We start from the raw sequence: 72089 nt of genomic DNA on the forward strand, positions 1-72089 counted from the left end.
AATTCCAGGAGAGTCCTCCTTCTCCTCTGAAACCTCAAGAGTTCAGACTTTACTGTCCACAGTCCTATCAACATCCTATCTTCTGAGCTTCCATCAGCACAAAAAACTTCTGAGCTTGATGTTAACTGTAATATCAACAAGCAAATATGAAAGAAGCAACTAAAATTTGACAATACTAGGATACAACATTAGTTTGAGAGCTGTCAACCTATATAATCACTGAATTGGAAGATAATGAATAGAAATAAAATATATTAAATAGGAATAGTAACTATTTATGAAACTATTGTTCAAGGTATATATATATATATATATATATATATATATATATATATATATTCCCAATGCATGAAATTGGACATTTTTATTTATTTGTCTTTTGAACCCAGGGCCTTTTACCTACTATACAAGCTCACAGCCCCAGAAATATTTCTTATAGTGGATTGCAGTCAACAATTCCAAACACTGACCTAGGAAATTTTCTATTTTACACTTTGTCTTTAAATCTCTAATCCACTTTTCTCCCTTCGTGTTGTATTTCAATTTCAATTACAAATCAGAAGCAGAAGAAAACTCCTTCATCTTCTCACCACCAACTGTACCCGACTGCCATCATCTAAAGTGGATCCTTTCCAGTTGAGACTTTAGATGACTCTGATGGGCAGCCTGATGAGCCTTGAGCACAGAGGACACAGCCAGGCCAGGTCAGGCCTGGCCCAGACTTCTGACATGTGGGTATTAATGTGTGTTTTTTTAAGCCTATATTATTATGATAGCTTGGAGTTACTTAGTAATACTTCTTCTCTTCTAAATGCAACTCCAAGGTGCATTCTACATTGTTTCTTAGAAGGTGATCAACGGGATTAAGTCCATTGCATTCATGAGTTCCACAACACACCTTTTATTGACCTTTTAATTTTCCTGTTCACTGCCTTTGCCTCTGGGTTTAATCTCTCAGTAGACTAGTTTCTCTGACATTTGTTTTAGGTTCTATTTTAGAAGAATCAGTGTGACAGATACAGGGAGCTATGACCTGTTGCCTGTCTCATTCCTCATCACCCCACCTGGTTGTCTTTGGCTCTCTGAAACCCTCTTTCCATCCCTGCCACTTCAATCCATCTTACTTTTCTTTTGTCACCATTGACTTATTCATGTCAAATCAATAATCAGTTCTTAGTTATAATCTTTCTTGATTTCTCAAAATCCTGTGCCACTGTTGAGTATGTTCTTCTGGTTGGGAATAAGTCTCCCTGGCTTTTGAGATACCATGCTCAGTTGCTGGCCACCTTATCTTAGTCTAGAGGAAGCCCATTCCTCTTTTTCTCATGATTTCTGGAGTTGAAGTACCTGAAGACTCTGTCTTCATTCATTCTTTCTTCACTCATTTCCTAGATCTTTTCTTTCAGTTCATAAATTTTAAATCATAGTCTCAACTTGGATGTATAACAGGCATCTCAAACTTCACAGGTCCAATAAAATCCTTTTAAGTCTTAACCCAAACTACTTCCTCTCCCTCTGTTCCCCCATTTATTCATTCCACTCACTCTGTTGTTAGTACAAAGCCCTTGTTAAGTATCCATGAGTTTTCTCTTTCTCTCATATTCTATCACTAATCTATGATCAAGTCATATGAGGCCTAATATCAAGTTAGATCACAGATCCAATAAATGTGCCATTTATTGTCCTCTACAATCTGTTTTCTTTCATTAATTGTAAATGATTTTTTTAAAAAATGTATACATTTGATCATGCCACCTCATACTCAAAACCCTTCAATAGATTCTTATGAATCTTGTGTGACACAATATATTTAGGGTTTTAATAAGTTCTTTCTTTTCTTTATAGTTCTTTTTTCTCTCTTTCTTTTTAGTTCTGTTTTCTTTCTTCTCTTTCTTTCTTTCTTTATTTACGTTTTTGGTACCAGGGATTGAACCCAAGGGTGCTTTACCACTGAGAAATACTCCTTAATACAGATTGTTATTAAAATTAACTGAAGTCAAGGGAGAATGATGGTGTACAGAAAACAACTATGCAGGCAGCAAAAGGGACATAAAGTACAGTATATTTTGTTGTGCCCACCATGAAAGGACCAGATGAAATACACAAGGGTTGACCTAAGTCTTTCTTTTAAAACACAGACTAGACAGATTCTACAAATGCTGCAGAGGGCTAAGGCATACGGAATGCAGATGCTGCTTTTAAATCAAAATAAAGTTAGTTTTTCAAAAGGATTATTTAAGAACCTGCATTTGAGAAAACTCCAGAGGGATCAATTCTTCCAACATGGGTCCAATTATTCCAAAAGCTTTCTATCTTTCATTATATTTCCAAATGTGCAAAAAACAATCAAGATCCTAGTGGTACTTATACCACTCATCAAGGAACCACTTACCTAGAACAAGAATCTTAGCCTTGATCTGCATATTAGAGTATCCTAATATGAAAGTAGATCCCTTAAACCAGAGAGTCTGATGTATTTGGTCTGAGGTGGCACTTGGTGTTAGTGTTTATTAAAATCTGTCCAGGAGACACCCACATGCCACCAGAGTTAAGAACTATTTTTCGTGGTGAAAAAGCTCCTAAATTGGAACTTCACTTCTTTTTCTTTTCTTTTTAAAATTTTGTTTGTTTTAATTAATTATACATGACAATAGAATGCACTTTGATACATCGTATAAAACGGAGTATAATTTCTTATTATTCGTATTGTACATGATGTAGAATCACACCAGTCATATAGTTATATATTTACATAGGGTAATAATGTCTGTTTCATTCTACTACCTTTCCTACCCTCATACCCATTCCCCTCCTTTCATTCCCCTCTACCTAATCTAAAGTAACTCTATTCTTCCCTAGCACCCCACCCCTGCATTGTTAATTAGCTTTCACATATCAGAAGAAACATTCGGCTTTTGGTTTTTTAGGATTGGTTTATTTTGCTTGAGGCAGCCACATCAATGCTTACAGCAGCTCAGTTCACAAGAGCTAAACTTGTTTGCTTGTTTTTGAGATGATCTCACTAGGCTGCCCTCTTCAATGTCCTGAGTAGCTGAGACTACAGGCATGTGTCACTGCCCAGGTGTAGCTTCACTTGTGGTAGTTACAGATCCTAGTCAATTCTGGCTCATTTGCAGCTGAAACTTCCAACATCACCCATTCATTTGCAGAGCTTGGTCTCTTTTCTTCATGACTATAAATTTTGTCTTGGCAGGCAAAATAAAATATTTTTAAAAATATTTATTTGTATTTATTGCATGCTGAATTTACTCCCTTGCCATAAACTTGTTTATTGAAATTTTTCACAATTTTTGTTTTCTTTTCTTTTCCTGTGCAACCTGCTCTTCTGGCTTAAGAGGTATTCTCAGGGAGGATCACCTCATTGTGGAAGGGGGAGCTCATGCATAGGTTAATCTATCCATGAGCTCTGTAAGTAAAAAGGCACATTTGGGGTGCTTTGTTCACTTGAATATATTCAATGACCAGAGAACTTATATCTAAACTCTTAAGTTCATAATTGTTCTGCATGCTTAAGCAGGTAAAACAAAAATTCAGTATCTTTTTGGGCCACTGACCCTGTGTCCAGCCCCACTGTTTGGCCTGGGTGCATCTATTGACACCACCGTTGTTACATTGGAATGACATACATTTCTTCTTTACAATGACATTTCTCAGGTACTTCTTTTTGGATAGGCATACTCTTGATAGCCTGGGTTGTTTTACAGATATTCTTAAAGCATATGTGCAGATTTGAACCTCCTGATTTGTGTGATTCTTTGAGGTTTTCTGGGTCAAGAGATTAGGGAACCATTTTCATGGATCACCTCAGGTTACTTACAGGAAAAGGAAGAAAGCCAGAAAGGGTCCTTTGTTCCATAAATTTAGACAAAAATGCACTAGAGAAGATAACTTTGCCTCCATCTTCCCAGGTGTAAATCCAACCTATGGAAGAAAAACTTTAATTTCTATGAAAAGGAGGAGGTGAAGGAAGGAATTGAATTGTTTTCAACAAATAAAAGATAATTCTATTCAAAGTGTATAAAATTTAAATTTATTTCAATAAGTATTTGAATAAAATATATTTTTATAATATATTATGTACAAATACTTGTTAATAATTAGTAAACATTGCTATCATAAAACATTAATTAAAAGACAAACAACCCAATTGTACTTATAATGACGAATAAGTACATTAAAAAATTGCTCAAATCATTAGTCATCAGGCAAAAACAAATGTAAAATAAGATGAGCTATAACTTCTCCAGGGAAATGCAAATTTAAATCACAATGAGATACATATAATGGTTACAACTATAATATTTGCTAAAATGTGTTTGTAAATTGTAGATCAACTGAAACATTCAAATACTGCTGATGAAGACTTGATCTGGTAGTAGTAATGAAGCTAAACAGCATGTGACCTATGCTGTAGAAATATACCTATTAGTAGAAATTTACACAAAAGAAAGGAAAGCTTACTCCCACAAAGAGATTCTACATGAAGGTTCACAGCAGCTTTATAACTGCTAAAATCTGAAAACACAATACAAAAGAGAAGAATTAAATATCTTTTAGTAAACTCATAAGCTACAATATTATTTGATATTAAGAGGGGCAAGCTACTGATACACTCATCTATATTAGATTAATCTAAAACATGTTAAATGAGAGAAACCAGTCACTAAGGCATCCATAGTATGTTTCACTCAGCTTCTAAGATGGAATCAAATGGTTTCTGCCTCCTGGTATTGGCATCATTTCCTAGGCCGCACATTGCTCCTAGTGGCTTACTTTGAGCCACTAGAATTCAAGCAGAGGTGCTAGGGAGTCACTTCTGATATTGGGATATAAATGATCTATAGTTTCCATTTTGAGGATCAGATTTTTTTGGCTTATTCTAAAAGAACCTAGGTAGCCATGTTGTTCCCTGCCCTAGAAAGACCCTTGATGTCTCTGTCTGATAATCATCAAGGATCTGAGGCTTGCCACTGGCCATCTAAGTGGACTTAAAACAGCATTTATATATTCCAGCTGAGCCTTGAGATGAGGGAAATTCCTGCTAAACATTTCGATAACATCTTTTTTGATTGCCCCCAAGCCAGAGACAGGTAGTTCAGCCATGAATGGATTACAAAGAAACCGTGAGATAGAAAGTTTTTGTTTTAAGTTATTATATTGTTTAGTAATTACTTTTATAAGTGCTGTCCATCATGTAAGAAGTGACACAGCAACAGCTAACTAATAGTGTGTGATTTCATTTATGTGAAATTCTAGAAAAGTCAAAACTACTCGTGAGTGACAGGAAGCATAAAAATGGTTGCCTAAAGGAAAGAATTGGAATAGACTAGGGTGAAGGAAATGTCTTTTATCTTGATTTGAATGACGGTGACACAGGTGTATGTATTTGTCAAAACTCATTGAACTATACATTTGTGGTCTGTGAATTTTACTGCATATAATTGTAATGAATGTTTTAAAATCTAAGAATATCAGTCTTTGACCAACAGGCTGAGGTAACTTTGGATCCATTTAGGTATATAGATTATCATAATTGGATCAATAGAAAAGGAAAAAATATTTTCCAAAGCTCTCTGTACAAGATGGAAGGGCCAGAGATTTTAAAACAATCATTAACTTAGTCCAAGACAATAATGCCAAAAAAGTTAACAGACAATTTAAAACTTCATTAGAGGCTCTAAGCAGATGAGGCTGGAGAATCCAGAACTGGCAGACTGGAATTTTTATTCTTTGGAGAGCAGGTCTCTTTATTTTACTAATAGGATGTGATTGACCAAATAGTCTCTTTCCTTTTCTTCAACAATGGCCACATACAAAGATTTACTGTGAGTTAAATAACACTATTTCATTTGTTCAAAATTAAGAGCATCAAGGGAGAGTCAAGGACCTGGCCAGAGGTCCTTGGATAATCTTGGGAGACATAATGGTATTCTCATGGCCAATTACAGTAATATAATGCTTCCGTAATTTGTGGACAGATGGGTTTGGAAAACTCTCAGTGGGGCCTAGCAGAGCAAGGCTCAGACCACCTTATTCTTGGGGAATAATTCATTATTTATAATAACTTATATGGTATATAAGGGAATGTACATAAAATGTGTTCTTTGTTTTACATTATGTCCTAAGAACTTATACATGTTTATAACATTCCAAAATCTTTCATGTGAGAGAAAGAACAATTCTCATTGTACTAAATGAGAAAGGAGAAGTTGAGGTTAGCTGACATTGGTGTCAGTCATCTTGGGAATATTATAGACAGACAGGGTACCATAAAGGAGAAAAGATGTCATGACCATAACCGTGGTGCTCAACTGTTTGGAATTTCTTTTTGTCTACCTAGGATATCAGAACAGGGCAAAGAGAAGAGTCCAATCTTTGCTTAGACCTTTGAAACATCAGCAGTTGAAGTCAGATAATTCATCATTACAGAACTGAGAAGTTTTTCCTGATAATATTTGATCACTACTGTTTTAGTCAGTGTTCTGTCACTAAGCAATATACCCAACAAGAACAACTTAGAGGACAAAAAGTTTATTTTGGCTCATGGTTTCAGAGGTTTGGTTCATGGTTGCTTACTTTATAGTTCTGGGCCCAACGTAAGGCACAACATCATGGTGGAAGGGTGTGGTGGAGGAAAGAAGCTACTTTCATGATAGCCAGGGAGCAGAGACCTCAGCTCGCTGGAACAAAATACAAACCCCAAAGACACACCACCATGACCTACTTCCTCCAGCCACGCCTGCCTACAATTACCACCTAGTTAATCCATTCAAGTGGATTAATTCACTGATTAGATTACAGCTCTCATAATCTGATCATTTCACCTCTGAACATTCTTGCATTATCTCATGTGTGAGTTTTTGGGAGAGACTTCATATCTAAACCATAACAACCACTTAATGCTATCTTGTGAAGGATATAAGGATGCTCGTTTGGCTCATGTCTCTCTGATGATGGAATCATTTATTTTAAAAACAAAATTATTTATCACCTTTTACAAGTGAAGCATTATAGTTAAATCCAGGATTTTCCCTGATCAACATCTAAACAGAACTTGAAAACTAGGAGAAACAGCCAGTTTTATTGAATGTCAAGAACACTGAAATCTTGCTAGAAAGAGGGAACAAAATAGCCATTTTGGTACATACCTACATACCCAATAGGCAGATTGCTAGCTCTTAAGTTTTCTTGATGTTCAGGAAGAATCTCTGAATTAGGTGTTTTTAGAAGAACAGCAATCTGGTATAGCCCTATATAGACATCTACAAGTTAAGACTAGTGCCTGCCTATTAGGGTAGTATGTCACTTTTTATAACATGGAAAGGTGGATGTTAATGTGATTCTTGAAAGCAATGCAAGAAAAGTACTAATTAATGTGGCGTGGGGCCTGTTCAGTGAACACTACAATGCTGACTGGTGGAAAGCTTCTCATCTAGTAATATAAGGGTTTAGCAAACAGCAGGATGAAAAGAAAAGACAAATTGAGATGAATATATCTTAAGGTAAATAAAATTAATTGATACATAATTGTTAGTGGAGAAGGTAAGAAATGAATGAATGTTGAGTTTAATAATGTATTACCCAATGGGTATAGATCGAGGTGACAGATAGGTGGGTCAAATGGTGGTTCCATTCCCAGTTTTCCAAGGAATCTCCATACTGCTTTCCATATTGGCTGCACCAATTTGCAGTCCCACCAGCAATATATAGGTGTGCTTTTTCCCCCACATCCTTTCCAACACTCATTATTATCTGTCTTCATAATGGCTGCCATTCTGACTGAAGTGAGATGATGTCTTGGAGTAGTTTTGATTTGCATTTTTCATACCCAAAGGACTTAAAAACAGCATACTACAGGGACACAGCCACATCAATGTTTATAGTATCACAATTCACAATAGCTAAATTGTGGAACCCATCAGTAGATGAATGGATTAAAAAATGTGATAACACACAATGGAATATTTTTTTCAGCAATAAAAGAGAATAAAATCATGGCATTTGCAGGTAAATGGATGGTGTTGGAGAAAATAATGCCAAGTGAAGTTAGCCAATCCCCAAAGAACAGATGCCAAATGTTTTCTCTGATATAAGGTGACTGACCTATAATGGGGTAGGGAGGGTGAACATGGGAGGAAAAGACAAACTCTAGATAGGGCAGAGGGTTGAAAGGGGAAGGGAGGGGGAGGGGTTTAGCAAGGATGGTGGAATGTGATAGACATCATTATCCACATGTATGAAGACATGAATTGGTGTGAAAATACTTTATATACAGAGATATGAAAAATTGTGTTCTATATGTGTCATAAAATTGTAATGCATTCCATTGCCATGTATATAAATAATACTATCAATTAAATATTTTAAAAAATGTGTTACCCATAAGGAGCTTGTAGGAAAAGCTACTTCTCTACTCCTGAGTTAGAAGATGTGGCACTTCCCCAGGCTGGTGTTGCGGGGATGATCCTCCTAAACTTCTGGGAAAAGAGACGGCTGATGGGACAGTGATTCAGGGAATGACTCCAGGATAAATGACACATGAGATCCGGCCGCCAGCCCACTCAACACCTGTAACCTTCATGCTTGAGCAATGTCTTTTTTACAGACAGATGTACACAATGGGCTCCTGGGGACATGAGAAAATCTGGGGAAAACTAGAAGTCTCTTTCTTACCTAGTAGGACCCAAGTGAAGACTTATGAGATGACTCCAAATGAGAGGGACTAAAGATGCACTCATTATCGGGGCTTTGTTTCATTGCTTTTGTTCAGTTACTGTCAGTTATCACTCACAGCATCAGGGCTTTGTTTGCTGGGTGGAAATTACCATTCCTTCCAGCTCAGTGACAAGTCACTGGGAAAAGGCTCCTCCCTCCCTAAAAGGACTGCTTGTAGAAAAGGATATTTGTAAGGGAGGCTGAAGACTGTAGTGGAGGAAGAAGAAAACCATTGTAACAGTTCTTGACTCATTAATTAACTGACTGGAAGGGAACCTTTCTGAACCTGGCACGCCCTATCTGGATTGGATTTACTGCCACGATGTTACTGGAGATTGGATAATTATGAATTTGAGAAAAGTACATAAACATATTAAACTAACTCTCTTCTCGCTCTCTTTTTGGTATCAAGTATCGAATCCAGGGTTTGCCAAGTTGCTTAGGGTCTTGCTAAAATTGCTGAGGCTGGCTTTGAACTTGAAATCTTCCTGCTTTGGCCTCCCGAGCTGCTAGGATTACAGGCTTGTGCTGTGGCATCTGGCCATGTCAAACTTTATATGATTGTTGCCAAGGTTTTAGTGAAAGGCCACTCCTTTGTGGACTGGAAAGGATAGTCCTGCTGTCAGTGCCCTGGGGAGAAGTTAGTCCTGGGAGTACTTGAGGAAACCCACCACCAAGTAGGGAGAAGGGGAAACTTCTCTTCCCCCTGGACACCAGGGATCATTTTGGTCTAGAATCGAGGTTCTCTTTGGGATATGGAACATTCCTGTCTGGGTGGAATTTGATCTGGGAAGAGTGGGCTTGCCCTGGGAAGATAGGAGAGGTAGACAAGTATTCTGGGATGGCTCCTGCACTGGGCAGCACTATAATACTTATAGGTTACTAATAACTTTGGGCTTCCCATTATCCCCAAGCCTTCAGCAATCTTTTCAAATGACCAGAAAGTCAAGGTTGTTTTCAGTGGTGCTCTGAGGAGCTAGCAGTGGGCTTCTAGTCACACCACAACTTTTTATCTTAAATCGTATTTCAAAAGTGCTTATGAGCTAACAATCCGTGGCAGACTTTGTGTCATAAGAACTATTCAAACTGAACTTTTACTTGATTTTAATTTAAGTTTCTTTTCATATATTTCACTTTTCTTGCTAGCAAACTTGTTTCTGACATCATATGGTTGTCTGGGAAGTATTTTATAAAGCATTTCAGGTGGCCTACATTTGTCACATGGCTAACCATGAAAATACGGTGAGGTGAGTCAGACCAGAAGATTAAGTGAGTTAGTTAGTTAAGTGAGGTGAGTTAGTCAGAAGATTAAGTCCATGCTCAGAAATTCCTATTATCTTAGGCTTTTTTTTTTCCTGCTAAAAATGTTACAATTCCCTTGGATTCCTTGGTTTGTGCTATATTTTTTTTCCCCTAAAATCTCTTCTAGTTTTTGATCCTTTGTTTATTGCTGCTCTTATCTTTCAAACTAAAACCAAAACAAGGGAAGATAATTTCACACTTTGGTCCATTATTCATTTAGCATAACTGGCTGTACTGCTTAGGGGACAGGATAATAAAATAAAGATATGTCTCATGCTGATTGAAATTAATTTTATTATAGAAAGCTTCCAATTTTAACTTCATTGAAACTGAAATTCACATTTTAAATACATTTTCAACAAACTTATCTTAAATTATAACCTACACAGGAAAAATATTAGCAGTTTCATTTATCTTTAGCACATTTTTAGGTTGTCATTATAACTGTGTAAAGATTTTTCTCTAAATAATAAACATGCATTGCTTTATAATAGAACTTAGATTAATATACTCTTTACAGACAAGTAATTGCCTTAACAAAAGAGAAAATTCCAAAATAGTTTCCAATACTACATTTGGTTATTTAACAGTCATGTGGGACCTGGATATTTGGAAAATGAATTACAAGTATCTCTAATAGCTTTCTTACAGTATTTCTAGAATAGATTATTACAACTTTTACTTTGTAGAAGCTAAATGTGGAAGCTCAAAGCAGTTGACATGTAATCAGCATGCTTAACAACATCCTCTTTCAGACAGCATAGCCCAAACCACCAAAGGACAGCAATTTTATAGTTTTTGTCACATGGAAGATAGTCTAAATCAGGTTAGATTAGTTAACTTGAAGATACTGTTGAAGTCATAAGAAAACTTAAATAGAGAAAATTCTATCAAAAACCATGTGCTATATGAATATTAAGTGAAATTCAAATTAAGTTATAAACAGGTTCATTAATAATGTACAAACTCACCTAAAATGATCAACTCTGTGACAGTACTTAGCAACTCCTTTTACATACTGAGGACTTGTATTCCATTTCTATCAGAATGAAATCCAGTTTCTCAGCAAGGTTGGTTAGGAGTCTCATTTTGGACAGAATGAGATTTTTTTTTTTTTTGACTCCTGCATCCTTGATCTAAAAAATGATCATAAGTCTCTTCAGGGCTCCTCACATCCTGCTCCTCTTCCATTTCTCTGGAACATTCTCTTACCCCTCCCACTTTCTCTGTCTTACCTCAGGTATCTTTGCTTCCTTAAGGTCTTCTTCAGGTGAGTTAGAGCCTCTGTTCCAATTTTTCCTAACATCTTAGCCCTTTACTTTAAGTCTCCAACCCCTTTGCCCAACCCTTTCCTTTAACAGTTGCAGAGAGATTGTTGGGCCATTGGTGTTGGCATTACCTTTCCTCACCTGTGTTTCAGTGAAACCAATTCCACTTGTGTTTCCAAAGACTGGCTGGGGCTGAAAGAGACTTTGAGAAGCTATCTCTGAGGTCATGGGCAAAGGTAAAGATCTGGAGGATGGGAAGTGAAGATGCTGGAGTGGAAAGAAGTCTAGGGCCCTATCTCTGAGCCTGGAAGTTCCTTTCAAACCAATTTCCTCTGATGGTTGTGTCAGGTGCTGCAGAGATGAAACTGGGCAGCTGAACTGGTGTCTGAGTCCTGATAGATGAGATTCAGGAATTTCAGGGAAGTCCCAGTCCTCCTGGAACACATGGTTTAGACAAGGGGTCTAAGTGGGATGAATGAAGACCATCATACCCTTCTTTAACAATTCTAGACTGTCCTAGGGTTCTCACCACCAAACTTTTGATTGGTCTTTGAAGAGCAGCAACACATCTCTGAGATGGTTTTACTCCTGTATCCAGTTTGTAGGGGATTAGAAGACATAAAATTCAGTTTAGAGAGAACTTAAGGAATTATCACCTATACTGTTATGAACTATGCATTGTATGCTCTGATAATAGCCTTCTTCCCTCCTAGATTGCTCTGGGCAGTTCTGGATTTCCTTTCCTACAAACCTCCAGGTATAGCCTTTGGAACTTGATAAATACTGAACAGTATTAAATTTGAGGGCCTCATTTTCTAGTGGGTTTTGTGCACCAGATTTTCCTTCAACCACAAACTGAAAATATTCATCTTAGTACAATTATGGAAATAAGCACCAGACTACTAATATACACATCTAAGGACATTTTTTTTTTCTTAGAAGGTTCATATAAGTCCACGAAACTTGTCAGTAAATAAGCTCTTAGAATAATCACTATCATTTTGGGTGTGTAAAAAATGATCGGATCTGGATTTCTTTTCATTGGTTTTAATATCTGGCACACCAAAACGCCAATTTATTCATGCCACTTGGGATAATTTCCCTTCAGTCCTTTGTAGTGTCCCCTTAGACACATTCCGGAGACAACACATATTTTTGTTGTTGTTGTTTGTTTGTTTGTTTAAACACGACATTGCCCAGAATTTGCTCAGAAGTTGAAGGGAGAAACTGCTGATCCAATCACAAGGTGTTCTTGGCACCCAGGAGGGCCCGAGTTGGGGCAGGCAGATTTGGGCTCTGCAGTGGGAATGCTCAGCACAGCGTAGTGTCAGCGATGGTGACGCCCCGGGACGATCTGGGCGGCTTCCCCGCTGGGCAGACTAGGGGTGTGGGAGAGCGGGTAGAGGGTGGGCCTGGGACCGCTTTCCCGAGAGCGAGCGCCCGCCCGGACAGCCACAGGGAGAGAGATGGCAGGCTCGGGCAGCTCCCCAGCGGCTCCCGCGGTGATAAAACTTGAGAAATAACTAGGAGGGGCTGCTCTGCGTCTCCTGGGTCCAATCCGGTTTCAGGAGAGAACACGCTCCCGGGCAGACAAGCCTGAGAGAGGCCAAAGCGACTACAAGACAAGCAACAGCCAGCAAAGCTCCTCCCGCGCCTTTGCTCTCGGCTTCGCCGCCCTGCGCCCGCATTCTCCTGCCCCTGTCCCGCGCAGGCAGGAATGGCCGCCGCCGGTCTCCGGGGGCCACTGTATGAAGCCCTCTGCATGCAGCTGCTGCTGACCCTGTTGGTGAGCCATCGGTCCCCGTCCCTATCTTAATTACGGAGCCGGGTTGGCGAAGGAGGTCAATCCATGATGGTCGCTGCGGGTGGGTGTGATGGGGTGGAAGGGGACGATATGGAACGAAAGGTAACATCCACGGTTTGGCTCAGTTCTGCCGGGCAAGATACAGGCCCCAAGTTCAGTCTTGGGGTGGAGAAAGAAAACGGATCGTTGAGGGGCAGCTGTATACTCAGATTTTTTTTTTAGCCTAATTGTGTGAATCCTGCGTTGCTTTCCAACTTCTCCGCACTTGGGTGAGAGCTGTCGTGGGTAGGCAGGGAACTGGGACTCGCTGTACTCTTCTGACTCCTAGGGTGGGATGGTAAAGGTAACAGGGCGCGCCTTTGGGTGGAGAGGGACAAAGGATGATTGTTGGTCAGTTAGGATCCTGGAAGGAGCAATGACAGACCTGAGATGGGGCTCAACAAACTGCCACTCCTTGCTCTGCTCCAAGTTTTCTGTTGACCTCCAATGGGGACGTTTGTGAATGGAGTTGTCGGACCTGTGCCCCTGAGTACCCTGAGGGGGTTTTTCTCCCAGAAACGGGTTTCCTGGCTGTGCGTCTCCTAAAGGCTACTCAGGAGTTCGCCCAAACTGTCCACCCCCTTGTCACCCAGCCCGCAGCGGTGTCTCTCTGGAGAGCGAGGGTGTGGGAAGGTTGGGCAAGGGTTACTCTTGGGGACAGGGTGGTAGCAGGATGGCGCTGTGGCTAGGACTGGGGTGAAGCTTAAAAATGAAATCAAGGTCGGTTGGGATGAGATAGGAAGCAGCGGGATGGGTGGTCCTTAGTCCGGCTCTGGGAAGCCCTTTGGCCCTGCAGAGACCCACTAAGGGTTTCCTTTGCCTTTTGGTTGAAGACAAGATTCGCTTGGACAGGAAGTTCTCCCAGAACCCAAGGAGACTTGATAAAAATTGGGAAATCTGACAGCAGTTATCTGTGAAACTTCACACCTAACCAGAGTGACACTTGAGACCTAGGAGAAAGAGCTGCAGACTTCCTCTTGTCCAAACATGGACATGAGGTCCAGAGGGTGAAAGGACTGTGTCTACCAAGTGGGTTCACTGTGGCCAAGCCGGTCTTGGGATTCCCTCACCCTCAAGTAGGACGAGTGGGTCCAAACTTTATTCTCTCTTTAAATGGGAGAGCTATGAATACTGGATTAGTAGTTGTGATCTAAGATATATCTGCAGGCGAGAATTTGTACAAACAAAGGCATGACCAGCTCTGCAACTGTTCCCACAAAATGAGTTCAAGAACTGACTCCTTACACATGGGAACTGCTGGCAAAATGTATTCTGTGATATTCTGAAGACATTTCCCGCATTTCTATGAAAAACCTTGAATTTGGTGTTTTGTGTTTTCTCTGAGAAGGGATTAGGGAACTGGGAGAAGAAACTGCAGGTACTATGTTTCCAGATTCCCAGTATTTGCTCCAGGGGAGGGTGCAGAAGACACCTAGCTGTCCTGACCCAGAGTCACAATGGGGGTAGGCAGTACCAGTGCCAAAGTGGGTAGAAATGAAACAGAGAAAGCTTCAGCTCTGATCTATGACATACTCCTTCAGGATTATTTTAAAAAGGAATTTTAGTAGTGTACTTACTAAAATTAAGTAAGTATATTTGGAGACCTGGAGAGTTTACACAGAATGGTAATTTCTTTCATCTGCAACCCTCAATTTACAAATTCTTTGGGTCCTGATGGGTAAATTAAGACCTCGATTGATCCTCTCTTTTCTATATGTTCTTCCAACTTTGAGTATATCATTAATAGCATATCATTTTAGAAAAACTGTTCATATTCTAGAAACTAATGAGTCTCTTTAAAAACAATTGCTTGTTCTAAGGAGAAAGCTTTTCAAAGGAAGTCTTAACACAAATCGGAGATTTCTAACATGTTAACCTTCTCACGGAGCTCTGCCAGAAGGTAGAGGAATTTTCCCAATTTGCACTTTTCCTGTTTCTCTTTCCCTCTGTTCTTTCCTCAACCAGACTAAAACTGCTGACAGAGAGTTTCTATTAAACACACACACAACCTGAGGAGAGAACAAAAATAGGAATCAGCAATCTCACTATTTAAAGTTTTTAAGTGTTTTTCTGAGTGTTTATTCTCTCTTTGCGGGGGGGCTGTAGGGGGGATTGAATTCAGGGGCACTAGGCCAGTCCTCCTACTTTGTATTTTATTCAGAGATAGAGTCTCACTGAGTTGACTTGCCATAGCTAAGGCTGGCTTTGAATTTGCAGTCCTCCTGCCTCAGCCTCCTGAGCCGCTGGGATTATAGGCTTACCCATTGTGTCTGGCCATAGGTTTTTTTTTTTTTTTTTTCAATTTAGTTTTTAATTATAGTTGGACACAATAACTTCATTTTATTTATTTATTTTTATGTGGTGCTGAGGATCAAACCCAGGGTCTAGGCAAGCCCTCTACCACAGAACCACAACCCCAGAGTGTTTTCTCTTTTAATGTAAGAAAAATTATTAGGGATGGTGAAAACTAGTTTTCATTAGATAAGTTGTCTTCTCAATGTTACAAATAGTAGGACTCTTTAAAATATGTGTTTAATAGTGTTCTCCATATCAAATCTACCTTGAGAATGGTATCATTCCCATTTATATGGTATAAATGATATATTTTTGGATATAGTCTATCATTTGGCTAAGAGGACTTTTCTTCCAAAGAAACCAAAGTGGTAACATTTGGCATATGAACCCTTCCTCCATACACTATTGTACTTTTCCCTCTTAGGATATATATGAACTTTACCTACACCTGGTGTTGACAAGTGTGCATTCCATCTTTTCAGGTTTTATAACATTGATCAATGAGAATGGTGTGTGACTCCTTTATGAGACTTTTTTGACATACCCATACTTTTTAAAATACAAGGGAACACAACAATTTATACTGACTTACATGCTTGCAAAAAAAAAAATTAGGCAAGTAAAGTAAGTAAAAGAGGAGTTCATTTTACAGCCACAATCTTAAGAAAGTCAAATTTTAGTATATATTTAAACTGATGCATTATTAGTTACCTTTGTAAAACAAAATTGTTGATGTTCATATTGAGATGCAGATAGATCCAGAAGCACCTCTGAATGACTAAATGAATGTACACCCATGCACATTTTTTGGTTCTGTTGTCATCCCCACAGCAGTTGTCTTCCATATATGGCACCTGCAATTAATCATACTTTCCTTTTAACCAGAATTCCCATCTTAAAATGAGATTGGTTATAAGGAAATTTATTAGAATGAGCTAAGTACTTTGAATATAAAGAAGTAAATTTTGCCATTTATCTTCCAAGTGCTAAGAATTTGAAAGGTCCTATTTCCATTTTGTAGAAGGCAAGTGTCCACAAGAGAAATAAAAAAAATTAAAATTTTGTTATCTTTTTGCTCAGTCAAGAGAATCCCCTTTACATTTCAGATACCACATACATTTATTTTGTTTCCCTTTCAGTACTGAATATAAATTTTAACAAGTCCACAGAATGAACAACCATTACTATAACATTTCCATTGCCTTAAAAAGAAGGCTCATGCCCATTACAATCCCTTTCCATTTCTACTCCCAGTCCTAGGCAATTAGTAATCCGTCTCTATCTAGTCAGTTGCTTTGGTGGGGATAGTTCATGTAAATGAAATTATACAACAGGAACCTTTTGTTCACTTATTTTTACTGGGCATAATTATTTGTCTATGTAGTAGCATGCATTTGTTTCTTTTTATAGCTGAATAATATTCCACTTTACCAATATTTACCATTTTGCTATCCATTCATCAGTAGATATACGTGAGAGGTTTTTTTTAATACTTCTTGGTCATTGTGAATAATGCTGCTGTGAATAGTCATGTCCATGCTTTTATGGAGACATAGGTTTTCATTTCTTTTAGACAAAGTAGGATTACAGAATCATAGCCCGAGTTTATGCCTAACTCTTTGAGGAGCTACTGATCTGTGTCCCAGGTATTTGCACCACTTTACATTTCCACTATCAATGCAGGAAGTTCTCATTTTTTCTACAACCTCATCAACAACTGATTGTTTTTTCTCTTGTTTATTTGAGCCATCATAGCAGGTATCTCATTATGGTTTAAATTTGTATTTTCCTAATGCCTAATGAGGCTGGGCTTCTTTTAATCTATGTAAGGTCCATTTATATATCTTCTTTACATAATATTTATGCAAATTCTTTGCCTATTTTGTGTCATTTTGTTATTGAGATATAAGGTATCTTCATATATTATTTATATAGGTCACTTATTGTTATATAATTTGAAAATATTTTCTCTCATTCGCTGAGTTATATTTTCACTTTGCTTATATCATTTGAAAAGCAAACATTTTAAATTTTGATTGTGTTGTTTATTAATTTCTTGATCACTTTGTGTTTTTGGTGTTATATCCAATAAATTGTTGCTTGACTCAGGAACATGGAGATTTACTCTCAAGTTTCCCTTTAAATAGTTTTAGTTCTTCCATCTGGGTCCGCAATCCATTTTGAATTAATTTTTGTGTGTGGTATAATTTGGGGGTTCCTATTCACTTTCATTGAATGAGGATATCTGATTTTCTCAGCACTATGTGTTAAACAGATTTCTTTCTCTTGAACTTTCTGGAAGCTAACAACAAGTGAAGTTATTTCCAGAATTTCAGGTCTATTCCACTTATTCACATAATTATCTTATTGCCATTTCAAACTCTGGCATCTATTTAACCTTATAGTTAGTTTTGAAAATGGAAAATGTAAGTCTTCCAACTTTGTTCTTTGTCAAGTTTATTTGGACTCCCTTGCATTTCAATAAGGATCAATTTTCAGCTTCTTAAAAAAAAAAGAAAAAGATAGCTGCAATGTTGATAGGGGTTTATTAAATCTGTACATGAGTTTGGGGAATATGTCTTTCAATCCATGAATATAGATGCATCTCCAATTATTTAGGTCTTTTTAAGTTTTTTTCACTAAATTTTTATTGTTTTCATATAGAATTCTGTACTTGTTTGACAAAATTTATCCCAAAATATTTTATTCTGATTATATTGCATGTGGATTGCAAGTGATATTATAATTTTTATTTGTAGTTGATTTGAAGGAGTGCCTCAGCTCTGCAGACCTTATCCACTGAAGTCATTCTACTTTGATTAGTTTTGTTTTCATATTTTTCATTGCTCGTGTACAGGGATGTAATCAATTTTTGTATGTTCATTTGTATCCAGTTCAGCCTTGCTGAATTCATTAACTTTTTTTTTTTTTTTTTGGTGGGGGAATAGTTATTCAATGGATTCCTTAGGAAATTCTATAAACAAGATTATGTTATCTGTGAATAGAGATAATTTTACTTCTTCCTTCTCAATTTGGGTTTAATTTTATTTTCTTGTGTAATTACCCTGGCTTGTTTAATTACCAGTACAATGTTGAATAGAAGTAGTGACAGTGAACATTATTATCTTTTTCTTGATGTAAGAGGAAAGAAGAAAGTTTCTTCATTAAGTTGGAATTAGTTGCAAATTTTTCATAGATGCCCTTTATCACATTGAGCAAGTTCCCTTAGATTTTTGTCAATTGCTTGTTGTACATTTATTGAGATTCTCAGGTAGTTTTGTTCTTTACTCTGTACTGTACTAATGTGTTCTTTGTTTATTCTAGGTCTTCACTTTTGCTGGTGAAGCCTGCAAAAGGGTGATATTTAATGTACCCTCTAAGCTAGAGGCAGACAAACTGATTGGCAGAGGTGAGAAATTGCAAAACAATCTCTTTATGTTTTTAAATTTTTTTTTAAATGTGATACTGTGTTTGAACTCAGGGCTTCACTCATGCTAGGCAAGTGCTCTACCACTGATCTACACCCTGAACCCTGCAAAACAATCTTTTAAAAATATAAATTTAGTTTATTCAGGCTTGAAAGGATACAATATACTATCTTTGCCTTTCTGGAATTGGCCTGAATCTAACTGTAAGTATACAAAATTCAAAATTATTTTAAACATTTTCTTTGCTTTTTATGACTCTTTAGGTTCTAGCATAAGTGTTCTCATCCATGTTTTTGTAGTCATTTGTGTTTTAATAATTTAAAAATTCCACAAAGAATTATACATAAAGCATAGTTCTTTCAGTATTCCAGATTTCTAAGCATTAGAAAAATATATATGAGGAGCTGAGAGAATCAGAGCAGTGTCTTAATCAGTGCTTTTGCTACATTGAGCAACATAAAAATGTGAGTCATTCCATTCAAAACTAACACATGCCGCCATGTGCACATTGAGCACTGAGGAGCTGGGAACCTCAGACTTTCTCAATAGGGGAAATGCTCTGCTCAGAGGGGCTGTCCTAGTAGATGCAGATGCAGAGAATATTGGAAGGAAGCATTCTGACTGTTTTTTTTTTTAAAGGTATAGTGTCTCCCAGAGATATCAAATCTTACTTTTCAACAAAATAATTCATTACTAGTTAAAGACCCTCAGATAACTTTCATAAACAAGTGACAACTTTATTCCTATGGGGAGGAAGAAAATGAATGAATATAGAGAGGTCTGGGGTATTTAGGGGAATACATCAGAACTTATCATTTGGCTAAAAATGTGAGAATAAGAGAAATATTCACTTATTTTGGCTAAACATCTCCACCAGTAACAGATTCAGATTGAAGTGAAAGTACTATACATGTATACAGTATATGGATCCTTTGGGAGGATTAATTTAATTAATACTCAATTATTAATTTATCTGTTTGGATTCTGCAAAAGTATGTAGATAAACAATGGGATATATTTTCATTATCTCTTACTAAAGATCAAAATATCTAGGGAGGGAAGACACCATGTAGAGTTTTTAGTGGGATACCAGAAAGTCAGACCCCATACATACAACCTTGGACTCAAGGGGGGAAAGTACACAGAAGAGAGCCAATGGCCAGAATGCAAAGTTTGATTCTTCTTTCTTGACTGTTTGCCTAGCTCCATTGTTCTTTGTGCTCATGTGTAAAATTTCTGAGTGAAGACAACTTAAAAGACTTACAGTGTATTGTTAAGGGAAACTTTTCTGTGTGTTTATTCAGGTGTATGTGGGGGTGTGTAGCTCAACTTTGTCATGATTTAAATGCCTACTCCTCTTTAATTGGAAGGTCACTGCATAAGCCTATGAGAAGCGTATTAAGGTTTAAGACACCTTATTTGATAGAAATATGCAATTGAGAATTATTTTTTAATTAGAATAACATTTTCTAATAATGTAAGAGGACTAGTTCATATATTTATTAAATATAAAGTGGTTTATATAATTTCACTTCTTGGTGTTCTGGAATATTCTAGAAATGATTTTAGTATACTTTTTCTTTTCACACGTGTTTCTACCTTATAATTTTTTTTTTTTTTAATCTGCAGTTGATTTGAAGGAATGTCTCAGATCTGCAGACTCCATCCAGTCAAATGATCCTGATTTCAGAGTTCTGGATGACGGTTCCGTGTACACAGCCAGGGCCATTGTGTTGTCTAGTGAGAAAAGATCATTCACCATAGGACTTTCTGACAGGAAGACACAGACCCAGAAAGAGATTTATGTGCTCCTGGAACACCAGAAAAAGGTACATCAAATATTTCCAGGCATGATGTTTTTTTCAGTAAAACACACTCATTAAAAATTGCCAAGAGGACCAAAGGATAAATAGTATATTTTCCTCTCCTTCCTTTCCTCTTCCAGTTACCCTCTCTCCTGTTTTCTCTTTCTCTCCACAGCACTACACACTGGCTTTGGTTTTACTCTGTTAAAATCTAAGGGATACCCCCTCTGTGAAGTTTTCTTCCATCTCTAAATTTTGGTTAATGACTTTTATGCCCATCATCAATTTGGCAGTTGTACTATTATAGCATTGAGGATTTTTTTTTATTAGTGCAAACAATAAAAAAAAATCATGATGAATGGGAGATGTGAAGGTACTCACAAAATGCTGAAAGCTTAGATCGTGTTACTCCTATTCTATGTTAACTGCACAAATGATAAAGTTAATTAAAATGACTGCTTAGCACTTGACTCAATGTTTAATATAATTATTTATTTTCATCAAATCTAATGTCTCCCTTGCTATACATCCTGAAATGAAACGAGTATCACTAAAATGTTCAATAGAACTTTTCTGTCATGACAGAAATATTCTCTGATCTGCACTGTCTGGTATGGTAGCCCTGTAAAAATGGCTACTGAGCCATGTGACTAGTGCAGCTGATGGATAGAACTTTTCATGTTATTTAATTATAGTTAATATAAATAAGCCCATGGCTAATGATGGCCAGTGGCTACCATATAGGAAAGTGTAGATAGAGTGTTAAGGCATCGAAGGACACACATATAATTTTTGTGGTTCACATGAGATTGTGAGGCTTTAACAGAAAGAACAGATAAGTGCTGTGTAGAGTGAGAGTGTGTTTTTGTTTTTTCTTTGTTTGTTTTTGTTTGCCACGCTGGGATCCAATCCAGGGCCTTGAGCATACTAGGAAAGTGCCCTATTGCTGAATTTCACACCCTCACTTCCTACTGATGGTTATAGAGAGGATGCATTCTCTATTTAGGCCAGAGTAGAACTAAGAGTATAGTGATTTTCCCTAACCAAAAGTATGGTCAGTGCTGGGAAGGTATGCAAAGGAAATTCTCTAGTCATGAAATCTTTAATATCTGTATACATTCTTGTACTTATCATGAGCAAGGATTTATTAACTGGTTTTAACTTGAGCATGGAAATTCCTATGTGAACCTCTAGAGAGACTTTATGTTTATAAGCTTCCCACCATTTTACAACAAAGCAGACTGTGATGCTTTTGTTTATGTATTCTTTCTTTAAATTCAGGTGTTGAAGAAAAGACACACTAAAGAAACTGTTCTCAGGAGAGCCAAGAGGAGATGGGCACCTATTCCTTGTTCAATGCAAGAGAATTCCCTGGGCCCCTTCCCTCTGTTTCTTCAACAAGTAGGTCTATATTTTATTTATGAGAGTCTTTTTTGCTCAGGTTTAGAATGTCATAGTAAAGACGGTAGAATGAATCAGACATAAATTTTCTATGTTCATAAATGAATATACTACCAGTGTAACTCCACATCGTGTACAACCACAAGAAAAGGATCTGAATTAGAATAAGTTATACTCTGTGTATGTATAACATGTCAAGATACATTTCTACTATCACATATATCTAAAACAAACACATAAATAAATTGATTAAATATGTTTATGAAGTATAATAAAAACAAATAAAGTCAAAAAGTTATTAAAATATTGATGATCCCAAGTCCTGAGATCGGGTATTAAAAACAAGAAAGAGCTCAAGGGAAGAGTTGTTTGAATTGAGACCTGTGCAGGTCAATAGTTGTGGAAGAAGAGGGAAATACAGAGATGAGAGGAATGAGAGCAAGCCTGACTCCTTAAAGGAGTGCTGGAGCTTAAACTTCCCAGGCATGATAAGGGTGGAGCAGAGGGAAGGGGCAGAAACAGCAGGTATGTATCAAAGCGCTAAAAGCCCTGTGCATTTTCCTAGGAAGTTCCACTGCATCTTAAAAACAGGGAGACAATTTAAGCAGTATAGTAACAGGATCAGGTTTAAACATGCTCTATATGGAGCATGGTTATGAAAGCAATTGCTGAAGTAAGTCTATGGCCTCCTGCTTGTTTCTTTGCCCCTTAAATTTCTTTACTGCGATTGCTTTTTAAGACTGCTGTGGTCTGTGTGCCACTTATTTAACTTTTCAATATTCTGTTTTTATTTTTTTCTAAAAAATATTTATTTTTTAGTGTTTTAGGTGGACACAATCTTTATTTTTATGTGGTGCTGCTAGTGCCTCATGCATGCTAGGTGAGCATGCTACCACTTGAGCCACATCCCCACTCCCCCACTCAGTTTTTGTTCTACCCAGCACTTGACCCTTGCTTCTTCCTCATGAATATCTTACCTTAAACAGTGATGAGGCATGTTGAGAAATGACTCCTGATTATTGAAGTTATCCTGATCATAGATAGTTTTAGTCACTGCATTACTAAACCTCTCTGTCCTTAATTCCTTGAAATATATACATTGGACATACCTGACCCTTCCCTCTCGGAAACCTTTTCCTTACTTGGATTCTAGCAAACCATTCAAACAGTTTTCCAATTTCTTCATTGGCTTTTTTTTTTTTTTTTTTTTTTCCCTGAGGCTCATTCTTATCCTCCTTCCTCAGTCAGTCTCTAAACTTTAGAGAGCACCAGGGCTCAGCCATGAACTTGCTTCTTGTTTATTTATGTGTACTCTTTTATCAGTCTCATCTCTTCTCATGGCTTTATGTACATGGCTCACACACAGGAGACTGGAGCCTTCATATTTCCAGCTCAAACTGCCTAACTTAACATTTCCACTTAGAAGTTTAATACACATTTTAAAATTTAAACTTGCATATACATATACATATACATATACAGTTTTGGTTTTTCTTCCAAAAACATTTCCCATTTCATTTAGTAATTCCTGGTCATTCCTGTGTGTTTCATCCTAAGGTTTTAGTTGGAAAGAGCACACGTCTCTCTAAGTAGACAACAGATTGGGATTTATTACAGTAGGTCCAATACTTTAAAGAATTGTTAGGAGGGCTGAAGAAACAAAATTTAGTTTGAGCTTTCGGGAATAAATCCCAAACTAGCCACATCACAGAACCTACCACCAGGGGTCATTTTGCTTTCCTTGTGATAGAGAAGACACTGATTCTGAACCAGAGTGCCACTGCTATGGTCAGAGAAACAGCACAGCCAGAAGGCTGCTCCTCCTCATGTAGCTCCAGAGTAACTCTGCGCCATTCTAACCAACATTACAGATTGATCATAGCCTCTCTCTCCACCTCTACCAAGTTAGTGAATAAATACTAGAACTTCTGTTGGTACAGGGAAAAAAAGAAAGAAAGAAAATTGCAGCTAAATAGCAAAAACAGTGGAAGCAGCAAAAATAAAAAATCTGCCTCAATTAAAAGTGTCCAAATCTTGCACAAGCACATCTGACAGTCCCTATTTCAATCTAGAACTCTGGCTACTGAGATGCTAGAAATTTTAACATTTTTTGGGGGGGTTTTGTCTGACTCTTTCCAGCATCTACACTATCAGAGGACACAGTAGAAGGAATATGAAATAGATGTTGAGTCCCAATGTATTAAGTCCACCTCTTCTTCTCCTAGCTAAGTTTTAAATTTTTGATTATTGCAGGACACTGGCATGGTTACATTTTACTGAAATCCAAAATAATAGTGGTGTAAGCAAGACAGAGGCTTACTATTCCACAAAAGAGTAACCTAGTAATAAGGCTCTAAAGTAAGGCAACACCAGGGACCTAGGATTTTTTTTTTTTTTTTTTGGTACCAGGGATTGAATCCAGTAGCGCTTAACCACTGAGCCACATCCGCAGCCCTTTTTATTTTGACACAGGGTCTTGCTAAGTTGCTTAGGACCTCATTAAATTGGGGAGGCTGACTTTGAACTTGCGATCCTCTGCCTCAGCCTCCTATGTTGCTGGGATTACACCACTGCACCACTATGCCTGACTGGCTTTTTTATTTTTTATCTTGAACACACCTGAAAACTCATTTACATCATCTTAGAAAGTAAGGACATACTTCATCTTCTTTTTCTAGAGCACAGCCTGGATTTTACACAGCTATTTTTTATTTTCACTTTTTTTAAAAATCTATTTTATAATTACCATTTATATTATTTTTTATCTACATCCTGTGGACCTGAAGTTTCCATGTGATCTTACCTAATTTTAAAGGAGACTGAGGAATACCTTTCCTCTGGGTATCTTTGTGTTCAGCTATAAATTCTAATACTAAGGAAGATAAGCAGAAGAGATAGTAGGGAATTCTATCACCCTCTGATATGGTATCATGTTTGACTTATACCTTAACTCCACATATCCAACCCATTGGCAAATCTGTTGACCGGACCTTTCAATTGTATCCAGAATCTAACCATTTTTCACCACTCCTCTTGCTACTGTTAATTTAATAAACAATCTTCTCTCCCTTGAATTTTTGTAGTAACTTTCAAAATGGTCTCCCTGCTTCTTCCCTTACTTCAGACAAAGGAACAAGTATTGCCCTTTTGAAATGCAAAAAAGAAAAACAGTCCTTTAAAAGGCAATCTATGGAATGAGAGAAAAAAATGTAAGCTATCTGTAAGGGATTAATATCCAAAATAACCAGGAACTCACATAATGTAATAGCAAAAAGCCAAATAATCAGATTAAAAAATGGGCAAAGGACCTTAATGGATATTTCTCCAAAGAAAACACAAATGATCAACAGGTACATGAAAAGGTGCTCACCATCACTAATTATCACATAATATAATCACAGTGAGATTTCACCTCACACCTGTGAGGATGGCTATTATTAAAAATATAAAAGAGAGAGAGAGAAAAAAGTGCTGGTAAGGATGTCAAGAAAAGGGAACACTTGTATACCACTGATGAAATTATAAACTGATTAGTCATTATGGAAACCAGTATCGAAGTTTTTTAAAAAATTAAAACTAGAACTACTATATAATCCAGCAACTCCACTTCTGGATATTTCTTTGGGTATTACCCAAAGAAAATGAAATCAGCAGGTCAAAGAGACATCTGTACTCCCCATGTTCATTGTAGCCCTCTTCACAATGTTCAAGCTGTGGAAACTACGTGATCATCCACTGACGAATGAATGTGTGAAGACCATCATGATGCATGCAAGACACGCACACACACACACCTATCGGAGTATTATTCTTCCATAAAAAGGAAATCCTGACGGTTGGCAACAACACAGAAGCTGGAGGACTTTATGCTAAGTGAAATAAATCCAGACAGAGAAAGATACATACTGTATGATCTCACTTGTGGGATCTAAAAGAGTTAAACTCAAAGAAACAAAAGTGTGGTTGCCGGGATATGGGAGGTGGAGAAAAGGGGGAGATGTTGTCCAAAGGGTATAATCTGTCAGTTGTAAGATGAACGAGCTCTGGGAATCTGATGTGGGATGATTGTTGGATTCCTTAATTTGACTGTGGTAATCATCACACGATATATATCTATAAGGGCAACTCATCATGTTGTATATACAATATTTATTTTTAAAAATACTTAAGTTTTTAAGTGTCTAATTTTTTTAAAAAAATCATTTAAAAATTATCAATGTTACTCTTTTTGATAGTCATCAATGACTTTCTATCTTCATTTTCTACAAGGAAAATCTGGCTTCCTTGGAATCACCTGCCTGATGTGGCCCCTCTCATCTCATTACTGGCTAATCTCCTACTCTCCTCCTGGCTCTTCTGCTCCAACAATAGTGGCTTTTTTTGCAGAACTTTGAACACCCCAGGGACCACCCTAGCCTGATTCCATTGTACTTCCTGTTTTCTCTGTCAGGAAGAATCTTCCCTGTTTTCTCTTACAGCTAGCTCATTCTTGTAATTTTGTGAGTTCCTCTCTCTAGTGTACATTTCAATTCCCTCACCAGTATGGGAGATCCTGTTTGCATCAATCTTTCGAACAATGGGTATTATTTTTCTTTTCTATTGAATTCTTTAAAACAAAAATATATATGAATGCATCAGCTGAATTTTTTAAAGATAGCATTTTAATTTTAATTTCTCACATATATATTTTTCCCTTGTAGGTTCAATCTGATGCAGCACAGAATTATACCGTCTTCTACTCAATAAGTGGGCGTGGAGTTGACCAAGAACCTTTAAATTTGTTTTTCATAGAAAGAGACACTGGAAATTTGTATTGCACCCGGCCTGTGGATCGTGAGGAATATGATGTTTTTGATGTAGGAATTTTATTGAGAAATATGACTTTATATTTTCATTAAATTGTTCTTCCTTTAGTACTCCACCTACTCTTTCCTATCTTCTTGCACTCTATCTTAGAGGGTATCTTAAAATCAAAGGAACATAGAGTGTGCCATAATTTGGAATGCTTGGTCAATCCTTCATCTTAACTTTTGTTAGGAAACCCTGAAATGCAGCAAAGAAATTTAATTATATTTGAATGTAAATTCCAGTACCTTTGGAGGAATTTGGTTTTCCTTATGAGATACTTTCTCTGGTCACTGGTACCTTTTCTTCTCTCCAGTACTTGTCTAGAGTTGAAATATATCCTACTTTTCTACTGTTTTACTTTTTTGTTTTCTTTCCACATTTATGACTTTGTAATCGTGTCTGAAAACTAGATGAAGAAATAAAAGTGAAAGGAATAAAACCAAGCTCAAACAAAGGCTAGTAAACAAGCATTCTGATAGAGAAGAGCTTGTAATCAAAGACAAATAAGTGAGACAATTTTCATTGTAATATGGTAAATACTATGTATGATGAATTGGGGGTTCATTAATTTGACTGTGATAATCATCACACAGTATATATCTCTATATATACGAGGTAGGATTCCCTATTGGAAACAGAGATTCTGTTTTTATAGGAGGAAAGAGCTTCTGGGCCAGCAAACGTGGGAGACATCCCCCATATAATATACTTTACTTTTTCTTAGAAAATATTCAACTCAGTGAATACAGTATATTTCTATAAATAGAGTGTATTTCTATACAGACTGAATAGAAATACATTTTATTTGACCATATTTTGCCTTTGGTTAATTAGCAATGGAGAAATTAGTAAGTTTATTTTGTTATAAAAACTCTAACAAATATGTGATCTATGAGGTAAAAAAAAAAAAGGGCTTAAAATGGAAAGATTGGGAATTATTACTTTATGTAAATCACATAGTGGGGATTTTTCCCATTGCAGTGACATTATTTATTCTTCCAATGTGACTTTATGATTATAGAGAAAATAAGGTCTATAATCCAAGTTATTATAGCCCAAATAATGCCTCAGAACAGCATGCAGAATTCCCGATTTTGCTATATTCTGACCTAGGTTTTATTTGAAGTAAAGCCATTTCTACCAAATACTAAAATTTCTTTGCTATAAAATGTTTCTCCATTTGGTGCATTGATCAAAACAGCATCAAATAAAAATCTTTGAAATTGTTATTGAAAAGATTTCCAGTGAAAATAGCTGATAGAACATCCTATCCTTTTGCTCTAATCGTTATTGACTTTTAAAGCTACTTTTCCTGTTTTATAGTTGATTGCCTACGCATCAACTGCAGATGGGTACTCGGCGGATTTACCTCTTCCACTGCCCATCAAAGTGGAGGATGAAAATGACAACCACCCTATTTTCACAGAAACAATTTATAATTTTGAAGTTCCAGAAAGTAGTAGACTTGGTAAGGCTGTTTCTATATTAAATATGTTTGTGTGCATTTTGGAGACATTGACTTTTTTTTTAAATACTCATGGCCAGGTCATTGTGAGGTAACACTAGATTAGTACCTACTTATTAGAAAACTTTTATTCACATTCTAGTTAACATGTATTTTACCAGGTGTTTCAGTAATCTTTTTAGCATTGTCAATGTGACACTAATGGACTATAATGGCAGCCAAAAGTTATTCAAGCTTTGTATCATATTTGACTTATGTATTTTATTTCATTTTCTTATTATGTGGGTTTATTACTATTGTCACCTCCAGGGGGAAATGAACAATAAAACTAAAAAGTAGTGAAGATTTTTAAATGAGGTTTCATATAGAGAGGTGTTAAATGACATCCACTGAGAACACAATTTTTTAAACATCTTTTTTTTTTTGTAGTGTCTCTTCTTCCAAACCTACTACTTCAATACTTCCAATTTAGAATGAATACTGGAATAACATTAGAAAAAGTTACATAATGCATCCCCTATCCTAAACACTCTCACATGTGGAAAATCAAAGTATTTCAGTTTACTTGGCCCCTAAATTTAGCATTCATGATGTCTTCTGAGACTTGTAAAATGAAGAATAGGTATCCTGTAATAAAGTTGAAAGAATGTGCACCCCATCATGAAGGGTGACTTTGCTAACTCATCTACTAAGGTTTCTCAGGGTCACTTAGATTTTTGCAGCATTATTTCATTTATTTTTCTTCTTTATATTTTACTTTGATAATTTGTTGTCATCAATGTAAACCTCTTTATTATCCACATGTACAATTAAAAAAACACAAGGATCATTGGTTTGGAGTTTAGAAAACAGAATTTTTCATGCCGGTTCTCTAACTCATGAATTCATGAGAACTCAGGGAAGTTACTTTGAGTTCTCTCACTTGTAAAAAGAGTTAATTACATTGGATGACCAACACTGTTTTTTAGCTTCACAGTTCTATGACTCTGTTTCATTTTTCCTTTCTCAAAAACAGAGAAAACAGTTCCAGAATTTTTATGTTGAGGATTCTGCTTTTTTTTTCAGTAGCAGTAGAGAACCTAGGGTGAATACTTTGATGCCACCATCAACACCTGGTTCTTGAAGTAATCACATCAGGAGATTTATGCCATTTAAGGCTTTCATACTAAGAAGTTGAAAGAAAATTAATCAGAGCTTAGAAAACAACAACAAACAAACCATAAAAAGGAAATACTGGGCAATTGGACTATTAAAGGTCAACTTGACTATATGATCTTATTCTAAATAGGCCTTAGTTTAGCACTTAATCAAGAGTTTAATTTGCAAAAATCTGAATTATTTAGGAGACATGGTTTATTCTTCCAGCTAGGTTTGTTATTGCAAAGTATAAGAGTATATATTGAAATAATTTTTATTGCCATTTTTTAGTAATGCATTATCAAGCATTTTAAATTGTAAGCAAAATACAAGCTGATTCTCAGCATTAAAATGTTTTATTATTCATATAAAGTCATCTTTATTAATTCTATGTAAAGAGCATTACCTCTGGTAAGAAATACATTTTGAATGAGGAGTTCACCATCACTCTTAAAGTTTGAAAAGTGTAGATACTTCTAAACATGTTTTGCAATTGTGGAAATTAAAAGTTCTTTTTTTTTTTTTTTTTTGGTACTGGGGATTGAACTCAGGGGCACTCAACCACTGAATCACATCCCCAGCCCTGTTTTGTATTTTATTTAGAGACAGGGTCTCACTGAGTTGTTTAGTGCCTCACTCAGTTGCTGATGCTGGTTTTGAATTAGCAATCCTCCTGCCTCAACCTCCTGAGCCACTGGGATTACAGGTGTGCACCACTTCGCTGGGCTTAAAAATTCTCTTAAATGCACAGGTACAACAGTGGGAGTGGTATGTGCCACAGACAGAGATGAACCAGACACGATGCACACACGTCTGAAGTACAGCATTTTGGAGCAGAATCCGAAATCACCTGGTCTCTTTTCTGTGCATCCCAGCACAGGTGTGATCACCACAGTTTCTCACTACTTGGACAGAGAGGTAATTGCCACAGTTTGCAGAATGCCATTTTACTGTGAGTTGAGTGCCTTTTGCTCCTTTGCTGTAATTTGTTATCCTATGGATTAAGAATTTATTAATTTATTACAGTTTTAAGACAATAAGGATTCCTTGCATTTTTTCTGTCCTTTACATTCTATTTCCTTGTCTGTGGTGTCTTGGTCCCTGTTCAATAAAGGCTCCAGTTCTCAGGTAGGACAATAAGTTTTGCTTATTTCATGAATATAGATCATAACTTGATCCCTCTTTAGTTATTATAGATGTACATACTTTTTTATCAGAAAAGGATCAGTTCAGATAAAGGTGTTGAATCATTAAAATTCTGTAACACTATTTTGATGATATTAATAGTATATTGTCATTCATATAGTAATTTCTGCTCAAATTATTTATGCATAGATTTATGTGGTTTTTGTAATTTCCTTGTTTGACTAGATAGGTGCTATGTCTAACCTATAGAGGAGAAATGTCACGGTCAGAAAGATTGACTTGACCAATTCCAAATATTTCACAGAAACTTCCAATCTTTTGTTTTTATTGTTTCTCTGTCCACTCTGTCAGGCTACATTTAAATCAGAATTATATCTCATTAACTGAGGCAAAAGAATCAATTTCATATCTATAAAATAGCTTTATTGGAACACTTCAATGATCCCTATTATGAGAATAAAATAAATAGTAGGGTTGACATGCTAAGGAGGTTATGAAAAAGAAATCAATGTAATTGACACCAAAGACATAAGAGAATCTACAAAAAGGAATTAAAAGTAATCTAAAAGTTGTAGTTACCATCATTTTAACTTTTTCAGGATTGGAGCATTTATGTGGTAAAGCACATAATGATAATAACAAATAAGAAAGACTAAAAGGGATAATATGAATGTTTTTGTATCTTTGGTACATGTACAGTTAACATGACAACCAAGCAGGACAAGATTTTCCCATTTAATTCAAATGGAAATAAATGATGTTTAGAAATATTAACTATTTTAAGATTATAAAATATATTTGTTCCAGTTTAGGGGAAATCCAGGTGTGTTTGCTTCGTGTAAAAAAAAAAATAATCTAATGGAATTTTGTGTGGAACAGTTGGAGTGTATTGTAGAGAACCACACAGGAACTAAAGAAATGAATAAGGGAGAGAAAGAAACTGAATTTAGGTGAATGGAAACTGGGCAAAATGAAGACTGAGGGATGAGAGAGGGCACAGGACCCAGCAAAGAAACCAACAGAAGGTTAAAAATGAGTAAAATAATAAGAGGCTACAATGATGGATGTTTCACAATCTAATGAATTAATTTCACATCACCACACCATGTGCAGAAGTCTACAGTGGCTTCTTAATTGCTCAATCCAACAGCTATGTCTCTGCTTCTAGTTGGCGCTTATGAAAACTGTCTTCCCTTGGATTTCCGGTTCCCCTCGTTTCACTGATCTTTCCTTCTTAACGTGCTTTGCATTGACTTCTTATTTTCTCTATGCTTCAAATGCTATTGTTCCTCATGTCCTCAGCTCTTCTCATCCTGTAATGTCTCCTGGATAATCTGATTCCCACCACAATTTCAACCACTCTCTACATAATGATAATGCCCAAGTTGGTATTTCTGCCCATGATCTCTCCATTAAGTATGGAGACATATACCCAGGTACTTCTATATTTCTTTCATTCAATTTACCTTAGGCACGCAAAATTCAGTATTTATAAAATAAAACACTTATTTTTATCCCTTCACTCTATAGTTCACACCTTCAGAGAACTGTCTCTCTTTCTGCATCTCCAGCATTGGCTAGTCATATTCCTGTCCACCTGTCCAAGTAGACACTTATGCATCATACTTAACCAGTTCTCTCTTTTCTTCTTAAGTTGTATATGGAATCTACTATCAAGTCCTACTCCACTGTAATTCCCAAGTGCTTTCCTGTTACCCTTTCTCTCTGTCCCTATTGCTACTGCCTTGGGGTTGGACCACCAGCCTTAGGTTATTGTAGTTTGTGAGTGAGCTCATTTAGCTTACTCCAAATTATGCTCAAACTTCTTTAAGACTCTTCTTTCTAAAACTCAAATGTTTCTACATTGCATTTTCTCTGCTTCCCATAAAACTTTCCCCTATTATCTGTTAAAACATAAACCTAAGTTGTTAGTATGTCTTTGTTATTTAACCTCTGCTTACGTTTTCAGTTTTACCTTTCTCTACCGGATTCATAGAATATATGGAAATACAGAAATCAAATTAAAGCATGAAAATAGAAAAGGGTACAATTGAGGCTTCCTTTATGAAATTAAACAAAAGTATCTAAGATTAAGCACTGGCTTTGTTTTCAGGTTGTAGACAAGTACACATTGATAATGAAAGTCCAAGACATGGATGGTCAATTTTTTGGATTGTCCAGTACATCAACTTGTATTATAACAGTAAAAGATTCAAATGACAATGCACCTACTTTCAGACAAAATGCTGTAAGTATATAATATAAAAATCTGTCTGTTTTATCTCTTTTTTATTAATCTTAATTAATAAAATATTTGTCATACTTTGAAACACATGTAATTCATGAATAACATTAAAATTTATGTACATTATATAACACTTTCATTTATTAATACTAGTATTTATATGATCTACCTCTTATTAAAGGCCAATGACATTCTAGACTTCTCTTGTAGGGAAGTTCTTTTATTTAAAAGATAACATTGAATGAAAGAGTTCTACTTATGATTCATGGTCTTAAAATAACCTATAAGAATAAATGGTTTTTTTTTTTTGGTTGTGGTTCTAGATATGCTTAACTACTGAGCCATATCTGAGCCCCTTTTAGTTTTTGAGACAGGGTCTCACGAAGTTGCTTAGGGCCTTGCTAAGTTGCTGAGGCTGGCTTTGAACTTGGGATTCTTGTGCCTCAGCTGCCCGAGCTGCTGGAATTACAGGTGTGTGCCACCATGCCTGGTGCCCAGCTAAGAATAATTATTTTTGAAGAGGAAGAAGCATTTTACTTTCTTTGTAAAAATTTTCTTTATAAATCAAATTTTTAATGAATTCTGTTTCTTTCAGTATGAAGCAACAGTAGATGAAAATACATATAATGTGGAAATCTTACGAATACCTATAGAAGATAAAGATTCAATTAATACTGAAAATTGGAGGGCTAATTTTACCATTTTAAAAGGAAATGAAAACGGTTACTTCAAAATTAGCACAGACAAAGCAACTAATGAAGGTGTTCTCTGTGTTGTAAAGGTACAGTAACAACAATTTATTAACAATGCGGAAGCTTCACATATTTTTATCAGCTTATGGTTTAATCAACTAAGTAGTTTCAGATCATGGACTCTACCAGCTCAAAGAGAACTTAAACCTATTTAGTCTGGCTCTCCTATTTGAAGCCTGCCTATTCTGTAATTTTATTGCCAGTTACTAGTCTCAGAGCATATGCTTGAATATTAACTATTAGGATCTCTATATCTCCATTGGCAAATTATTCTATATTTGGAGAGTTCTGATTCTCAGAAATTATTACTCCTATTATGCACAAATTATTCTTCTTACAATCTATGTCTTTCATCCTGATTCTACTTCTAATGCTATTGAGAACTCATACAAGTTTTGGAAAATGCTGCCATATCTCTTTTCTAGGATATATTCCTAATTCTTTTAATCCTTACATAAGTTATAATCACATTTCTCATTATATATATATATATATATATATATATATATATATATATATATATATATGGTTACATCTGCTCCTTTAGGGGCAGTTTTGAAGTTTAAGTACAGAAGCATTTCAGACAGCACGGAATAAACTTATTTTTTGTTCTATATATTGCACATTTGGTAGAACTGCTATATTCTAGGGCTCAGATTTTAAGAAAGGATGGGCTCTGTTTGAAAAGGATACTGGTTTTATATTTCTAGACAAGAACAAAAAAGAGTAGGTCATTCACTGTATGAAGGAAATAATATAGTGCAATAATATAGTGGCATCTTGGTTACATAGACCTATTTGCAGTTGTTTTCTTTTTAAGAGTTTTCAGGGATGATATACTATGGAAAATTCTATCCAGATGTGAACAGTCAAATATATTCAAACTTCTCCCTTTTTCAGTTTGAATAGTAAACACCAGCTACTTTTAAAAAATTGAGCTTTATATTAAGAGTAAAATAAGACGAAATAAGAAAATGTTGTCAATTATTTTTTTCTGCCTTACTGGTCCATCCTGTACTTGGACTCTCCAGAAAACCAAGTCCAAAACAATATAGATAGATATTTAGAAAGAGAATCCCTGGAAGCCAGAATGAAATGGGCAAACAAGACAAGGAAGGATGAAAGCCAATCACGTCTGAATTCTTGGGCGTTCAATCATCCAAGACAATTTTTAGACTGTACCCCAGAATTACCTGTTCAAAGATGGTCACCCTAGGCATTTACCCATTAACCCCCATCCTTAGACCATTCCCCTGCACTCTGGGCTGGGCTGTGCCTGCCATTTGTCAAAGGAACTTTCTGGCTTTGGAGGAAATTCTGAGTCTGAAGAGCTGAATCTTTGGGTTTCCAGATGTGAATTAGTGTAAGTGAGCTCTATCCACCACAGCTGTGGCTGAACTTAAGGGTGGACTGAAGGGTTGTGGTGTATGATTTTCTTTTTTAATAAAAAGTGTTGTTATGCATCTAGTGCAGTTTCCAAGGCTGGAGACTTCTGTAGTACGGGCATTTGATTCAAAATTGATGTAATTGCAAATATTTTCCTTGCATCTCCCTTTCCTCCCTACCACACACATCTTTTTTTTTTCTTCTTCCTGGAAATAAGTCAAAGAAGTATTCTGAGATCTAGAGTGGATAGTTTATTCCACCTGAAGTAAGAGACCCAAACTCAGAACTTTGAAAGTGCTCCCAATCTGCTTCTTGGTCAGAAGGAAACTCTTTAGGTTTCCCTCATTCAAGGCCAGTACTCAAGGCCCATTTGAAGAAACTGTATCATAAATATTATTATTATTTAAAAATCTCGATGGTTTTGTCTTGCTTAGGAAAACAAAATTTAAATAGCATTAAGAATTAAAAATTTTGACCAATTAAAAATAATCTCTAGTAAACTTTCTCAAAAAATGCATTTTGAAAGAACCCTATCACTGAGTATAGGTAAATATATTCAGTATGTCTTTTTTTCCCAAGGAGTACTGATCACAGCTATTAAAGTTTTTGTCCAAATTTATTTGGAAATTATAGCCTAGATCCTGAAATATTTCTGATTCCAAGTGAGTGGTAAACATCAGTTTCACTTCTTGTGAATGTCTTATTGTATTATACTGCAGTAGTCACCAGAATGGACAGTAATTAGATGTCGTACTTTCCTATTCTGTCTCTAGTTCAGTTTACTTTAATTTTATATATGAAGAATATAAAAATTTTCTGCCCAATAGTATTTATTTTTATTATTTTTAACATAATATAGTCCAACTTTTATTTAACAATTTTATCTTAGTTATTACATCTAGTAACTACTCTTAGTATTTCAAGAATGTTGAAAGTAGTTGCTATGAACCAGGCACATTGTATATCATGAGGAATAATAGTAGGTACTTTATGTATGTTATATCTAGTTTTCATATCCCCTTTGGGACTAAGCATTATTTTCCTCAATTTATAATAACATCAACAACAACAATAATAACCTGAGGCTGATGGAAGTAAATCAATTCCCAAACATTGAATATACTGTAATTATCCAGCTTGGAATACAAACCTGGTTAATATTGTTCCAAAGTCAATGATCTCTCTATTACTTCCAGTCATGCCCCATTAAGCCCACATAGCACTCTGTATTCAACATATGATAGTGTCCATTTGCTGCTTCTTATTGCAGAATCCAATTATATTCTCACATTCACAACTGATAGTAAACCAACAGTTGCAATAATGACTAATATTTTTTATTCCCTGAGTGCAAGACCTCATGTCAAGTGTAGTATCTTATTTGTTTTAGATGTCAATAGATAATTAACTTATAATTAACATGTCTTTCCTTTTTAATTTAAGTTTGGAGTAAGAAGCCCATTCAGAAGTCCAAAAGTAAAAGTGTGTAATAAAAAGTAATTTACCCAGGTCCCCCAACACTCAGTTCTTGGAAGAATCAATAAATGTGTTACCCATTTATTGATATTATTTCAAAGGCATTTTATGAAGATGCAATTGTGTTTAAGGAACTTTACCATGTTTCTTTATTAAGCATGTATTAACATATCTCTGAAATTATTATATTTCTCACTCTGATATTTCATGGTATGAACACAGTATTTTGAAGTAGATAGAATAGAAGGGGCTGGACACCTGAGGAATTTTCAAGAAGCATGTTTATTGACAGCAGGATTCAGAGGTGGCTCTGGCCTAAGAATTCTTCCTCTGAACAATGAGTATAGAAATTCTTTGAACTTTATACCCAGTGACGGGGGCTGGGGTAGGAGTGGGGGGAGTACACAGAGGTTTCACAAGTTTGTTTGCTTTTTTTCTGTACACCTGGCATTTATGAAAAAGAGGAAACTACCAACCACAGTGCCCTTCTGCATGCAGAAATTTTTGCTGATAGAAAGCTTTCTGAAGAAGAGGAATTTATATGTTACAAATATAATGGGGGTTTCTGTTTAATTATGGCAAGAGTCTTCTAGGTGGGAGTTTCTGGCCTGCTTCAGTATTTTTAACCTGTTCCCTATCCATGAATTTAGATCATATCATTCTTTATTCAACAACTTATCTCTGAGAAAATTACCTATTAGATATGATGTTTCATCTTTAATAGCTATATGTTATAGATTTTATAGTATAATACTCATATAACATGAATATAAAATGTTTTATCAATTGCTATAAACTGAAATTTAGGCTTATCAATGGGAATTATAATCTTTTTTGTGAATTCAAAATTTTCTACAATGAATAGCCATGTATACATATCACTTTACAATAATGGAAGATAAATTTATAGAAATGGAATTGCTTAATTAAGATAATTTCTATTTTTTATGTGATAAATTAAATTTTTAATGTTCTTTTCTTGTTGAGGTTTTTTTTCCTAATATCTATAGGAAAATTATCTATAGATAATTTATATCTAGGATTTATGTCCAAATCCACAAATGAGATTTGCTTATAGTTTACTTCTTTTGTACAATTGATGTTTTTTTACTATCAATTTTATGCTTGTTTCATTAAAATAATATATCTATTTTTCTTTTTCCCATGCTTTGAAAGAGTTTTAAAAAACTCAAACACCATTGAATTTAAAAAAATGTATTTCATGTTCACAGCAACACCAGGTGATTCTTACTCTCCCTCCTCCTATTTCCAGATGAGGAGACAAAGACAAGTAATATATTATAATTCATAGGTGCCTAGGACAGATGATTTGTCCCCTGAATTCAGGTCATCACATGTGTAATTATCCAGGACAGATAGCTCTGTTTTTATATTCAGAATGCCAACCCAGACCTGATGAATGCAGGGTCCTTATTCATAATCCCTGTGCTGTTCTTCCAGCTGGGTACACTTGTGTTACTTGGCTTGATAAAGCAACACCTTCATTGGCATCAGGGTATCTTCTCTTATTGGAACTTTGATTCACTTCTATTTTTCTGGGTTTAATTTTTAAATAATTACCTTCTGTCCTTATCAGCTCCTTTGCTAAGCTTATTCATTTTTAATCTGAGTCACATGCTATTTTCTAACATTTTAATCAATAATATTTGTATTTGTCAATATTATGTCTTCCTTTCCATATTTATGGAAAATCTTAGAAAACCTGAATTTATCAGAGTTTCTTTAGTAGTCATACTGGATTCGAAAGTATCATATTCTTTTCCTTGGAAAATGTTTATGACTGTGTAGTTGTACCTTTAAACTCAAGTGAGACATCTTCTATTTTCTATCAGTGCATTTGAAATTCATCTTTAAGTTTGGTAGCCTCTCTTCCAATGAGGATTGACCTCCTTGTCGGTGAAATATGCAGTGTTCTTCTCTACTCTAAGGGAATTCTCCTTTTCCAGTTTTCTGGTTTTTACTTTTGAGAATCATGTTCAGGAAAAGTGCACATTTTTCTTTTTCTTTTATACCTGAAGGATTAAGTAATCAGTAAATTAAGAATTGTTCAGTTATATTTCTTTGCTTAATAAATTAATAAATGCAAACATTGTTTTTTGTTAGTTTATCTTATCATCGCCTTATAGCATTTTGACTGTTAACAACAACAACAACAACAACAACAACAACAAACACATGACTATTCTCTCAATTTTCCTGCATAATACCTGGTTGTAAGGACAGGTTAAAAACAATTTAATTTATCAGTTTTGATTTCGTTCAATGTTTAGCTAGTGGTTGTACTGATAAGCAGAAAGAGAATCAGAGAAAGTATGTTTTAACTTTAACTATGTGTGGTGGAAAATAGTGTAAAGCACTTACTGTACATTAAAGCAATAAATGTTGTTCTTAAACCAACTGAACAGACCAGAAAGTTAGGATAGGAAGCTGTACCAAAGTCACTTAGCATAGATGTATTACAGACAAGGTTTGGACATATGTCTATGGTTCAAAGCATGTGCTGTTAAGCATTATGTTAAGTTGCTTCTCTTTGTTGTGACCTTGGAAAGTTATCTTTGTATTATCTGTAAAATGGAAATAATGCTTCTCTCTGCCTAACTAATAGTTATGCAAACACAATGAAAGTGAAAGCACTTGGTGAACTATAGAATTTTATTATTTTACTCTAAAAAGTCATACGATATTCTTGGGACCAATGTTACACTTTTCCATACAGATGACTTTTCTGTAACTATAGAGTATGAGCTGACTCTGCCTTTATCTGAGTCCTGGAAGATCTCTCCACCTCAGTGTTTTCTTTTCCTGTCAGGGCCAACAGTAATGCATATGGATTTGAATGAGGACAGCTTTGTTCTTCATCATTCTCAACATGGATGGCTCTCAGTTCCATCTCCGCTAAAATACATGTCCTAAGGAGTTACTAAAAATTCAGGGAAGATATGGGATATTTTTGAGCAATTCTTATTTTTCCATTGGTGTATTATAATTAGACATAATAGAAAATTCATTCTGCTGTATTTGTACATGAACATGAAGATTTTTTTCAAATAATAAAACAAAAACACTGTTGGTGGAAGAGAATTTACCTTTTTTCATTAGCCTACCAGATTTCATATCTTTTGCAGAGTTTTAAGGAACTAAGGTAATATCCAACTTAAGCCCTGAAAAATTACCTGAAGAAACTGTAAGCTTAGCAAGATTTTCTGGATCACATAACTGCCCCTCTACTAGTGCAACATTGCCAACAGTTGCCCTTCCACTCTGCATGGGCCTGCCAGCATTTATAATTTGTTGAGATGGGGTTCATCGGCATCAAAAAGAAAATATTAGCTTTCTTTCTTTCTTGACTTTATAGTTTCTGGGATATTCATAAAAATAAAAGGCTTCACCTATGTTTTATGTATTGTATGATTCAAACATTTTCTTGATTTCTTAGAGGGTTCATGATTATCAATCTCTCATTCTGTTAATACCTGGTTGTAAGGACAGGTTAAAAATAATTTAATTTATCAGCTTTGATTTTGTTCAATGTTTATCCAGTGGTTGTATTGATAAGCAGAAAGAGAATCAGAGAAAGTGTGTTTTAACTTTACTGTGTGGTGGAAAATAGTGTTTTAAGGGTTTTGCTGGATTTACTACCTAAAAATCAATTACTAAGGTGTTGACTTAAAAATTGACAGAGGCTAGTGAACCAATTAAGCAGCTTAGTTTAGCAGAGGGATTATAGTCAGCTGGTTAAGGAAAAAGACTTGAACCAGAGAACCTGACTTCAGATTCCAGCTCAAACACATACTTTTGGCTTTAGGAAAATCAGTTTATCTCTCTCTTTTCCAGTTTGCAGCTCTGTAAAATGGGGAGGATGATAATACCTACCCCAGGAGAGTATGAGGATTCAGTATATTTATCTTCACTTCTTAGAAAAGGGGTGTGTATTTAACAAGTGCCATTAAGACCCTCGTGTTTCTTTGACTCCTTTCTGTTTCCTCTATCAGAATTTCACTGAAAAAACTATAGACAATGCCAACGTATTATTCTCCGATTGTCAAAAATATAATTTGCATAACTATAGGTAGTAAGGGAACCAACAAAAAGACAAAGTAGACTCCTAGGAAGTAATGAGACCCTGGATGGATTTGATCAAAGAAAAAGCTGCTATGAGATGGCCTAGTTAGAAGCCTTATAGGGAATTAAAGCAGACATTTGGACTATCTCTTCTATCAGACAGAAAATAAAATCATTGTACCTTTTGAGTTTTGTTAAAGTTAATATCTAACTTTAGAAGAATTGTCAAATGCCTGGGCCCCAAGTCAGTAGGAAACAGTTGCTTTTCCTTAGAAAGTTAGGTGACTAATAAGGCCAGTCTGCTAAATATTGTCTTCATTTTATGGTATTTCCATATTTCGGGACAGTTTTTCTTAGTAAGAAAGAAATATAAGAAAGTTTTCCTTAGTAAGAAAGAAATATAGAATTTCTTTCCTACAATTTTATAAAACTACCTACATAAAGTTTTGGATGAATCTTACCAAAGGCTTTTTAGCTCAGAATCACCTCTGTCCTTAGGAAGGGATAGAAGTCAATATTGAAAAAAAAAATGTGAGAATGAATTTATTGTTCTTATTGACAAAAGTTCATTTGCTGTTTGAAATATCAAATGTATTTTACACTGATGTGGATACATCTGTTTTTATTTTTATTTTAAAGCCACTGAATTATGAAGAAAATCATCAAATGATCTTAGAAATTGGAGTAAACAATGAAGTTCCATTTATTAGAGATATTGCAACCAGAGTACCCACCATGAATCGAGCTTTGGTTACTGTTCGAGTGAAGGATCAGGATGAAGGGCCTGAATGTAACCCTCCAGCTCAGTATGTGCGAATTAAAGAAAACTCAGCAGCGGGGTTAAAGGTCAATGGCTATAAGGCATATGACCCTGAAACTAAAAATAGCAATGGCTTAAGGTACAAAGAAATTTATAACCATTTATTAATAATACATTTGTCACAATTGAAATAATTTCTTATTATTAAAACATATCACGATGCCAGAGTTTATTCTTATTTTTTTTTTAACAGATACAAAAAATTGCATGATCCTAAAGAATGGATCAGCATAGATGAAATTTCGGGGTTAATAACAGTTTCCAAAGTCCTGGACAGAGAAGTTATGGCTCCCAGAAATGATGTTTATAATGTTACAGTCCTGGCAATAGACCAAGGTAAAAAAAAAATCAATCTAATGTTTCATAAAAGAATGGGAGAACAAATTAGTATTCCTGTGCAGAATTATTTTTGGGATAAGCATATGCAATTCTTAGAAATTATCTTAAAGACTGTTCTTATCTGTCTTAATCATCTAACAAGGTGAAACTGCTTAGCAACAGAAACCCATCTCTATCTGTGTATTCTCTAGATGTAGGGCAGGACCTCAACTGCTTATGTGGTTCTCCATGTTAAAGGACAAAGATAAAATTTAAATCTAGAACTAGATGAAACAGACTCATGAGATTCCTCCAGGTCTCTTTGTGTCACTTTAAATTGAGCTTTTAAATAGTCCAGGTGATTATTAGGTCAAGATGATCCTTTCCTTGAATTATGTTTCATAAATTACCCTAGAATATCCCAAGTCTGGCTTCATATTAAAATTAAAATGTCAAGGCATAGATATTACCTTAGACTAATTGAATCAGAATATCTGGTTGTGGAGCCTGGGAATCATATATTTTAAAAATTTCCCTGAGTGGTTTAAATACATGATGGGATTAAAACCTAACCAAAGTTAGGATAAATTTCTGTAACTGTCTCGCTGCTTATTAACATTTGCACCAGGAACTCAAGGAAACAGGATTTGCATTTCAGACATTTATATTTATTATTTGGTAGTAATTCTGGTAAAAGATGTGTTAAAACTTTTATCTGATATTATTAACAGCAGTAATCATTTTAAATTATCTGCAGATTTTATTTATTCATGTTCTTATTCACCATGCCTATAATAATCAGAGAGTTTGTTTTAAAGAGCTCATACATCATTGGAACTGGAGACTAGCAGACTAAGTGAAATAAGCCAATCCTCAAAATCCAAAGGCCAAATGTTCTCTCTGATTTGTGGATGCTAACCCCAAACAAAGGAGATTGAAATAGAAATCCATCGGAATAGACACAGGGAAACAAAGGGAAGGGAGAGGGGTGGGTAATAGGAAAGAGTTAGATTAATTGGTCATAACTTTCCTAGTCTTGTGTTTGTATACACTCCCAGGGAAACTCCACATCACGTACAACCACAAAAGTGGGATCCTCAGTAAAATAAGTTATACTCTATGTACGTATGTTCTGCCAAAATACATTCTACTGTCATGTATAATTAAAAAATTTTTAAAAGAATTCATATGTCATATATAGATTATAAATTACTTTTTTCCCCTTAAGAAACCACAAAACAAGAATTTAGAAGCAATGCTAAACCTGGTTTCTTCCTCTTCTCAGATGGCAGATCATGTACTGGAACGCTTGCAGTGAACATTGAAGATGTGAATGACAACCCGCCCCAGTTACTCCAAGATTACCTTGTAGTTTGCAAACCAAAGATGACATACGTTGACATTTCAGCCATCGATCTTGATGAACCTGTCCATGGAGCTCCATTTCATTTCAGCTTGGCAAACACCTCTCCAGAAGTCAATAGAATATGGACCATCAACAAAGTTAATGGTATTTAGTCAAAACTCATGATTCATATGCTCTGAAATGAAAGAATTACTGGAGGATGGATTTACTTGTTTACTTACACAAAACATAATGCAAAAATTGATTTTCAGGAGGTCAAATAATCTTTTACAAATATTGTGTGGTGAGTGTGTTACATATTATAAATAAGATGAAGGGAATCATAACTTTTATGCAAGCAATATTTACATTTACAAGACAGACAAAATATGCTTATCAAAATATTGGGCAGCTTTTTGTTAAGATAAACTTTCATTGTGTGTTTTAATTAATACCAGTCAGGGAAAAGAGAGACCAGAAGATGTGTAGCTTAAATTGTATTGTAAACAGGCTCTGGAAGTGAGAACTCTGTACAGGAACATGGTGGAATATGAAAAGGGGCCTTGGCATTGGAACCTCTAAGAGATACCTCCTATGATCACAGTTTTTTTTTTTTTGGGGGGGTGTAGTGCTCTGTATTTCATTCACATTTCACTCTGTTGTTTTGTTATTACTATGTCATTTTTTTGTGTGTGTGTGTGTGCCAGGGACTGAATCCAGGGGTGCTTTAACTACTGAGTTTCATCCCTGGCCCTTTTTGTATTTTATTTTGAGACAGGGTCTTGCTAAGTTGTTTGTTCAGTGCCTCACTGAGTTGTTGAGGCTGACTTTGAACTTGCGATCCTCCTGCCTCAGTCTCTGAAACCACTGTGATTTGTCCTGCTCTTTTATGCAACTGGACTTTTGGATATTCTGTCCCTTCTTCCTAGAACAACTCCTTTCTTATTTCTTACTTCATATTGATTCGTAATATTTTTGGAGTACCTAGCATTAGGCAGTGTTCAAGATCCCAAGTAGGTGTGTGTGTGTGTGTGTGTGTATGTGTGTGTGTGTATTAATGAATAACAAACACAATCCCAGCTGGGATGCTCAACCTCTGTGAAGTCTTTCTTGAATTCTAAGGAGCAGCACCACAGCCTTATGGTACCTGCATTATTTCACCTTTCATCTTGCATTGTCACATGGGTTCCTCTGTCCTCTAGCACATGAGCTTCTCACAAGATTTGTAATTCTTTGTTATTTCCAGTACCTAGTCCAGTGCTTAACAGTTCCTAACTGCTTAAAAAGTATTTAATCAATATTTGATTAAGAAGTATTCATAAAATAAGAAACATACTAGAGGAATAAATGGATTGTTGTTATTAGAGTCTAGAAGGTTTTTATAGGAATGCTCAGTTTGGGAGGAAATTCTGGCGATGAAGAGTCTTAGGTGCCAGACTGAGGAAACTGACTTTGGACAGTAGGTGACAGCAGATGTGCACTAGAAATGTTCTCGGAAGACAGCGCTGTATCCAGATTTAGGCCCTATAAAGTTGACATTGGTGACAGGAGGGCAATTTGAAGAGGGCATAATTGAATGATAAGGAACATCAGAGGCTGCACTTCTGTGAATAAATAAAACATGACGATGGCTCAACTGGTAATCTTGAAGGAGGAGTGGGACTTGAAAGTCTCACTCTAGACATTTATGGTCCTGAATTTTCCCAAATTAACCCAAGCAGTAATTCACATTCCTTGAAGGACTTTAAGATATGAGGTTCAGCCAAAACCCTTCAAGTTCTCAGAGTTATAACAGTACATTCACCAAGGCTTAGAAATTCCAGGTGACTTCTAGTATGTATGTTTTGCTAGTTGGTTATATTTTTAAGTCTGTTATAAAAATTCAAGGAGGTTGTGATTACCATTGAAAGTCTGTGGAGTTTTTAAAGTAAGGTTTTAAGACCACGGGAGAAAACTATCACATTAATGAAAACAAACTGTTATGATGTTCGTTATCTATTTTTGCATCAGTCTTATAATTAGTCTGAGTGACACAATCAGCTTTTTGGTGTTGCAATTACTTCCAGATGTAAGGCATTAATCATGAAAGATCTATTGAGAGCTTTAAAAACTTTCTTTCCCCCTAAAGATAAGGAACAGACACCAGAAGGTAAATGGATAAGAGAATGCAAATTCTTTATGTGTGTATGAACTGGTACTAAAGAAAACTGCTTGAGCTGTATATTAAGATTGAATCTAGCACTACTAGTTTGCATAGATAGGAATATTAAATATTGCTGGAAGGCTACTGGGTCATTCCAATGCCAAATTATTTCTTTTCGGCCTCCTTCCACAGAGTTATAAGGGGTAACATGTTAAGTTATAGTATTCTTTGAAAGGGTTGAAGGTATTTCTCCATTTGTATTTATTTTCATATGGCTGGCAACTCCTAAGAATATAATGCCTTTAAAAAAAATTGTGTTCAAACAGATGCTAAGGGAAAAATACATGATCATTCAAAAACAACTTTTTTATTTTTTACAAAATTTTCTTACAGATACAGCTGCCCGTCTGTCATACCGGAAAAATGCTGAACTTCAAAAATATATCATTCCTATTACTGTGAAAGACAGAGCGGGCCAATCTGCAACCCGAAACTTGCGAGTTGATCTCTGTGACTGTACTCACCCCAGTCAGTGTGCCTCAACTTCAAGAAGTGCAGACGTGTCACTTGGAAAATGGGCCATCCTTGCAATATTACTGGGCATAGCACTACTGTTTTGTAAGTATTGTCACTTACTTCATGTTCACATGCATAATAGAAGATCTGAGTGCAGGAATGGGTCTTCAGTCAGCTTGTGCAAGCATCCATCAGATGTGAATATTCTCAGAAGTTCCCTTTGTGTTATTATCTGAGTTTGTTTTGAGACCTTACTATGGAAGGAAACATGCTCTTTCTTGAGACAGAAAACTTCTTAATGTGGACAGAATTGTTAAATATTTTTTTAGATTGCACTAAATCTACTAACATACAGTTTCTATTCCTTGATCCTGGTGTTACCACCTTTTAGGGCTAAAGAGAAGCATCTAAAACTCCTGATATGAGAGTTCACAAAAGCCTTTCATTTCATGTCTTCTTGCCTTTCAGCCAAAGACATGGGGGAGATGTTCAGATCACAGAAATCTCATCTTGGGTTTATCTTGCAAATTTTGAATTCTATTAGCCTCCCTCTGCCAGCTATGTAGTTCCTAATGACACCATAATTCCCTCTGCTTTTACTTCTGTCCATGCTCTAGCTTGGATTAGCTCTGTTCTGTGATAGGAGTAGTGCTTAAGAGCAAGATTCTGGATTTATACCCAGCCCTTATTACTTGCAAGCTATAGGTCCTGGGGCAAGTTATGTAACTTTAGGTTTTCTAATCTGCAAAAGGGGACAGTTGTAGTAACCTACTGTATGGGGTGGCACTGAGGATTAGCTGAGTTAATGCATCTGAAATGCTTAGAATAGTGTCTGGTAAATTTCTAATAATCGTTTGTTATTTTTCATCAGCCCAACTATCTTATCTATCTATAGTATAAATGATATATATATATAAAATTTATTAGTTCTTTTTAGTTATACAAAATAAATATGTATATTGAACATCTACTATATACCAGAAAAGGAGCACTTTTGAGTAGGCAAAAGTTGGTACACTTTTTCTATAAAGGACATAAAAGCATATTTTTTAAACTGTGCAGACAGTTTCATTGTATTTAATCAAATCTGCCCTTGAAATTAAAAGTAGCCATAGGAAATACGTAAATGATAGACATAGTTGTATTCTAATAGAATTTGATACAGAAGCTAAAAGTTCAAATTACATGTAATTTTCATGTCATTATTATTATTGTTTTTTATTATTATGGGATTTTTCAATTATTTAAAAATATAAAGTCTTAGCCCATGGTCCATACAAAAACATATGGTGGGGGATTTGAGGCTGTAGCTTTGCCAATCTATTATTGGGTCCTTAAATCATTGTAAAGAATTGTTGGTATTACTATTGGTTTTATTATCATAAATTATGAACCTCCCATAATTATGATATAGAACAAAAATTCTAGATAGATAGATGCAAACTAGGTTTAATGAAGATACTTAGAGATAAATCTACTCTTAGAACGGAGTCTGTTTTGAGCTGGGCGTGGTGGCACATGCCTGTAATCCCAGCAGTTGGGGAGGCTGAGGTAGGAAATTTGCAAGTTCAAAGCCAGCCTCAGCAACAGTGAGACACTAAGCAACTCAGAGGGACCTTGAGTTGCTTATTTGTATTAATAAAATACAAAATAGGGCTGGGGATAAGGTTCAGTGGTTGAATGCCCCTGAGTTCAATCCCCAGTAGCCCTCTACCCCCCAAAAGAAAAGGATCTGTTTTGTCATCTTTTTATATAGTCACCTTGGGGAATCAGTAAGTCTCTTTAGTATCTTTGTCTTAAATGAATGTCAATGATTTTTAAATGTGTTACTTAACTCATATGCTTTAATGTGGTGGGCAGAAGTCCCTTAAATCAGAAAATTATCAAATCACATATACGATTCTTTCAAATTTTAAAATCTAAGCTAAATTGTGGTTTATTAACTTAGAAGGCCAAGATAATTCATGGGAAATTGTGCTTGTTAGTTTCATTTACCCTAAGTTATGAGAAATGAGGAATGATTGTAGTTGTACATGGTTATTTTATTCTACATATGTTAAATTAAGTTTGTTTTCTTTTAAACTTAGCTGTATTGCTGACTTTAGTATGTGGAGTTGTTAGTGCCAGAAAAGGGAAAAGTTTCCCTGAAGATTTAGCACAGCAGAACTTAATTATATCAAACACAGAAGCACCTGGAGATGATAGAGTGGTAAGTAGGTTTTTTTTTGTTTTTTTTTTTTGGATGAATCTTTATCTACTATCATTTGTTTCCTTTAACTCATCCTCATGAAGCTTTTCCAAAATTTAGGAGTTTATTTACATTTCTAATCAGGTCCAATTTTGTAAGTATAAGTATTTGGTTTGTCAGTATTCAAATGTTTCTATAGTAGTATTTATTAAATATATTAAACCAGATTTGTGTTTTAGTCATATTTTTTGACTTTATTTATTTTGAGAACTTTGAGTCAAATGAATTGACTACTTTTTAAAAAAATTCTTTTTTCCATATCTTAAACTGGTGCATTGTAGTATATAATGGTGGGATTCATTATTATATTTTCATGTATGCACACAACAATGTAAGTATATAATTTTCTGGAATTATTATTTTTCTTTCTTTAGTATTATGATTTAAAGCTGATTCTTTGATGTGAATTTATTGTGACAAAATATTTTGGCTGCTCTTTTCAATTACATTTCCAAAGCTTATTCATTTAATCTTATTCTTTGATTATTTTGTAATAAGATTTTAAAAACTTTCTAAAAGTTTTCAAGATAAGTAGAAAAATAATCTGTTTAAAAATTGTAATGGGGATATGGACCATTACTGTCACCCTGTTTCCTTAGAGCTGCTTAGTTCTATGCTTATCATTTTGTGGGATAGATATGAAAAAATACTTACAAGGCATGGCTCTTCTTATGGGAAACAGAATCTACTTTAATGGAAAAGATAAATAAGAATATGACAGTAAACTCGTGTGATAAAACACTGTTGGAATTCAAAGACACCTATAATCTATAAGTATAACTTTTATGGTTTGAATCAACTAGGAAGGCCTGGGAAAAGGGGTGTGGCTTTCATTGTAACTTAGAGGAGATGGAGAGAATAACTAAAGAGGGGAAAATGGTCTAAAGAATAATAAAGGTGATGGCAAAGTCTAGGGACTTTTGGGACAAATAGTAAATAAATTGCTTTGAATGGAAGAAACCATGTTGGAATAGAGGCTTCAGATGAAAGGTTGAAAGGGAGAGGTGGGAGCTGGGATTTTATCACAAGAGACTTTATTTTCTTGGTAGGAAGAGTCAGGCCAGACTTTTTCAGAGAAGAGTGACATCATGCCAGTCACTTCTTTTTTATTTATTTATTTATTTATTTTTTAGAGAGAGAAGTAGAGAGAGGTAGAGAGAGAGAGAGAGAGAATTTTAATATTTATTATTATTTAGTTCTCTGCGGACACAACATCTTTGTTTGTATGTGGTGCTGAGGATCGAACCCGGGCCACATGCATGCCAGGCGAGCGCGCTACCGCTTCAGCCACATCCCCAGCCCCATGCCAGTCACTTCTGAAATGCTGAGTCAGAAGGGGGATCAAGAGAAAGCCTTTTTTTTTTTTGTGTGTGTGTGTGTGTGTGTGTGTGTGTGTGTGTGTTAGGGAAGAAGTTAAGGCTCTAGATATTCTGAGAGTTTAAACATGAGATAGCACTATTAGGATAATGGAAAAGTGAATTTTAAAGTAGGAATGAAAAAGACATATTTTTGAAGACATAATGTTTAGCTGTTTACTGAATTTGAAGGACAAAGTAAAAAGTACAGATAAAGTGGCAGAGGGTATAGGCAGGAACAATGATGATGTGTGTCATTTTCTATATCTCCAAATGAGGAAGCCTTTCTTATTTACCATGTGACTCTTTACCTCCTTCTCACCATTATGCAAAATCATAGCCATCTATGCTTGACATGTCTACTTGCAGAATGCTATGATTATCTCCACAATTGTAAAGTATGTCAGAAAATGGGTTTAGGTGCTAAGTAGCCCTGAGTTATAGTAAGTTCTTATTTTATATGTGAAAATGGAATTGATAAGCTTTACTTAATATCTGTTTTTTGCCATTTGATTCTAGATCTGATAGTATTGATTGGCCATTTTACCATATTTACCCATTCTCTATTAGGAACACTTTTATTACTATTATTATAATTAGTAGAAGTTGAAGGAGTAGTAATATTCTATAAGGTGCTTGGTATCATTTATTCATGCCAGAACATAATTTTAAGCAAACTTTTACAAACTTTAACAACATTTCACAGTGATTACATAAATTCTCATAAGTACAATAAGGAAAGGTGATGATTTTAGTTTTGGATCAGAGTTTTAATTAAAAATATTCAGAGGGGTCGAGGGTTGGGTGAAAAATCAGAAAAAGTAAATCTGGGGAATTATTGACCTGAGTAGGGAGTAGTTGATACCCTGTGAAACTTTGGGAGAAAGCAGATAAATGTGAGCAGGAAGAAAACAGAGAATAGATCCAGTGTCTGGCACTGTGGAGTCAACATCGGCATAGATTTTTGTGTATTTTCAGGTCTTTCATTAACTTGGATATGTATTTATTATGACAAAATTTCACCATCATGGAGATTTAATAGTCAGGAATTAATTTTTTCTTATAATGGAATTTGACTGTAGCAGCAATCTAAATATGGGGTAGCACTGCCACCAAATGGCTACTTTTCAATTCTCTTTTTTTGATTTTTTCCCCTCCAAAGACAACGAGATAGCATGCATGACTTGTAGATATATTTCAGGTTATATAAATCATTTGAACTTGAATATCTTCCAGTTTCATTAAAGACTCTAGACATTTAATAGTAGAAACATTAAATCAATAAGAGGATGGCAAAATGGACAGTCTGATTATAGTGAAGGTTCTTGTTGTGACAGTAGCATAATGGTGCATAGTCAGCTGACACAGCAATTTACTGCTATAAATAACCCCTGACCTGTGGCCCAGAGTGCTGGAGTGCAGGTCCAGGGCTAAGTTAATGTTTAATCAATCTCTTTCATTTCAAAGCGTTTCCTTGACACTTGGCTAGTTACCCTCCCTCCCTCCCTCGCTCTCTCATTCTTTTTTTGAACTAACTTCTGGAAAGAAAAAAAAAAAATATACCAGATTCATCTATAATTTTACTTCTTATTTACTCGATACTTTTTGGAATTTCCTTGACAAAGGTCACCAATGACTACTTTTCCACTTTTTTACTTATATCCAATGGGCATATCCTGTATTTTTTTAAAAAAGATTTTTTAAAAATAAACACAATATCTTTACTTTATTTATTTCTATGTGGTGCTGAAGATGGAACCCAGTGCCTCACATGTGCAAGGCAAGCGCTCTACCTCTGAGCTATAACCCCAGCCCCAACGTCCTGTATTTGAATTAATTCTTATCATGCTCCAAATTTTTAAAAATTGCTTGGTCATTCCCTCCTTCTCATAATCCTGTCTGCATGGCTTCAGAGTCCTACTTTTTTAGTTCCTTCTATTATCTCAGTGGTTGTTTTAGACAGATCCTGTCACAACTATATTTCCCTTCTCCGTGCTTTGAGACATGATTTTTTCTTGTGGTTCTATCCTTAACCCTTTTTAAATGGTCTACAATTTTCTCTGAGTACCTTAATTATTCCTGAGGTTTCAACTATCACCCCAAAATTATGACTCCCAGAATTATGTCTCCAGATTAGGTCTCTCACATGAGCTCTAAGGCTGCATATTTATATGTCCAACTTGAAACTTCATGTGTCTTAAATACATGACTCCAAAAACTGAGTTGCTCACCCTCCTCTTGCCCATAAGAACATTTTTCTTTCTGATTTCAGTGAATTGTATTATTATCTAGTTGGCCAAGTAAAAGGAGTCATTCCTGACTCTCGCTTTGCTGCTCATCCATCTAGCCACCAGAATACTCTGGAGTCCATCCACTTTGAGTTCATCATTATCTGCCTAGGTTTAGGTCCTTATAATTTTTCATGGGAAATAATTCAGTGGCCCCATCTGATCTTCATGATATTAATTTGTCTCCATCTTATTTATCTTTTACATTATTGTCTAGAAAGATATTTTTAAAATGTGTTCCTCTCTGTAATAATTTAAAACACTTCATTGGGTCTCTATAATCTCATTGATAAAGTTTAAATTTTTTTAGCACATCATGGAGGACTTTTTCTCCTTCATCTCTCTGTGCAATCTTTTTCTCCTTTGGCCCTCTTTCATCCCTCTGTGTGCCTGTCACCGTCTCTCTCTCCCTCTCTCTCAACTTCATGTGGTAGCCATTCTCAAGTCACTGAAGTTGAGGACCCCTGCAGTAAGTACCCCATTTACCTTTGACTCCAGACTCTTCTACAGTTTTGCATTCTTCCCCAACTCCTACAGGTTTTTAGTCCCTCAGCTCAGAGTTTTCCCAGTCTACTCCACTTATTCTTTCTGGGATTGTGTTTTAATCTTTGACCTCTGTGTTGCTAGCATTTTGTGTTCACCTACACAGCAGAGTAAACACATTCTTAAAAGTCTTATCTTTTTTTTTTCTTATTAGAATAAAAGCTTCTTGCAGTCACAGAGGGACGATGTCTACTTTTGTATCCCTGTGCCTTTGCACTTATAGTAAATATTGATAAATGTCTGTTGAAAACATGAATGAATACATAGAAGGTGGAATGGATGTTCTCTCTCCCTTGCCTTCTTGCTACTTTATTTGAAATTCATTTCCTCCCAACACAGATGGTTTTACTTTATTTTGTATTAAATTGTAGTGTTCTGCTAATGGATTCACAGCCCAGACTGCCAACAACTCTAGTCACGGCTTTTGTGGCACCTTGGGATCTGGAATCAGAAATGGAGGGCAGGAAACTATTGAAATGGTGAAAGGACACCAGACCCTGGACTCCTGCCGGGGGGCTGGGCATCATCACACGCTGGATTCCTGCAGGGGAGGACACATGGATGTGGACAACTGCAGATACACTTACTCCGAGTGGCACAATTTCACTCAGCCCCGACTTGGAGAGGTGAGTTTCCCTACGCGCTTCAACTTTGAAGTTTAATATGTGTATATTTTTAGAGATTGCTTTTATATATTGTTCCATGTTCTTTCTCTTGCTTTCTCTGGTCATTTTTTAAATGAGCTCTTTGATTTGTTACATTAGCTACTTAAAAAATCATTTCCTCTGTCATATTCACTTCCATAAAATTAGAGGTCTAGTACCTTTTATTAAAGTTTTAAATTTAAGTGTTCACTTACGGTCATGAATTCTTTTGATATAGAAGAATGGGGAAAATTCTAATTTGTCATGATTCCAAATTTCCCAATTCAAGCATGTATTTCTCTGTGAAAACAAAAATATTTATGCTATTGAGAATGAAAATGAACATTATTTATATGAGATATTTATTTATTATTTGTTTATTAGCTTTTAAGTTTATTCTACATTGACACATTATAATTGTATATTGATATTGGGTATGGTATCTATATATAAGGTAGAATGATAAAATCACCCAAGAAACCTTTTTTTTTTTTTTTTTGTATGTGTGTATGGTAAAAACATTAGAGATTTGCTCTCTTAGCAATTTTGAAATATTTTTTAAATGTCACCTTTGTATGAAATCTTTTTAGTAGATAAATCACCACACAAAAATGAAGTGTTTTTAATCTAGAAGAAAGCAAGAATGTGAAAGAACAAGGGATTCTCAGTTCACATCAAAATCCCTTAAGAAGACTGTGGGAAATACTAATGCCAATGCTCTACTTGGAAAGGTTCTAATTTAATTGATTTGGCTTCTTTTAAAAAGTTTCTAAGGTGACTTAAATGTTAAGTTAGGATAGAAAGCCACTGGATCAAATATTTTTGCTGATGTTAAGTTTTTACCACTTTGAAACTAGGGTACCATTGCCATTGTAGAAAGGACTGGACGCTTAGTCCCTTGGGTGGACAGCAAATGGGCAACATCCTGTGGTAGGGCTGTAGGTTATCATATGTCCTTAGCATTTTTAGTTTTTTTGTCATTTCAAGTGTTAATCCTTTATCTGTTTGAAGACGGATGAATACTCTTGTATTCATGTAAGATCAGGTTGAGAAAGAGGAAAGCTTAAGAGTACACACCTGCTAATGAGATTAATGAAAGGAAAGGTGAACAAGGTCATGAAGAAGGGCACTTGATAACATCAGCCAACCAAAGGAACATCAGTTTAGAGAAAGGTGGGCATGCAGGTGGGGAAAGGAAGGAGGAACAGAAGTTGGACAGTCTGGCAGACAAGATAGCAATGGGAATAGATATGGTTGACTTCTTTATTACAAAAAATCTAGTTTTTGCAATGTGGTTTATATTGATTATTGTTAATTTCAGTGAATTATCTTGTGCATTTCTGTATTTTGCTATGTTTTAATTTTCTTGGAAATTTGATTCTGAAGTCAATATGGTAATTCTTTCCTACTCTACAACTGCATATAATAGTGATTTTAGTTGACATTTATTGTACAATTATAATATGCTTGGCATAATAAGTGTCTATTTCTTGTGTTATTTTATCATTAATTTTCAAAGTAATCATGTGAGTTGGTTACTGTCTTTATTCTCATTTTGGACATGAGGGAATAGAGACTTAAGGTCTTACTAGTAACATGTTCAAAGTCATAGTTGGTAAAGCCAGAACTTTAACTCAGAACGAAAGATGTTCTATAGGAAAGCTCAAATTCCAGTCATATATATATTGTCTAGGGGGACTAGCCTGAATGCTAGAATAAAATATAAGGACAAATATAATTATAATACTGATATACTTAAATATAGCATTTGTATACATAATCTATTATTTGTGTGGATTATTAGAAATGTAAAATATATTGACTTTATGATATGGTGATAATATAGACCAATCATGTGCATTTTTTGTGTGTAGGAATCCATTAGAGGACACACTGGTTAAAAATTAAACATGAAAGGTAAATAAAAAATAAATTTTATGTTCATATGTTTACGTTGTTTAAAACAATAATACAATCTTTCTCTCTCTCTCTCTCTCTCTCTCTCTTTTAATTTTACAGAAGTTGCATGTGTGCAATCAGAATGAAGACCACATGCCATCGCAAGACTATGTCCTCACATATAACTACGAAGGAAGGGGATCTCCAGCTGGTTCTGTAGGTTGCTGCAGTGAAAAACAGGAAGACGATGGACTTGACTTTCTAAATAATTTGGAACCCAAATTTCTTACATTAGCAGAAGCATGCACGAAGAGATAATGTCACCATGCTGCAATTAGACATGTCCTTGTGAGGCATTCTGGATGTTTCAAAATCAGATATACATGGTCCTGGACTTAACAATGGTTTGACTTACAGTTTTGTTTTTTTTTTTGTTGTTGTTGTTGTTTTTTTCTTTTTTGACTTTGTGATAATCTGAAAATGATACAGATTCATGGGACACTGGACTTTGAAATTTGAATTTTGACCTTTTCCCAGTCTGGCAATAGGCTTTATGACACTCTTGTAATGCTGTGCAGTAGCAATGAGCCTCGGCTCCCAGTCAGTCGGGCCATCAGGATGAGAAGCAACTGATGCTTCACAGGGTATTGCGTTGCTAAGCTACGGTGTTTGGTAAATAAGGTGTATCAAATGCATTTTCAGTTTAATGACGTTTTTGGCTTATGACAGTTTTATTGAAACAAACCCCCATCATATGTATAGAAGCATCTGTATATATAATGGATTTTTCTAGATTTTGAATTATATGACTTACCAAGTTTGTATTTTAGAAGCAATTTGTTATTTATCTTTTCCAAGAAGTGAAAAATGTTAAAACAGACAACTAGCAAATATCATGCTATAGTATTGGAATTACGGTCTATAAAGGATCTACTCTCTAAAGATATTTTTTCTGATAAATGTTTTGGGTAAATATTAGTTCAAAAATAGTAAAGCTATTATTATATACTAATTTCAAGGGGTAGGTTAAAAATAGACACGAAATATTAAATATGAACAAAGTTTTGAGAAAAAAAATCATTAAGAGTAAGTTAAATTAAAATTTTTGTTGCTCTGAAGATTTGGGACCAACCCTCGCCCCATTCCCACTATCAAATTCCTCATTTGACCTTGAAGGCAATATTTGCTGAACTAGCCTATTGAGTGGCAATAGTCTATAGGTATATAGTTTGAAATTAATATGTATGGGTATGAAGTTATTATCAATTTAACATCAAAAATGAAATTAAAATGAAACAACTTAAAATGAGGCTGGGCTGAGGTTTGTCCTTTAATAACAATCAGAGGTTTAAAAAAAAAACAGAGCTTCTTATGCCTAGTTCTTACATACTATGTGATAACTGAGTGTATCAGGATAGTTTATGTCCTCATGTATAATTTGCTTAAACTTGTAAGCAAATTATACTTGTCTTTTAAATTATACTTCTTCCATAGGAAGAAAGGAGGGAAGCAACTGGAACAGTAAATTTGTTTTGCAGTATAAAGATTTCTGTGTCCACAAATTAGTAGCAGACAAGTAAATACTCACCATAGTTAGGACTCCCAGCTTTCTGGTGGAAGGTTCCAGAAATAAGTTGTTTTTCCTGGTAGCAAATACTAAAACCATATTTTAAACATTATCTCTGCTGAAATTAAATCCTCTATCATTTTTTCTCTCTCTTCAATTTATGAACATTTTTTTAATTTAGAACCAAATACCCATTTCTTCTAAGTCACAGTGTAGTGGCTACATGGGGCGGGGAGGCAAATCTTACTGAGACCATCCAGTTGGCAGTGACTGTCCATCAACTCAATCCTATAAATTATCATCCTTTATACTGTATTCTAATCAGAAACAGGGAGCTATGACATGTTTTCCTGACTCACTGTCTTGTTATAAAGTGGCACTGGCTTGATTCAAGATAACCCAGGTTTCAAGAGCCCCCTTCTTTTATTTCTCTCTCATCCCTGTCCCCCAAACTTCTAGGAGACATTCACTTAAATGGCCAATACTCTAGATTTTCAATCATCTTTCCGTGTAAATTATTGTTTTTTAATCAATTTATTTTGGAACAAGAAATGTTGCATAGGAGAAATCTGGAATTCAGAATGCATGAAAGAAAGAGATCAAGTTGTCCTTGAGAATACAGTGAAGGGCATACCCAAGAGATCAAATTGTCATTTTGGAAGAGGGCCAGCCTGAGTGGCATATTTGGAAAGTCAGAGAGCAACAGGCCTTCAAGGTCATGGAGAGACACCAGCAAATGCTGGGAGTGGTAGTGAAGGCCAGTGGTCTGCCTCATAACTCTTTCCTAGGCCTGGCCCTACTTTTCCCTTCTTAAGTCAGTGCAGCAGTGGTTTGATTGTGGAGAACCCCTTCATCATGTCTCTTCTTGTTTGGAGTGTGGAATAGGGAGAGGGCGGGCTGCATGATGAACCTGAGGCTTTCAGGATGGGTCTGAACTGGTTGTGCAGAACAAACAAGGCACTCAAGAAGAAAGCTTGATTCCCTTTGGACATGAAGAAGGTCTTTACCCTAAAAGTGGTTCTAAACTTCGGATTGGGTTCTCCATTTTCTTTTCTCTCATTTACTGCTGAAATCTAGGTTTTTTAGACTTAGATTTTTGATACATTTTCCAAGACTTCTAATTTTAATGTAATCATTTTAACATGTAGAATTATTCTTTTCTTCCATGTATAAGGTGAAAATTATGCTATTTTAGTGTGTAAGAAAATCTTTTTAAAAAAAAAACTTTACATTTTTTTCCCTTGGGTTTTTAAATTGTAAATATGCAGATTTTTTTTCTTACATTTATAAGGAAGCAGTTAACTATCTCAAGTGCAATGGGGTTTATTTTGCCATGTTTTAAATACAGCTTTAATTTTGTCATTAGAAGAAGCTACTTTGTTTTAAAGAAACTTGGCAGGCTAAAATAAGCAAAGATTCAATGTGTAAAGAGTGCTTACAGTCATACAATATAATAAAACAGTGCTAATATGGTTTCTTGTCTGTACTGTGTTTAGAGACTGATTTGGTGTAAATTGCAAAATTGTTTTTCAGGTTAGCATAGAAATAGAATTCCTCAACAGAGTCACTGTTGTATTTGTGGGGAATATTTCAAAGAATGGGACATTATCAAGTTGTCAATATCATTAATATATATTATACTTTGAGGTGAGATTGCTATTTTGAGGTACTGCTTTTTAAATGGTATCTACCTATGTATATGTTTACATTGGATTTTGATTTCTCATGAATCAATTTCTCATTATAATTACAAGGTAGTTATAATTGCAAGGTATTCCAGAAATAGTTCCGTCATACAGGAGTTTTGAGGACAAGTATTTTGAGGACAAGTAGAGTCAAGGGAAAACATTATGAGTTTAACTAACAAAAATCCAAAGCAGGCACTCAATATTCCAATCTGGGTTCCTTCACTTACTTGATAGATAATGTCTGACATTTATCACAAGATGATCCAAACCAAATAAGGTGGTGTGTACTTCATAGTAAATCTTTTCCCCATGGATGAAAGTGATCCCTCACAAAGGTGAGACTGTTTATTTAAAAAATTTGTTAGTTGAATCTAAAGCCTTAAATTTTAAATATACTTTGGAACACAATTTCAATTGCAGGAACTTTTATTGTGATCGTTATTTTCGTGTGCAAGTATTTGACTTCAAGGATGTTCATTAGATTTTTGTCTGTAGTAGCAAAACATTGACTAAATTCCATGTGTCCAGCAATATTGATTTAGTAAAATATTGAGTCATAATAGTTGGGCGCACAGACACCAGAGCCAAATTGCTTGGATGTGAATCCCAGCTCTGTTACTATCGGGGTCTCTTAGGCTCTATATCCTCTCTCAGCTTTTTCATCTTTAAAATCAGAACAACAATACCAACTTTATGGGATTCTCAGGATGATTAAATTAATGAACATATTTAAAGCATGTAGAACATTGCCTGCACATAGTGGAAAATTGGGTTAGGTATATAGTCAGTAAAATCATGTAGTTGAATATGGTATAAAACAATATCTGCTCTTTTTCCAGGGTCAAAATGTTTGTGCTTACCTCAGGGGAACGAGGGGAAGAAACCTGAATAGAGTCTTCCAAGAGAATAGAATTATGATTGACTTTTGCATTCTGAGTTTATTTTCGACAACCAAAGAACAAAATTTTGAAGTGTGTGTTTGTAAGGTGCTACCAGACTAAAGAGCTTCTTTTCAGCTTTTTATTATTTAGAATTAGAGTTGGTTGCATAAATGGAAAACTTAGTGTCCAGGGTAAGTTGGCAACCCTCTATGCTCTGATAACTTATTGTGGTTCCACATTTGAATTTCAAAGCTTGTGTTTTGTCTTTGGTTTTTTAACAAATCGTAGTGAAAGTCACAAACTATAAATTTCACCATTTCAACCATTGATAAGTGTACAATTCAGTTGCATTTAGTACATTCAGAAATTTGTGCACCTATCACCACAATCTAGTTCAGAACATCTTCAGTACTGCAGAAGGAAAACGTTTAAGCAGTCATTCCCTATTTCTCTACTGCCTCAGGAATTAAAAATGCCTCCCTGGAGCTGGGATTGTGGCTCAGCAGTGCAGCACTCACCTAGCACACGTGGGGTGCTGGGTTTGATCCTCAGTACCACATAAAAATAAAATAAAGTATTGCGTCCAACTACAACTAAAACAAAATATTTTAAAAAATGCCTCCCTTCACTTTGGAAAGAAATCCTAGGACATCTGAAAGGATATAAATATTTTCATAAATAAATAGGACGATCATTCTCTTGTCTAATTGAAAATCAGGATCCTTTTGTGACAATCAAATGAATGAAAGCAAAAGTAGATATGATAATAAGAATAACAGTATGTACTAATTTGTTATTTGTGAAAACATTGTACCCTTTTGGTCAGAATTTACAGCTACAAAAATGGTCATTGTTAATGGTCACAAAGAAAACTAAACACCAATGCTATAATTGGTAATGTTTGATACAAATACTCAATTAAGCAAATGCATCAATTTTGTATTAAAATACAAAGATATTTATTCCTATTTAAGTAATTTTAGTGAGATATAAAATACAAAATCAGGAAAAGTTTAACTTTGTTGTACAAGAATTTGGAAAATCAAAATTCTTTAATTTTATCTGGGTTGGGAAATATTTTCCAGACAAGTTTGTCAATCTGGTAGTAATGCTACTATCGGTACTCAGAAAGGTAAACTCTTCTATTAAGTTGAAACTCAAACTTCCAGTTGGCTTTATTCTTTCTGTTCTTCTGATGAGAATAATAGAACTGTGTCTGTCTTTCTGTCTATCCATCCTCTACATGCTGCCTGAAGGAGTTGGATCTGGAGTGTGATCTCTGATGAAGGCCCATGTTGTGTCCTGTGCTGGGATGCTTTCTGTGTAGCATCATTGAACTTTAAGTAGTCCCTGTCTACATTTTGCATATTCATCTTATTATCATATTCATCACTGAAATACTAGCCTCTGCTTGAAAATAAATTCACCAAAGCTTAGCAGACTCATATCTATCTATAAAGAAACTATCAGACTTGCCAGCATATAAGATACATTTTCTTCTAGATGGTGCCTTAGGGAGTTTCAAGAGACTCTGAAACTGTCCCTGTCTGAGGACTGACAAACATTAGGACTTGGGGGAACAGAAAAGCCAAAGAGTTTAATTATGGGTGACTGGGGAGGGAAAAAGAGTGATAAAGAAATTATTCTTTTCCCAAAAATATGAGCTTGTAATACACAAAAATTTTTGCGATTTATTTTTTCTTTCTGGCAATTTAATTTGTTCTCAGCTCCCAACTCTAATTCCATTTAAGCAGACATCTTTGTGTTGATTAGTCTCTCTGAGGGTTTACCATAGGATCAATAGAGCCTCCTGGTTTGAAGCTCCCAGAAGCTCTGCTCTGTGATTAGTGTGGGCACTGCCTCTGTGACCACTGGTATGAGTCAGTTTCCAAACATCACCCTCTCTCCTTCCCCTGCCCTTGTGCCCCCCGATCAGAGCTGGCAAATATTAACACTAAACCTCAGAAAAGTCAAGGTCAAGGTGAAAATAAAACCCCAAATGATTGAGATTCATCTTCTATCACTTGGCTCAAGGTAGACTGGATATAGAAACTTATTAATATAAAAACAAAAGGAGATATATTTTGGGGATATATGAGAGATGCAAAGATCCTTACCTATATTTCAACAAAGAAGCCACTAGAAATAAATCCAAGAAATAAACTGGTTTACACCGTTCTTTTAATTTTTTGACTAGGTAAGTTCTACGTGAGTCCTGAAGGTAGGAGAGACTTGGTGTTATGCCTTTGTCTCTGGCTCCCAGCGTCCATGGCTTCTTTTCAAGTATCTGCCAGAGAGAGGGGGCACACCCTTCCATGACTCACACCTCTCCTCTCCTCTAGAAGGAACAGGAGCGGCTCCTGGGGCAGGACAAACCCATTGACAGAGCCTGGAATCATGTTGTTAGTACATATAACTTCAAAAGCAGAAGGTTCTTCAGGGGCAAATTTGAAAATGCTAAGTTCTGGCAGAAAAACTTATAAACTCTCTCTTGTATAATTTTTCTCTGCCTCCCATGAACAATGCAATCACTGTGGGAAGAACATGCACTTTGGGTACTACGAACTAGCATTTTCCTTGGCCCAGGCTAATAGATACAGTATGCATTAGATAGACGCAAGATGCAGAGGGACACTAAAAATGTTGTTGCTGAATTCTCAACACAATTTTTATTGATTTTATTATTTTCTTTTCAAAGTGCCTTAAGGTAAATGTATGTTGTGTGATGCAAGTGCATACGCATTCATTTTACTAAAACGATAGATTTCAATTGTCACCTTAACAGATTTTGCTTTGTTTTTGAACTTAAGGCTCATGGACTATGCAGGTTTCTGTGACATGATGTGACGAGTTCCAGACTAAAGGGCAATTTCACAGATATTCATTCCTACACTGAAGCTGCTGCTTCTTCTTTAAATATGAATCATCACAGACAAGTTACAGCAGACATATAATATTTTAAGATTACTTGGGGGGAAATGCCAAAGAATGGCTTAAGCATATTAGGCCTGGAAGAGAAATGCAACGAGTTTTATTGGAATCAAGTTGCTTTATTCACATCTTTGTTATATGACTCTACTTGGTGAAGGGCAATATATCATATTCATAATGAGAACAGTGTTCAGAGTTAAACATGAGTATGTTCCTCAGTCCAAATCTTAAAAAGCCAATTTCTTCAAAAGGAACCCTGTTCACCTCATTCTCTTGACAAAGAAAGATTCTGTATCTTGAACTAAATTTTATATACTAACTGAGGCTGAAACTAACATACCCAATAACAAATTCTTATACCCTTAAAGATGTTGAAAATATACCTTTATTTCTTCATAACTTAATTTGTCTTTATTTTGGCACATACACATGCCCATATACCTAGGTAAAAAAAATGAAATAAAAATATAATTATATTAGTAGTTTACAATTAGGACTCTCTCATTCCTCTATTACTGAGCTGTGTCTAAGTTTCAAGCAGTTTATACCTTTTCACATAATTAGTGAAGAGCTTCTTTTTTTTTTTTTGAGATTTTTATACCTAGGAGTCTCCAACACTTCTTATTTTAAAGTTGTCTTTTGGTGAAGGCGTTCCTGTACCCACTGTCTGACAGGGTCATAGTGTGGGGGATGCTGCGGCAGGGCCGCACCATCTGGAAATTGGAACCATTAGGAATGATAAGTGTTTTGTTTATGATACTCATGATATAGATAACAGGGCATATATCAATCATTAATAAAAGTATGTATTTCCAGAATGAGACTAAGGATACAATTGAGACATGCCATGAGGTGCGTTTCAATATCTCTCAGGATACAAACAATAGTGTTATTCTTCAAGCCTGAACAACAAGAAATATTTATCCCATGGTTAACAATTTACACTAGCCCTCCCACCCCCATCCCATCCTAAAGCCACAACCTGTACAATAGCCCAGCTAAAGAAAAACAATTGCTGTGCCAACAGTACAAGGACCACCATATGTAACTTATGGTATCCCTTTTGAGGAAAAGAGGCTAATAAAAATACATTGCTCACAGTCTGGGTTTTTGCGTTACACAGAAACTTATGATGAAAATGGAAAACACATAGTTAATATAAATGACAAATGGGTTGAGGTGTAAAGCCTGCCCTTTAGTTAAAGATTACAAAGACATAAGAATTGGTGTGCTTTGACCAAGGATCAAGGAAGTTCTTTAAGAAATCAGTTAAATAGGTCATATGAAAAAAAAAATACCTTAGAAATTAAAAATAGAATAATGTAAAATTAACATAGTTATATTTTAGAGGCACTTCAGAGTAAGTAGGCTTTTAAATAATAGACTTTCATTACTTTAAGTGTGTTTTACTGGGATTTTAGTTTAGAAGTAAGAAAGCTTACCAATAATCATAAGTATGCTTTAAAGTTAAAGGTTAATGAAATAATTATAGGTATGCTTTAAAGTTAGAAGTGAATAATAGGTCAGGAGTCATGTAGTCTAGTTGCATTGCCTCGTAACTAGTGATTGAGGTAAAAACATAAAAGCTTAATCATGATTGACTAAGGTTACAGAAAAATATTTTGAACAATGTCCTCAATATCTTAGGTAATCAATGTATGTCAGAAAGGATTGTAACTATGTAAGTAAAATTATGTAAGTAAAAAAGGTTTCGGGCTTTGAAGCTATCCATTAACTCCCTGAAAAAACACCTGTAAAAAAGGTATAAAAGTAAAGGTCCCTCCATGGGCAGCAGAGATTTCTTCTGGAGGCTGCTTGTAACTTGCAACCTGTTGTCCCAACTCTTCTTCTTTTGCCGAAGCCACTCCTCCTTCAGGATCCCTGGAACCCCACTCCCCCTGCTGGGGCTACACCTTGGCAGTCTTTTGCTAATACTCCAAAAAGATGTAAGCATTTCTAGTCAATTTCTGACCAGATTTGCTAGGTAATATAATTAAACAAATTATTTCAGCCAGCCAGTTAGACTAAATTCTTGTCTTCAATCTGTACATTAACATGCAAACCAATCATATAACAAAAGAATGAGGTTAGTATCTTAATAGATGAGAGTAAGACAACTTGAAAACAATGATCCAAAGAGAAGGTCCCCAAACCAGAAAAACAAACATTTACATATATGAACAAAAGATAAACTTCGAATCTGAATGTAATTAATGTGCAGAACAGGTATAATAATTGTTTGGCCTAACATGGGAAAACCTTTCATTTGCCAAGTAACCTGGATAAATACTTAGTTTATCTGAGCTTCAGTACATAGTATAAACAAGGCTCCTCATTCATTCTTTCAATCAGTCAGTAACATACTTTTTGATCAACTCCCATATGCCAAGCACAATTCTAGATGCTAAAGACATAGCAATTAATATAATAACCAAAATCTGAGTTTTCCTGGTAATTATATCCCTGGAAGAGAGGGAAGATAGATTATAAACAAATGTAGAAATACAGGAATAATACATCGTGCAGCCATGGGTGATATGAAGAAAGTAAATTAGAGTTAAGAGCCTTGAGAAAGACAGGAGACTTTTTATTTTATTAAGAGTGGTCAAAAAAGGCCTTTATAGTAAGATATTTGAGCAGAGACCTGAAGGAAGTGAGAGAGCAAGCCATGTAGATTCAGGGCAGAAAATGAGAAAAGACAGTCCAGGGAAAGGAGACAGGGAACATGCAGGCCCTGAGATTGGGATTTGTTTGGTATGTTCAAAAAAGCTAGTATGGCTGAAGTTGGGTGGAAGAGAGGAAGAATGGGAGCAGGCCATGGGGGGAAGCCAGGTCTCCAGGGTTCTGAGACCTTAGACATTGACTGGCATCTTACTCTAATAAAGTAGGAGACTCTAGGACGGCTTTGAGAAGAGGAGACACCCAAGCCACAACAGTCCTTAACACCACAGGCTAAGTGAGTTTTCTTCTTCTCTTCCTTTCGCTCTTTTTGCTTCAACCTCGTCTCTTCTTTTAGTTTTCTTCCCCTACTGAGTTTCTTCCTTGTCTCCTCTTGTCCTCCATTTTCCTGGAGTTAGAGCTGAGTTTGCATCTTCACTTTATCATTTGCCAGATGTCCTTATTGGCTTGTCACAGGGGCGGCTTCCTCCAGAGGGCCTTTGGAATACACAAAAGGCAAGAACCAGCAAGTTCTAAGTCGCCAATACCAACTTTTGGCATCTTGCTCCTCTTGTAACAGTGGAAATCCAACTTCTCTTCCAACATGTCTTTACAGCCTTGAGCCTGATCTGATTTCAGCTGTGCTATTTGCCCTCCAGCTGGTTTACATTGCCTTTGAATATTTTGTCTCCACCCTGAGCCAATCCACTTTTGTTATAATGCTTCGAAAACATCTCCCTTTAAACAGAGCTTGTATGTCTTCACTAAGCTTATGTCATGCATTGGTCCATGTATGCTCACAGTCTGGGTTTTTCTATTCAGCTCTGAACCAATAATCCTGTATTTCTTACATGCTTGTAAGAAAGGTAAAAGATATAAATATTTATGCTCCAAGAAGCCTGTTGAACAAGCATGCAGAACACTCTTCTTGGTGCTTAAGCAGATTAAAACAAAGATTTTAAGAAGATTAAATTTGGCAATCTATGTCACTTTGATTACAAATTAAAAGTTCTTCCAATTGTTTTGACTGATGTTCACTGTAAAGAGAAGACAATGTCGAATTGTTCTACTGCAAAACTTTTTATTTATGACTTTATTTATGTGTCTAAGTAACTAACAGGTTTTATATAACTTCGGAAGGCATTAACATGATTAGTGTATGATGGGTGATTATTAATCCATTTTATCTATTGTTACTTCAACTGTACCTGCATCTATAGTTAAATACCAGTTTCTTTTCCCCTTTTCCCCTTCTGTAGTTAAAACCCAATATTTTATTTCACAAGCCATAAAAGCTCAGGGTAATTCATGTGTGTGGTAGATACCTATTCATAAGGACAGAAAAAATGTCTTTCTGCTGTTGTTCATACCAAATATGAATCAAATGTAGCTAACATGTTTTCATGGTAAAATTATTTTCCATACCTTGCCAACACTAGGTAAAAATCTCAAGTTTTAGACTTCGTCCTATTTTTGAAATCCTATTTTTAAATTTTTGGTATTAAGATTTTAGGACAGAGACTAATTGGAGGGCCTTTTGGTTTTTACTGACTTCTTATTTTTTACCTCAAATAGTATTTGTCAAACTTGTAGATACTATACATACTTGCTTCTATATCTTTAGATAAGTTTTTTCTTTTTTTAAAAAAATCTGTCAACAGAATCCCTGCATTTTGGAAAGCCCATACAGAATTCTCTGATGTATAGCTGGGAGTTTTACAAATGTCACTACAAATCTCCAAGTAGAAAAAAATAGGCAGGTATTAATAATACCAAACGTGTTTAATTTTAACTGTCAGCTTATGTTCTGGTTTTAGCAACATGAAACATCAATGTGGTATAATTTCTGGATTCAAATTTCCCTCAAGGGAAATTTGCAGCATTTTTCTTTCTTTTTCATCTCATTTCTTTTTTTCTTTTTTGTTAGTGACTTACAAGTCTCTTGTAAATTTCTTGTCAGAAATTGTGTACTGAATAAAGAAAAGAGCCCATGGGTGACTTTTCATAAGAGGGAATAGGAAATAGAATACCAGTACATTGATATGAAGAGTAACTGAGCCAGTACATAGAAAATACTTAAAACATTGCCTGATATTATTATTTATGTGGTTTAGTTTGTGTCCTGTGGTGATCCTTGATCACATTTCTTTTATTAGCCTAAAATATCACTGAATATCTCAGTGAAACTAATGATTTTTTTTCCTCCCTGGAAGAGTAAGTAGGATTAGCATTAAATAAAATGGAATTTCCTGAGTCCACTTGTTAAGGAGCTTCATGGGGGTAAGAAGGAGGGCCCAATCACCTTCCCAACTCCTCTGTTCTGTAAATTTCCACAATTATGGTGCGTGGATGCTATACTTTCTACAATGCTGCATTATTTTTGTCTATGAACTGATTTAGGTCCTTGTTGGTGTATGCTTACTCCAGAACCCATACAACTTCTGAAAACAGCTTCTATATCTTTCTATTTTAGCATGAGCTCTCACTAAAGGAAAATGTTTTTTATTGGCACTTTTTGAGGATTTCCACTGGTTCTTTTAAGGTACTGCTTCTTCCCTCATCATTTGATTTCTTCTTGATTTCAGCTGCTTTTAGCATCTCTGGTATAAAGTTTGTTGTCTGAGGGCTCTCCCTGCATATTGATTTTTCTATTGCTCCACAGAAAATGCCCACAAACTTAGTGGATTTAAATTTTATGGATTTATTTTCTGAATGTTGTGAGTCAGAGATGCAGGTGCAGCTGAGCTGGGTCCTTTGTTCTAGGCCTCACAGGCTCCAAACCAGGTGTCACCTGGCCTGTATTCTCCTTTGAAAGGCCCAAAGGGGAAGAATTGCTTCCACATTCCTTCAGGATGTTGGCAAATTTCATTTCCTTGTAGCTGTAGAATGGAGATCTCCACTGCTTTGTTAACTCTGAGGCCTGCGTGCAGGTCATACAGGGCCAGGGAAGTTCTTTGTCATGTGAGTTCCTTCAACACAGCTGCTATGTTCTCTGCCAGTCCTCTGCTAAAAGGAGTCTTCCAGGATATATCCCAATCAAGGGAGAAAAATCCCATCACCTTTGCCATATTTTATCGGTTAGAGAAGAAGACACAAAGGCATGAAGAGTAACAGGTGAGAAATCATTGAGGATCTCCTTGGGGTTGGTAACTATAGTCTTTACCCTGGTTTCACTAAAAATGAAGTTCAATGTTTTATGTTTATTTTCTTTGATTTCAGTTTTTCTTCTCTCTCTCTCTCTCTCTCTCTTAAATACTTTTATATGACTTGCAGGAAGAAAGGTAGAAAAGCCTTGGCCTTTATTTTCATATTGAACATTCCCTGGCAGAAATTTTAATATTATTGACAGAGACTGTTTCTTTCAACCATATTGATTTTCAACCATTTTGATTTGGAACATTTTTACATGTGTATGGTAAATTTGTCACATTTTTAAGACTAAAATATGAGTCTATATTTCTTGAGAAGAGGAAAAGAAGAAAAAAAAACAGCATTATTGAGTTCACGTTGCATAATTAAGCCTAGTATTCTGTTATATTTATTTTATAAATTGAAATACTGATGTTCATGGATTAAGGAGTTGGTACAGGGTCTTAGAGGTAGTTGAGGAATGATAAGACCAACACTTAACTTGCCTTACTCTGTCTCCCTTGAAGGATTTTTTTCCAATTTCTTCTATATGTATTTTTTGTGCCTTAGAGGTTACAATGATAAAAAATCATATAGAATACTTCTCAAATCAGTGTGGTTGACATTTCATTATTTGAAATTGTCAGAAAATGGGGTATTCTTTCACTGCTTCTCAAACTTGAAAAATGAAGTGCATTCTGAAGTTTCTGTAGCTAGTGGTTTTATGCATGTCCTTTAGATCAATTTGGCTAATCAAGTTGTTCAGATTTTACATTTTTTTTTTTACCACATGTTTTGTTTACTCATTGGAGCACACATTGATTTTAAGAGAAGTATGTTAAAACATCCTACTATGATTATGAACTTACCTCTCATTTTTCAAAAATTTTATACAAATGAGGAATTTTTCTACCTTCCTCTTTAGTTGACAATTTTTGTTATGAGACATTTCTCATTATTTTTACTGCAATATTTTTTTACCTTAAATTCTTATGTTCAACAGAAATATAGTTATACCAGCTTTCTTTTTTTCTTTCTTTTAAATGTTTCTGTGGTATAGATCTCTCCCTTTCCCTTATTTCATCACTCTGTGTGTGTGTGTGTGTGTGTGTGTTTCTTGCATTGAGCATGTAGTTTGATTGATTTTTTTTCTTATAATACCTACAACCCTTACTTATTAATTGAGGGGTTTAACTCATTTACATTTAATGTGATTCATCATTAATATAGTTTGGTTTCAGTCTATCATCTTGCTATTTGTTCTATTTTAGTTTCATCTGTTTTTTTTCCTTTATTGATCTTTCCCAACTTCATTATACCAATCCAGTTTTATTTAAAAAATTGATTATATCTCTATGAATAGGGATTTTTACATTTGTGTATATATATATATATATGTATAACAGTTGTTGAAATGTATTTCACATACTATACAGTTCACCTATTTGTAATATGTAATTGAATGGGTTTTACTATAGTTTACAAAGTTGTGTGGTTATCTCTACAATCAATTAAAAATCATTTTCATAAACTCTCAAAGAAATTTTCACATATTTTTCTTTTTTAAAAAAATTATATGTTTTCTTCTGAGAACTGTAATATGTGGACATAGGAACTGTCTTTGTGAAGGTAATTTTCAAAATCATGTTGATTTAATCAACCCAATTAATGTAGTAATTATAAAATATCCTCACAAGTAGACTTTAAAGCTGGCTTTTGCCTCCAATTACCTTTTCAATTAACTAAGAAGTGCTTCATGGATAAAATTTTGTCCAAATAAGACCTTTGAGAATAAAAGGGTCATTTTGAGAGAAATTCAACCAAGCACTTTTAAGGGATTATTTTAATAATGAAATAAGGGCACACATTAGAGAGAGATGAGCTGCTTTGTGGTGTCAACTGCCTGTAAAAGTGTGCTAGAATGTCAATGCCCAAGGAAGTCAATGACCACTTAATATCATGATAAGTCTTCTTGTGCATGTATTTTGTGTCTTTATTTATTTCATTATATAATGTTAATTGTACTGTTATTATGAATAAATACTGTTATAATAAAAGATACACGCTCATTATTAAAAATATAAATATGGAAGGAAAAGCATAAATAAAAATGTACATATCACCTTTAAGCTTTGCAGATCAGAACTATCCCTGTTAGGGATCTTTCCCTTTCCTGTGGTAGCAGAGCTTCATCTTCCATTCAGTGTAGTGCTCTAGAAGATGAAAAGTGTGTGATCTTGCAACCCAAGCCGAGGCCTCAAGGTGAACTATGAGAATGTTTGCTGCCAGCAGTTTTTTTCCCCTCAAAGATTTTTCCTTTGTAATTTCCCTTGCAGCATCCTTCAGCTTATTTCAAAATTGAAGGCTATTGGTAGAAATACTCAGGACTGAAAAAATAATGTATATTCTTTCTCAGTACTCTCTCATTGGGTGGAGTGGGGTCAGAAACGAAGCTACATATAAAACTATAAATCTTTTTTTTTTATTTGTCACTTTTCAAGGTTTTGGGAGCATATGATTAAGTTTCATTCCTTTTTGATTATAAAAGGTGAGTTTATTTTAATGCAGTTTATATTAGATTGTAATAAAGTCTGAGGAAGAAACCATTGGTGATTTATCTAGATGTGTACCCATTGGGTTCTCATATTCTAGCTTCATTTTCCAATATCAAAAATCTGGGTGTTAAGAGTAAACTCTAACAGGTGTTTTTTTTTTTAACAATCTTCAGGTGTTTTTTAACAATCTAAATTAAAAATTAAAAATTATCATCTGTCCTTAGTCCATGGAAACAATGGTAGTTTATGAAAAATTTGTGGTGTTTGGAAAACAATATTATCTCACTATAAAAAATTAAAAACATACTATAGAAATGATCCCTATAGAGCCCTAATATCTAGAGTATACAAAGAACTCAAAAAATTAGACAATAACAAATAACCCAATCAACAAATGGGACAAGGACCTGAATAGACACTTCTCAGAGGAGGATATACAATCAATCAACAAGTACATGAAAAAATGCTCACCATCTCTAGCAGTCAGAGAAATGCAAATCAAAACCACCCTAAGATACCATCTCACTCCATAAGATTGGCAGCCACTATGAAGTCAAACAACAACAAGTGCTGGCGAGGATGTGGAGAAAAGGGTACACTTGTACATTGCTGGTGGGACTGCAAATTAGTACGGCCAATTTGGAAAGCAGTATGGAGATTCCTAGGAAAGCTGGGAATGAAACCACCATTTGACCCTGCTATTGCCCTTCTCGGACTATTCCCTGAAGACCTTAAAAAAGCATGCTACAGGGATACTGCCACATCGATGTTCATAGCAGCATAATTCACAATAGCTAGACTGTGGAACCAACCCAGATGCCCTTCAATAGATGAATGGATAAAAAAAAAATGTGGCATTTATACACCATGGAATATTACGCAGCACTAAAAAATGACAAAATCATGGAATTTGCAGGGAAATGGATGGCACTAGAGCAGATTATGCTTAGTGAAGCTAGCCAATCCCTAAAAAACAAATACCAAATGTCTTCTTTGATATAATGAGAGCAACTATGAACAGAGCAGGGAGGAAGAGCAGGAAGAAAAGATTAACATTAAACAGAGACATGAGATGGGAGGGAAAGGGAGAGAAAAGGGAAATTGCATGGAAACGAAGGGAGACCCTCATTGCTATACAAAATTACATATAAGAGGTTGTGAGGGGAATGGGAAAATAAACAAGGAGAGAAATGAATTACAGTAGATGGGGTAGAGAGAGAAGATGGGAGGGAAGGGGAGGGGGGATAGTAGGGGATAGGAAAGGTAGCAGAATACAACAATTACTAATAGGGCATTATGTAAAATTGTGGAAGTGTAACTGACGTGATTCTGCAATCTGCATTTGGGGTAAAATTGGGAGTTCATAACCCACTTCAATCTAATGTATGAAACATGATATGTCAAGAGCTTTGTAATGTTGTGAACAACCAATAAAAAAAGAAAAAACATTAAAAACAAAAAGATGAATTTATAACTCAAAACTCACTTGAACAATTTCGAAGTTGTTCAATTGTTATTCAGTTTATTTTCATTATGACTTGCTGTGCATTTAGTTGATATACAATTGTCCTATAGGGAAAAATACCAGAATACTTGGTGTTTTAGAAAATTTTCATATGAAAAATATTTTCTCCTACAATTGATGGTAAATTTAGACATGAGTTATTTTCATTACATGGGATGCAAGAGAACAGATTTCAACGACAAATAATTCTAAATCTTTTAAGACCATCTATTAAAATTCTTCATGGTAATTTCCTTTTCTTTGTAGACATGGAGTTTAAAATCTCTGTGTGAGAATAGTGAGAAGGGAAAGAAATGTCCAACTTGTGAGGAGAAGGAAACCATAGTAGGGCATGGATATTTTTCTGATTCCTGGAATTAAGTAAGATCCTTGAGATCAAAGAGTTGAAGGGTGGTTGATGAGAAATATATACCACGTGAT

General features: G+C 35.4%; 1 protein-coding gene across 2 annotated transcripts; it reads left to right on the top strand.

Moving 5' to 3' along the window:
- Positions 1–13023: 13023 nt before the first annotated feature.
- On the top strand, positions 13024–55053 carry Dsc3 (desmocollin 3). 2 transcript variants are annotated; one of them, XM_077792290.1, is made up of 16 exons: positions 13024–13092; positions 18769–18853; positions 20502–20701; positions 21959–22078; positions 26779–26934; positions 28250–28394; positions 30280–30446; positions 32788–32922; positions 33515–33700; positions 41256–41515; positions 41630–41772; positions 43040–43264; positions 45636–45860; positions 47846–47967; positions 52564–52818; positions 54856–55053. In XM_077792290.1, exons 1-16 carry the CDS (start codon positions 13024–13026, stop codon positions 55051–55053), a joined length of 2691 nt encoding a protein of 896 aa, XP_077648416.1. The 2 variants fall into 2 exon arrangements, with proteins under 2 accessions (XP_077648416.1, XP_077648417.1); XM_077792291.1 differs by lacking the exon at positions 54856–55053 and adding an exon at positions 54711–54737.
- Positions 55054–72089: the final 17036 nt, after the last annotated feature.

Source organism: Urocitellus parryii, chromosome 13 (assembly GCF_045843805.1).
Source record: "Urocitellus parryii isolate mUroPar1 chromosome 13, mUroPar1.hap1, whole genome shotgun sequence".
NCBI lineage: Eukaryota > Metazoa > Chordata > Mammalia > Rodentia > Sciuridae > Urocitellus > Urocitellus parryii.

Bases quoted from the DNA above. Each gene is read 5' to 3' on its own strand.
- Dsc3 (XM_077792290.1), top strand. From the start codon at position 13,024: ATGGCCGCCGCCGGTCTCCGGGGGCCACTGTATGAAGCCCTCTGCATG. The intron at 18,854-20,501 runs GTGAGAAATTGC...TTTAATCTGCAG, and splicing joins AGACAAACTGATTGGCAGAG to TTGATTTGAAGGAATGTCTC. The intron at 43,265-45,635 runs GTATTTAGTCAA...ATTTTCTTACAG, and splicing joins GACCATCAACAAAGTTAATG to ATACAGCTGCCCGTCTGTCA.